This window comes from Camellia sinensis, chromosome 15, assembly GCF_055761805.1.
Source record: "Camellia sinensis isolate YWXY chromosome 15, ASM5576180v1, whole genome shotgun sequence".
Lineage (NCBI taxonomy): Eukaryota > Viridiplantae > Streptophyta > Magnoliopsida > Ericales > Theaceae > Camellia > Camellia sinensis.
This window is the reverse complement of record NC_138975.1, coordinates 120,657,372-120,729,460: the sequence shown is the minus strand read 5'-3', so window position 1 is coordinate 120,729,460 and position 72,089 is coordinate 120,657,372. Positions and strand designations below refer to the sequence as shown.

The window sequence follows — 72,089 nt, the reverse complement described above, 5'->3', positions numbered from 1 at the left end:
TTTATATGGAGAAATGTTAAAAATTGCTGTGTAGTACTAAAAAAAAAAATTGTATAAAAAGTACATAAAAATGCATTACAATATGTTAAAGTGTTTTGAAATATTTGAAACATTTAAAGAGTGTAACGAGGTTATAAATCTTTTGATAAACCATATCAAGTCATATATATCGATAAATAAAAGTATTGATGAAAACCCTTTGTGTAATGCACATACAAATAAAATATACACGGGGAATAGTCATGACAAATTAATAAGGAAATTATACATCTCAAATTTTAAAGGGCCTTAATGACCATCTTAAAACTGTCAATAAGAAATAGGGTCGTTTGGGAATAATTTTTTTAATTGACTTTTTAAATTTTTTTTTTTACTTTTTTAGCCTGGGACTTTTTTAGTTGTTTGATATTCTTGTTTGGCTTTTTTAACTTTTTAGCTTTAGAATGACAAAATTGCCCTTAGTATAGAATGATAATTTTTTTACTTTTCGTTTGTATATGGGGTAGTTTGGTACTTTGGTAGCTTTTTTGTCTTATTGTAATTTTGTAATTTTTTTTTGTCTTTTTGTGATTATATAGCCAAAGATGAAAACCAAACCAAGGCTAAGGCTCTATTTGGATATGACTATTTTAATTGATTTTTTATCTTCTTATAAAAATATGTACAGAAAATAGAGAGAGTGATATGACAATTTATAGTGACTTTTTGACTATAAATTCAATTTCCCAAACAAAGCTTATCCTAAATAAGTACACTTTTTGACTTTTTGGACTAAAAAGTTGAAGAAAAAAATATGATTGTTTGGGATAACCTTTTGTCTTTTTATGAAAAAATGTGTATTAAAATATTGTATAAAATGGAAAAATTACATTTTTACCCCTACATGACAGAATCATTAGTGACAGGCGGTAGAGGAAAGTACGGCTGGGTTGAAATGGTGCATAAGGCTTCATGGGTACTATTCGGCCGTGGGGCCCACCAAGGGTCCCATTTCAATAATCCGAACCGTTGAAAGTGTAGAACTAGTTGAGTACTATATGCTTATGAAAAATCACTTTAATCGGATATTGATAGTTATGTGATCAAAACAGTTTTGTATGAAATTAATGGATGGTGAAAAATAAACGGCTGAAAAAAATCTGATTCGATCACATAGCTAAACATATTCGATCAATGTGATTTTTTATAAGCATATAGTACTTGATGAGTTCTACACATTGAACAGTTTGAATTATAAAAAATAGACCCGTGGTGGGCCCCCACGGGCCCAACATTACCCTCCAACTTAGTAAATATATACATCTATTTTTTTTTTTGGTTCATTTGAACAGACCAATAAGTACTGAACCATCAATCAGTACCAACGCTGTCCAGTCGTTGTTTGTATTAAAATATTGTGGAAATTAATTTTTTTATATTTTTAATTTGTGAATAGTGATAACTTTTTAACTTTTTTAGTAACTTTTTGGCTTTTTAAATTTTTCCTCAGATGCCAAACCAGGCCTTAGTACTTTCATTATTAAAGAAATTAAAAATTGAAAAAAAAAATTAGTTGAGATTTTGAACCTTAAAGAAACCCTATTAACATTTACTATGTATGAAAATAATGGGATTTGATATATGGGTTCAGCTTGTGTCGAGTTCGAGATCGGACTGGATGGTGCTGTTGGGCCCATAATGGGTTCCATTTTGATAATCTGAACCGTTAAATGTGTAGAAATCGCCGATTACTCTATGCATGTAAAAAATCACGTTGATCGGATATCGATAGCTATGTGATCAAATCAATTTTGTATAAAAAAAATGGACAGTGAACAAATTAACAGTTGACAAAAAATTGTTTTGATTACATAGTTATTGATATTCGATCAACGTGATTTTTTACAGGCATATAGTACTCGACGAGTTCTATACATTAACAATTCGGATTATTAAAACGGAACCCGTTGTGGGCCCCCACGGGTCCAACAACACCATCCAGTTCGATCTCGGACTAGACACAAGTTGCTCCCTTGATATATACATTCAGTAGTAATAGCCATGGTGAGAAAAAAAAATATTATGAAATTTTAATTATATAAATGATTTTATACTTTATGGTGAAGAATTTAAAATATTTTAATAGAAAATATTTTATAATGAAATATTTTTGAGCGTGTGATTTATTAATTATTTTTTCTTAATTAGAAAACTCCTTTATTGTTTGATGGTAAAGAATGAATGATTTTAAGAATAAAAAATGCATTCTTTGTTTAAAAAAGAAAGTGTGAAAGTGTTAGTGTGTGATTTATTATTATTTTTTTTAATTGAAAAATCAAGAAATTTTGATTGAGCTTAGCTCTTCTCACTAAAAATCCCCTTTTACTTATATAATATACACCCATGCTATACACGAGATTGGATTTAAAAAAACTATTTATGGTTATGTCAAACATATTTTTAAATTGTTAGCATATAATATACGTAATTTTGAAAGAAAATGTTGACATTTCATAATTAAAGTAATAAAAATAAAAATTTATTACATTTGTTCAAAATTTACTGAATAAATAAAATATATTATAACTAAAATCTAAATTGGTGTGGGCATTTTGTCAGCATTCTTGCATTATCAACATGATAGTTAGTATTATAATTGATGAACAACACATATATTATGTATTTATAAAATGTTATAAAGTAAAAATGTTATACTTACATATTATATACATTTTTTACCTTCTAAAAGGTATAGACTTTTTTCAGACCAATCTATATTTAAAACAAAGGTCACGCATGGTACACAATCTTGTTGACGTTGCATTATTGGTACATGTGTGATAAATGCATAGGTACGGTCTTAGCATGACGCAATATGATTTTTAATCATTCTAACTCCATTATCTTGTAAAATTTTGAAAGTATAATGTTGTGTTTGAAAAAGGTAGGAATAAGTTATTTATAATAAATTGTATAGTTTCCTACCTATGATCTCATATTCTTCAAATATGATGGTTAACATCGCAAGATAAACTCTCCCGTTTATGTTGAACAGTGAGATTTATTGAACCAATATTGTCTTTGACCACAATGTTAACATTGTATCTAATAAATAAAAAAAAACATTTGTTAAAAGAAAATATTGTATTTAATAAAAAATTAAAACATTTGTTAAGTTTGAATTATTATTGTACATAGCAATTATTTATGTAAAGGAAATTATCTCGTTATAATATCAATATCATCATGTATGCAGTGACGACAAACAATGTGACCATAATGATATTCAATTTTTGATAGCAACTTGTAACATTCTCAGGGGGTACCTGTGCGCGTTAAACAATTCGGACCCTCGGTCTCTTTAATCAAATCTCACTAGTGCAATATGAGAGTCCATATTTGACAACTTTTAGAAAATTCATTTTATTGCAAAACATTTTGCCAGAAATGGACTGTGTCATCAAATCTCAGAGTCGCCACCTAATATTTTTGGGAAATTAGGAAACCAATGACTCGTGCCAAGGCCACTGTTCGTAATAACCAAAGTTGTCTCAGTTTGGAACTTTAGGTATGAGAGGGGAAGGTCATTAATTGAGCACCCCTACTTACCCGGTCAAAAGATCGGCCTTTACTAAACCATGATATGAATTTTATTTATTTTATATGTTCATATTTTGATTATTTAATAAATCCTAAAAATTACTATGTGAAGCATACAAGTATAGACTATGTCATTTATTTTGAAATAATTTGATTTCATGTAGTTTTGAAAGAGTTTTGGAGATGTACAACCCAAATAAATTAAGTTTACAAACATGAAAATCAACACTATTCCAAATTAAGCGATACAACCTTCATCCATTGGCATTCATACAGTTATATCAAGTAAGCAAGTAGCCACATGGTAGGATGCTTAAACAAAATAAGAAAAACGCACACAAACGGGATGCTAAAGTATAAAAACTTACATATTTACCGACATCCCTCGAACAGCTACAAAACAAAGTTAGTAAAACATGCATTATCTTATATACAAAATCCTAATGCAATTCATTCATGAGATGCAACTAAAGATTCGGCTTCTAAAATATGACATGTGAATCATCTCAAGAACAAATTGATTAAATCTACAAATGCAAACTTAGCCGAATCAAGATGTATGAAACATAGATGCAAAGCATGGATATAACGACAAAAAAAATAAAATAAAATAAACATGATGCATATTTACAAATAAGGAAAGCAAGTAAAAGAACGGGATAGAAAGAAGTGGGGCGGGGAATTATTACAACACTTTGAATAAATTATTACAAACTAAATTAGAGGGCGTGTGAGGGAAATATTACAACAAAATAAAAATTTCACAGTATACTCAAAATAAAATAAACAAAAGAAAAAAAAAGTTTCATGTTCCTTAGAAACCACCGGAAGTTGGTTAACATCGGAAGACAACGCCATCTTGTCCAAAAGAAGCTAACCGGCCAGCCAACTAGGCCTAGCAAAACCTGCCTTATTGCGAAACCAAGAAAAGGAACAAACAAGAAATATGTAGGTGGTTCAACTAACCACTGTTGGTTAGATTAAAAACAAGAAAACAAATATAAAATAAAAAAAAATACAATTTTACAACAAAACTAACATAAATTTAAAACAAAAAAAAAGAAAAAAACAAAAACAAATATAAGGTAGAACATGCAAGATTACAACAAAACTAATATGAGAGTTTGGCATGTACTAAATAAGCCAAAAGTCAAAAAGTTACTATCTTATTTAAGTCACATCATCTTATTTAAATCACATCACCTCTCTAACACATCACATCAAACCCAACCCAAACCCAACCCAAACCCACCAATAAGTCAAAAAGTTCACTTTTTTAGGACATCCCAAACCAATCTTAATACAAGAAAAATATAAGTTAGGAAATGCAAGATTACAGCATAATTACTATGAAACTAAAACAAAAAAACAAATATAAGATAGAACATGCAAGATTACAACAAAACTAATATGAGACTAATACAAGAAATATATAAGTTAGGAAATGCAAGATTACAGCATAATTACTATGAAACTAAAACAAAAAACAAATATAAGATAGAACATGCAATATTACAACAAAACTAACAGGAACCTAAAATAAAAAAGCAAATATGAGGTAGAACATGCAAGATTACAACAAAACTAATATGAGACTAATACAAGAAAAATATAAGCTAGGAAATGCAATGCAAGATTACAACAAAACTAACATGAACCTAAAATAAAATAAAAAAAGCAAATATGAGGTAAAACATGCAAGATTACAACAAAACTAATATGAGACTAATACAAGAAAAATATAAGCTAGGAAATGCTATATTACAACACAATTACTATGAAACTAAAATAAGAAAGCAAATATAAGATAGAATATGCAAGATTACAACATGAACTTAAAACAAAAAAGCAAATATGAGGTAGAACATGCAAGATTATAACAAAACTAATATGAAATTAAAACAAGTGAATAAAATAAATAAATAATTGTGAGTTAAACAAACTACTTAGATTACAACAACACACTATGAAATATAAAGTAAGAAAATAAATATGAGATAAACAAACCACTTAGATTATAACAAAACACTATGAAATAAGAAGCAAGAAAATAAATATGAGATAGAAAATATCAGAAAATGAAAGACTAGAAATTCACCTTCCAAAGAAATATTGAACTTCTTAATTTTCAAACTTTCTCTTGATCACCCTCAAGTTTAGAAAGTGTGTTCTCAATCCTCAATTTGAAACTAGAATGGAACTCTAGGTATGTATGGTAGAAAAGTGGCTAACTCTCTTATTTTTTCTCACTTTCAACAACACTCACTATTTCCTTTAATCAATCACTACTGAAATTTAGCTATTTCAGAATTTTTGGAGGAGTTTTCGATGTAGGAAAGATAGAATTTCAATTTGTATGGAAGGTATGGGGTATATATGGAAGATAGGAATGTTTTTGGCTTAAAAACTCAATTTTTTTCTCTTTTTTCACCTTTTTCTCACTCTTTTCTTTTTAATTTCGTGGTCCTTCTTTTCTCTTACAACTTGATCATTATATATAGGCAATGAAGGAGAGTTAAGGTCAAAAAGGAGGTGAGAGACAAGATAGGAGACAAGAATGTGATAAAAGGGGTGAATTTTCAAAGTGGTTGCATGAGATACTCTTTTATGGATGCAAACAAAACCTCTTTTTGACTATGGAGGATGATTATGTATGTATTTGGTGATATATGGGTTGGCCAATGGGGTAGAGGAGTGTCCCACACATAAGAAAAAAAATGCAAAAATAAACCTTTTTTGCCTACTGGTTTGAAATGGTCAAATATTATTTGAGAGAAAATATAACACAAAGTAAAGCTTTAGCAGAGTGGTTAAGGTGTTGGGCATTGAGTGGTAAGTTGGGGGTTCAAACCCGCTTCCAGGCATTCCTCAAATTCATTTTTTCCGGGTAAAGACAAGTCATACCACATCAGCAAGACTACTACGTCAGCGTCCCAGTCAACATTGATGGAATATTCCTGAGTTTACAATTTGGCCCAGAAGTTTCAAATAATTATGCTGTAACTTAGATTTTGGGACAATTTTTCAATGAGGCCGCCGAAAGTGTAGCGAAGGTTGATCTTAGCTAAACGAACTATTTTGGACGCAACTGTGAGGTCAGAATATGCCCTTGGAAAGGTAATTTGCGGGTGTTTAGGGTTGGAAACAGGGCTCAAATTCTAAGTTTTCTTATTGAGGATTTTGTGAGAAACAACTTTTTGTTTTGTCATCATATGGTAATTAAAAGAAAGCGCCAAAGTCTTAGGACCGGTCAAAATGGGGTGTTTGCACAACTTTTGCAAAAATCAATCCAAATATTGTCAACATCAATTTATTCGATGCACCCAAGTATTCGAAAATGTGAAACTCACAAAATATTTGGAAAAATATAAATTACTCTCTCTCTATAAACGAATATATATATCGTTTAACTTTCATTACTTGGGATGATAACTATAAAGGTGTGTTGGAATGAAAATTGTAACTTAGCCTCCGTTTGGGAAGTGGGTTGGCTTTTTGACTTTTTTGGCTATTTTAGCCTGGGCTAAGAAGGTTGGTTTGGGAAGGGATTTTTGGCTTTTTTGATTTTTCTTGTGAGAGAAGAGTGTAATAATTATGGGTTGAATGTGATGTTTTGTTTGTTATGGCTAAAATAGCCTGTTTTGTCTTTTGTGGCTAAAATAGTCACAAAAGCCCTTACCAAACGGAGCCTTATAGACTTTGAAGATTGTGTTGGAATAAAGATTGTAATTGTGAAGGTATCGACCTTCTATTCTATAAAAAAAGTTATTGTAATAAATCTGAAATGAATATTTAATAAATTATAAAGTAGAAAATAAAAACAGAAGGTTAAATAATCTATTACTTGACTGAATAAGTTTTTAAAAAACACAGAGATTGTCACAATCCACACAATTTTTTTTCTTATCATGTGATCGAAACGGAGTGTACAAAACTCAATCACAAATTAAGTCAATTGATAGTTAAAAAATATAATCATTTTTTTGTTCAAAAAACACAGTGAGTTAAAGACTCAATTACAAATTTTGTTTCTTGGCAAGACAACATACAATCTAATCATCAAAAAAACATAGAGATTGTCGCAATCCAAACAATTTTTTTTCTTATCATGTGATTGAAATAGTGTAAAAAAATACAATCATTTAAAAAATAAAATCACGTGTGATCAAAACGGAGTGTAAAAAAACACAATCACATTTTTGCTCATAATAATAATAATAATAAAAACAATGAAGTCAATTGGTAATTAAAAAACACAATTTTTTTTTTTCAAAAAACATAGTGAGTTAAAAACCCAATCAGAAATTAAGTTAATTGATAGTTAAAAAGCACAATAATTTTTTTCCCCAAAAAATACAGTGAGTTAAAAGATCCAATTACAATTTTTTTTTTTTTTTTGCTAGACAAATATAATCCAATCATCATCAATAGTGAGTATTTTATGTAAACTTAATGAATATAATCCATTAAGTGATCGAAAAAATACAAAAATTGTTACAACCCAAATAAATTTTTTTTTTCTCATCATGTGATCAAAATGAAGTGTAAAACACACACCCAATTGAAAAAAATACAATCACAAATGCAGTGAGTTAAAAATCCAATTAGAAATTAATTACAATTTTTTTTAATTGGTATTTAAAAAACACAATTATTTTTTTTTCAAAAAACACAGTGAGTTAAAAAAATCCAATCAATTTAAAAATACAATCACCATATTAAAAAATAAATGAAAAAATTACTTACAAACTTTAAAACTTGTGTTGGAATGAAAATTGTAGCTACGAAGGTGTCAACCTTTTTTCCTAGATTCTGTCCAACTCTCCCTCTACCAAACTTTCTCTTTGTATAAAAAAAAAGGCTAGGACAATAGGCATGAAGTGAAAAAGGCTGCGGAAGTGAAGATTTCAAAAAGACTCAAATTAAATGATAAATTTAAGGTTGTTGTTGTTGTTTTTTTTTTTAATAAGAAAAATAGGATAAGTGAAGAAGGTTGCGTAATATGATAAGTCTGGCAGTAGGGTTTAGGTTTTCAAATTTTGAAAAGACTCAAATTAAATGGTGGGTTTTTTTATTAAAAAAAAATCAAAAAATTAGGATAAATCAAGAAGGCTGTGTAATATGATAAGCCAAGAAGGCTGGCAATAGGGTTTAGGTTTTCAAATTTCAAAAAGGCTCAAATTAAATGGTGGGCAGGAGGTTTTTTCTTTTTCTTTTTGGTTTTTTTTATAATCAAAAAATTAATAAATTAATATTAGAATATTGAAACTCCCACAAGACTTGTGGATTAGAAATCCTATTTTTCATATATAATATATAGATAAATATTTATCTTAAATTTTTACTTTTTTTTTTCTTACTGAAATTAGACAAACCGTTGAAACATTTAGGGGGGGGAGAGAGAGAGAACGGAGATCATATAAAGGCATAATCGGGTTGTCGATTGGATTCGTGTTCTGATTCAAACTCATCTTCTTCTCTCCTTCTTCCTCTATGATTAGAGCTCGTCACAGTTACATCTCTCTTTGACTAGTTGAATTTACAATGCGGTGGTCCGGTTGAACTGAATTGAGAAAAAAATATATATAGTATATATTTGGAAATAATCATGATTGGATGATTTTTTTTTTTTTTTTTTGAATAGATGGTAGAATAATTATAAGGCCTTGTTTGAAAACTTAACTATTTTAGTTGACTTTTTAATTTTTTGTCATTTTATGAGATGAAAAAAAATTATGCTTGGGAGGATTTGTGTATTTTTTTTATAATTGAATAGATGGTTGTGAATGGGAGTGTGAAAATGGCCCACGGTCTGTGGGCGGCCCGAAGCCCATCTGTGGGCCGGGGTGGGCCCGACCCGTTTAGGCCAATTTGGGCCTGGTCCTAAGGTTTTAAAATTTGGATTGGACTGGACCGGCCGGTTTGACCGGTTGAACCGTCGACTGGTCGGGGTTTCGGTCCGTATACATCTACTAAACTGTTTAAAGTGAAAAATCGACTTATATTGAGAGAACCGGGAAAATCGGCAGTCGAACCGCCGAACCCGGTGACGGTTCACCTGTAAAAATTTGAAAATTTAAGTTATCTCTTAAATTTTATACTAGTACTATGGTTGTATGTGATAATATATTATATAAATAATAATAATATTGATAACAATAATAATGGGTGTGGTAGTAAAACAAATAATTAATTTATTGTTGGTATACGATAGAATGCAATTTAATTCAAAATTAATTTATTTATATAGTTATATTAAAAAATTGGATTAAAGTGTAATTATCTTAAATATTTATTAAGATAAGAACGAATCCGTGATCGAATCTGAAAAGGATTTGGGCTGCCACGTAATTGGCTCAGGAGGCTTCTACCTCCTTATAAATAGGAGGAGATTCACTTGGAAAGAAAAGAAAGAAAATGAAGAGAAAGAAAGAAAGAAAGAAAGGAAAAGAAGAGAGGAAAAGAAAAGGGAAAGAAATGAAGGAAAGGAAGGAAAAAATAATAGAAGTCGAAAGGATCTTTGATAGTGGAAAGAAAGAGTGAGGTATTAAAGTTAATGTGAGTTATATTATACCTTGAATTACCATGATATATTTTACTTCTATTTTGACTTGCCATATTTGTTTTATACAAGTTATGTTTTATAAATTATTATAAGTTATATTAATATTTCAATTATGAGTATTAATTTTTTAACTCTATTTGTAAAAATGAAACCCGTGGATATGTTTGTTTATATTTTAAAGAATATTTGACTATAACCTTATAAACAATTATATTTTGTAAGTACCACCACGGGAGTCCCACGCGTTGGAGACTTAAATAACCATCGGCTTCTGTTTGGTCACTTTGTGGCCCTCTGTTGTCATAGATCCATTGACCCTTTGATTTATGGTATGGAGCAAAGTGTTGTACGGAAGTTAAGTGCTATACTATTGTGGGAGCCACCTCAAGAGTTCGTACGAGCCACCTCTTGAGTCCATATATCTGTTCACGACCTCTGTTCTGTACGGAGATAAGTGTTACACTATTGTGGGAGTCACCTCTATAATCCGTACGAGCCACCTTTTGAATCCGTACCTCTGTTCTGACTGTCACTCATGTGACCTCTGTTCTATTCTGTTCGGTACCGTGGTTATGGTTATTTATTTACATAATCTCAGTTTTGCTATTTAAATGTTTATTTGTTCAGACTAAGTTATTTTAAATATTTTAGTTACATAACTATCCATGGTTATTTTGTGTCCCTTATACTCTTGGCATAATATTTCTCACTCTGCCGTGTGCTTATAGCTGTTTACCAATTTTCAGGAAACAATGCAATTCAGAAATAACTTTTGGAAAGTCTTAGACGCGGGGCTGCGGAATAGACACACACAACATTTTTATGATATGTTTATGTGTAAATATCGGCCTTTTTGGTCAATAAATTTTATAATAAAAATAGAAGCTCCAATGATTATTTTGGTACCTTCACTTAAATATTATTTCCGCTCGCATTTATTAATTTGTTCAAGAATTGGCCGGAGGTAACTTCAGTTACTGGCCATCACGATACTTAACCCTTGGGTACGAGGAGCGGGTTGTGACATCACCGGGTCAAGAAAATCAAATTTTTGTTTTTTTTTTCTTTTTTTTATTCTTTCTTTCTTTCTTATTATATATATATATATATATATATATATATATATAAGAAATTTTAATTGAAAACTCTCTTTCAAGAGTCTCCTCTTGTGAGGAATCCTATTGAGAGCTTGAAATTATTGTGAAAACCTTTACCTATTTATAAAAAAAAAATTCTTCCAAAAAAACTCAATAAATCTATGTGTGATTTAATCAAATGTATTGGAGGGAAACTTAAAATTTTGATATCCCTCCAAAATTTTTGTTTTTCTTTCAATCAAATTATTTGAATTAAAATCATATGAAGGAAATATTGAATATTTGATTTCTTCTTCCAAAATTAAAATTAGTAATATTTTAAAATATATTTTTATATTTTTTAGTAAAAAAAGTATTAGGAGAAATATTTAAGATTATTTAATTATTTAATTTATAATTTTATTACTTATTTTTTTATTTAAATATAATTTTAATATATTTATAATGTCACGGTTGGATTCTGGTTCAACTCGACGGTTGAACTGGTAACCCGTCCACCCAATCCTTTTTCTGGTTCACTTATCGGTCCGGTTTTTAAAACATTGCCTAGTCTCGAGCCTAGACCGAGACCCTAGGTCTAGGCCATCATTTTGAAGTGTAGCCCGGCCTATCATCCAGTTTAAGGCCCACTCAAGGCCTAGGCCATCTGATGCCTAGTATCTTTTTTACTAGAAAATAATAAATTTTTTGTAGAAAAGTAAAAAAAACAAAAAAAATGTTCAGGCCTGCCTAAGGCTTGAATACCCCTTGGGCCTGAGCCTAATTTTCTGACCTGTGGACTGGCCCGAATTTTGACGGGGGCCCGCAAGGCCCGACATGGGCCGAGCCAAATTTACACCCCTGGTTGTGAAAGCAAAAAGTATTAATTAATCTATATAGTGTAATATTTTATCTTATTAATTATTTTAACATTTTTTTTTGTCTCTATTAACTATTTTAGTCTCCACCCTTATTTACATTATCAAACATACTAGCATATCACCTGTGCTATGTACGGATTGTGTTTACAATTACCGATATATGTGAATTGTGAATTTAAATTTTTTTTTTAAATGTTTTCTTTTTTCCCTTTTTTATATTATATTAAAGTTTAATATTTTGATAATAATCATATGTGTTGGACTTTTTAAAGAATTAAATGTCTTTTTTATTATTATATTATATTAAAGTTTAATATTTTGATAATAATCATATGTGTTGGACTTTTCAAGAAATTTTTTTTATGCTTGTTCTTAATGCATTAAAGTATTATTATGAGGGATAATAATTATATGTGTTGAGACTTTTCAAGGAATTTATATGTGTTGGATTTCAAAGAATTTTTTTTATGTTTGTTCTTAATGCATGAAAGTGTTATTATGAGGGTAAGACTTGGGAGTTAGGAGAAGTTAATAAATGTTAAGATTTTTTTTTTTAAATCAAAAAATCAGGAAATTTAGATTGGAAGATTGGAGCTCCTACAAAACTTGGGGTTAAAAACCCCATTTTACTATATATAGTATAGATATAGATAGTATAGATATATATATATATATATATTGATATATAGATTGTGGTAACCCGTGCTATGCACGAAACTTTATAAATTAAAAAAATTATTATTATAATTATTAGATAAGCTTTAAAGTTTTTTTTTAGTTTTTTTTTATGTTATAATATAATATATAAGATATAAATAGATATCTATAACTTTAATAAAAAATATTATCTGATTTTTTGGGAAGAGAAAACGAATGTAAGTTTTAAATTTTTTTTTTGAAATTGGTGAGAAAGACTAAGGGGGAGAGATTATGAAATATTTTTGTTATTAAATAAATAAATCAATTAATATTTTTTTAATCTATTTTGTAAATTAAAAAATTAATAATTTTAGAAAATTGATTAATTTGTCACATTAAGTGATTTAAAATTTTGATAGATATATATATATATATATATAAATACATAATTATATTACTAAATCATAATATAAATAGATATCTATAACTTTAATAAAAAATAGTATCTGATTTTTTGGGAAGAGAAAACGAATGTAAGTTTTAAATTTTTTTTTTGAATTTGTGGGAGAGATTAGGAGGGAGAGATTATGAAATATTTTTGTTATTAAATAAATAAATTAGTTAATATTTTTTTAATCTATTTTGTAAATTAAAAAATTAATAATTTTAGAAAATTGATTAATTTGTCACATTAAGTGATTTAAAATTTTGATAGATATATATATAAAAAAATACATAATTATATTACTAAATCATAATTCAAATTTAGATGTTATATTTTTTTGAGATCTATAGCTAAATTCTTATTTTCTTTATTTTTGTGTGTAACCATAGTGTATGAGAGAAATTAAAAAGGGTGCTATAGTAATTATGAGAGAAGTCAAAAGAGATTGTCGGTTGGGAGAAGTTAATAAATGTTGAGGTTGGGTTGGGAGAAACAATAAATGCTGAGGTTTTTATTTTTTTTTTGTTAAATCAAAAAATTAGAAAATTAGAATTAGGGTATTGAAGCTCTCACAAGGCCTGTGAGTTAAAAACTCCCTTTTGCTTAATATATAGTATAGATAGATTACTTAACGTAATCAATAAAATAAGCCCAAACTCAACGACTAAGAGCATCCACCATGGACGGGTCTAGACTATCTCTAGCCCAGATATGGGATAGTCCAGTCCAATTCGATCCATTGGGCTTACTTTTGGACCCCTTTTTGATAATTTAAATCATTCACATTTTAAGATTTGTTGAGTACATTATCCCTGTAAAAAATCACGTCGATCGGATAACGAATACTATGTATTCGCATCACTTTTGTCTGGAAAAAAAATGGACGGTCAGAAAATTAACAGTTCATAGAAAAGTGATCCGAATATATAGTATATGTTATCCAATCGACGTGATTTTTTACAAAGATAATATACTCGACAAATTTTAAAATATGAACAATTTAAATTATCAAAAAATAACACAAAAGTAGGCCCAATGGGCCAGACTAGACTCTCCAGGAACCGGAGGCAAGCCAATGATGCCAATTTTTTGGCTAGTTGTGGATTGAAATTGCGCTGCAATGGAAGTGTTAACATACCCATTAAACATGTCAGAAGCTTGGAAGTTGGCCATAATTAGCAACCTATTTAGCCAACGAGGGAAGGAAAGAAAAAGGAAAGAGGGCAAAAAAAGATTTTTTTTTGGGTGAAAAAAAAAAATTTATTCTTTTATAATTATATTTATATATAATACATTTATATATCACTTGACAGTTTAATATATTCATTGCACCACTGCTCACTCTTTAAAATTAACAAACTCTTAACACACATTTTTAAGTTTTACTTTTATCACTTTTTGTTACATAACAATTTTTTAGCCACTGCATTATAGATACTCTAATGCATACAATTCCATAATGGGGGAGAACACAAACCCAAGCCTAACAACCACAATCACAATAGAAGAGAAATAAACCACTACTATGACAAAGGATTAAATTCATCTCTATAATGGGAGACAAATAAATCACTACTACAAAAGGTATCAAACTTATCTCCATATACGTTGAACAAGAGACCTCACACCATAGAGGGTGTTTTATCAAATGTCTTTGTCAGACTTGTTTGGATGATTAATGAGGTGAGGAATTGTAAAAAATTGTGAGAAAGATAAATCACTCCAAACTTAAATTTTTTTTTTTATTAAAAGTTATGAAATTTGGTCAAAAATTAAAATTACTCTTTACAAAAAATTTATGATACCTAAACTATCCTCGGAATACAAAATAAAAAAAAATAAAAAATACATGTATCATCTTTTTAATCAACAAAACTACAAACTTATCCTTATCAATCCAGAATTTATCCAGAAAAAGAAATCAATGGTTCAAATTTATTTTACTCATGAACCAGACACTTCATCAATTTAATCTTCGCCACACAAATTTATTCAGAATAAATTATGGGTTCCTAAAGGTGGGGTTCATAGCATTTTTCCTTTTTAATTATTATCCATCCAAACAACAATGCATACAATTAATAGAGAAATAGTAACCAATTAATTCTATTTTTTTCAAAAAAATAAAATTCCTATCAATTTTGATTAATTATACCTTATCTTTTTAATTATCACTAAGTATCATTATTTCTTTTCAACTTTAAAATTGTACATTTAGACTTTTTAATTTTAGAATTATACATTTAGACCACTCAAGCTCTTAATGTGAAGTTTTATAATTAAAAAAAAATTTCAAATGTACAATTTTAAGATTATAATGATAGAATGATATTTAATAATAATTTAAATAATAAAATACTAATTAACCTTTTTTCTAGGACAATTAACACCTTTCAAAAACACTTTCCCAAAAGGAGGAGATGTACCCACCCTTTTCAGTCTAAATTCACCCACGTTTTAAATGTATCCATTTTATAAACTCAATTCTTTTTTATTAACTAACTATACCCATCAAAATATTCAAATTATCTATATCTGTAACTTTTTAAGTCTAAACCCACACCCACTTTAGCCACCATATCCTCCACCATTGGCCAAACGCCAACAACCTCTCTCTTATCATTCCCAGCTCCTATACTCCCATTTCCTTCACCCTCGTCACTCATTTTCTCTTATTTTTCTTCTTTTTTATTTCTCTTTTTTATATATACGTCTAGATGTATTGATCTAGAGTTCTAAAGAGTGGTGTATGTGTGAGAAGAGTGAAGGAGGATGTGAATGGCAATTGATTGGAAGGAAACGGGTGCCCAATGTCAAGAGGGTGGGGTGCATCAAGAAGGGTACGGTGATAGGAGGAAAGAGAAATTGAGGGCTTTATAGTACATATAATAGCTTTTTTTTAAGAGTGGTGCTATTAACACTCTATAATTATTTTGGACCTCCACTTATAAATTTTGAAATTCTTAAAATTTCTTTTCTCCTCCTAAATAATACCAAAATTGTCCTTAAACATTCCACCCATTGAATGCACATCCCCTACACCCCCGTACCTCCAAAAAAACCTCCTTTCCAAAAAACCCTAACAAAATCTATTAAGAAGAAGAAGAGTCTTATTCTTTTCAAAATCTACGACGAAGAAGAAAAAGAACAAGAAGAACAAGAATACTGTCTCTGTCGATTTAACTAACTTTCCATATGATATTTTTCATTGTTCTCAAATCTAAACTCTTGATTTGAGCCACAATAATCTTTCAGGGGATGTTCCAATACAAAACTTATCTATGGTTGTCACCAACCTTACTTATCTTAACCTTTCATACAATCACTTCTCGAAGATTAAAATCTCCGATTCCCAGTTCTTAAAACGGTTCAGTTCTTCGAGTTTTCTTCATTCTGGACTCATTCCAAATCACAAAAAGTTCAAAATCAATGTTCGGTTATCGGTTTCCAAACAAATAAACAATATTTAGGCCTGTGTTCCCAAATTTCGATCATATATTCGGGAGTTTAGTCCCAAAAAAATGACGAACATATTTTATTATTTTTGCTATTTTTTTAAGAAACTTACCCTTACAAAGTCAATCTCCTTTGATCTAAGAACAACATCAAAGTTATGAACCTTCTCTAAGTTTTTATTATTGTACTCCTCTTGTCTTATGGAGTTGTGGTTGCTAGAAAAATTTTCACTTGTAAGTAATCAAATGGTTGCCACCGTTACCGCAGGAATATTGTCGCCAAAAGGTTTTCAATGTTTGAGGGTGGGTAGGTTTTGAAGATAAGATTTGAGAAAGATGGATGGGTGGTGATGGAGGTGGGTGCTCTCATAAACCCTAGTACATGTTGCAATGGGTATGTGGGTTTAATTGTGAGATGGGGTATTCCAAAATTAATGATGTCCTTTGTAGTAAAAAGCTAAAAGTTGGGAGATCCAAAATAATTTATGGGGTGCTAATAACAACACTCTTTTTTAATAGATTTATATTGGGTAAATTACAAATACACCCTTTAAGATTTGCTTAAAGTACATATTGCCCCCTATAGTTTGAAAAAATACAAATGCCCCCTTGTTAAAAATTTTTATTTAACAAAATTAACTAAAAAAAATCATAATTGCTCTCCTATACAATAACTTACCTAAATTATTAATTGAAACATATTTATAATTAAAAACTGTTAATTGACTTGATAATTTATTAATAAAATGGGCGATTTGTTATGAAATTAGAAATCTCAGGGGGTGTATTTGTAATTTACCCATTGATATAATATAAACTTTTAGAACATAATCCATACATCAAGATAATATACTCATCACAACTACTAAACAGAGGGAAATTTCTATCACCTAAAATTGCAAATGAATAGTCACACGTAATAACAATATGGTAGGAGACATCTTAGTACATATTAGGAATTCATGAGGTGATTTGTAAACATTTACACTTCTAACATTCGAAAGGTAATAAAAACTAACAATATATGAAACAATTTATGAGTGTTTACTTGAAAGAACCCCATATCATTGCATTACCTCTTTCTATCACCTATGGCCGATTAGGTATCTAGAGGCATACATGTACGAAGATTGAAGCAAGGAGCTTCATGGTGTCTAAAAGATCAAGGAGGTTGGCAAGGTTAGACTGTGCTCGTGGAGTGTCATCAAGACAATAGAGATTGGTAAACCTCGGTGTTGATTGTAAATTATTTGTTTTGAGTCTTGTAAAGTTGACTTGTGAATTTTTGTTGGGTGTTGGGACCACGATTTTTCCTTGTTAGAGAGTTTTCCTTTCTACATTAACTTATTGTGTTGCTTTTTTCATAATTGTGCATTTTTTTATTTTAACACATCAACTTAAAAACATAAAAAATATATTTAACTTAAGTTGGAATTATTGCTTAGAAATGGCCTATTCATCTCCTTCTAAAGTACAATACTTTTGAACACCAATATTTCAATTTTACATGTCTAAGACTCTATGTACATTCCTAAGGTGATCACTTACATCACTTAGTTTAAGACCTTATCATACAATAAAATTTTACAATTTCTACGGTTCATTTGAGAAGTGGGTTAATTTTTCGTTTGAGTTGGTTTTTTTTTGACTTCTTTAACTTTTGTGAGAGAAAAAGTGAAATAATTACGATTTAGATATGACATTTTGTCTTATTGACTTTAGTCTCTATTTTATCTTCTGTGTCTAAAAAAGCCACCAACCTCATTTTAGCCCATTGCCAAATGAGGGCTATGACTACTTAACTCAAAATGATCATAAATTTAAGACTCCATAAACTTATTGCTCTGATATCACTTTGTCATAATCCAAACTCCAGGGATTTCGGTCGTGACATATATGGTTCGAGAGGATGGAAAATGATAATCTAACCCTCATTCAATTATTACGTTACAAAATATCAATAATTTGTATCTATTTACACTAATGTCAATTACAGCCTCATTTGATAATTGACTAGTTTAGTTGACTTTTTAACTTTTTATAAAAAGATGTGCAGAAAAGTAAAGAGAGTGATGTAACAACTTATAATGATCAACACCGATAAAAATTAAAGTTTGTATAAAGCTAAACAGGGTTGCACCTTTCAAGGCGAGATTGTACTATGCAAGGGGTACGAGGACATAAAAGGGCTATAGTGGGGTATACATGTTTTTTGGTTATTAAAAATCAATGTTTGGTCATATATACATTTTAAAAAACGTGTGTTTAAAGCAAGTGAGGAAACAACCAGCTAGATAGTTGTACATTGATAGGAATTTGTTGAATGTGGTTGTAACAGGATGATTAGAAAAGGCATGACTTGTCAGGATGATTATCGACGGTAAGAGATGGTAGTTAGAGTTTAGAGAACTTACTAGAGGTGATTGTCGATGGAAGTGGTTGGATAAGTTAGGAGTCAAGAGTGGTGCCTAGAAGTGGTGGAATGAATGAACATTTATTTATAAAATAAGGAAAACACTTCTTTTTTATTATACAAAATTATAAAATTTTGAAAAACATTTTCAATTTTCTAGAAATAGAAAGACATTAAATAAGTTTTTGTTTCCATCTTTATTTTTTCGTAAACAATTAACAAAAAATTATAAATACAAATATTACCAAATATATCATTAATTTTCAATTTTAATATTTCAACTATATACATAAAACTTCATTGTATTCACAACCCTCTTTCACAAGTTAGCATAGTTTTGAATAGAACAAATTTTTATTTTATTTTGATCATTCTTGTGGAAAATTTAAAAATTATTTGAAAATTTTAGCTATTTTCGGTTTTGTTTTTCAAAATTTATGTTTTAAAACATTATAAAAAAATTATTTTGATAAAAAAATATAAAAAAATCATTATTCTCGTATGAATTTTTATTTTTCAAACCAAAATCATTTTTAAAGGAGAAATTTATTAGAAGATCATCTTTCAAGTACTTGTATCCAATTAGTCCATAAGATATTCTTATATTCCAATAAAGTCTATTATTTTGGACATTTGATCTACAAAATCTTAATTCTTATATTTAAGGTATTTTGTAGACAATTTTACCCTCACAAACAAATAAATTTGACAGTATGAATGTTCATATCGATAGTGTAAATGTTCACATCATAAAACATTCATACTGTTAGTGTGTGTAACAACTCCGACCTATGATTAATTATTAAACCATAATTAATAATGCCTAATAAGAATTAAGATGAAATCACATGCTATATGTGTTGATTGTATTTATATCTATCCATCGTAGAAGTATATGTCTGTATTTCTGTTTTGACACATGAATTGAAGGCCTTTGTCGGCCACTGAATGCAAACTTGACTACGTTTATGTGTTAATTATAATTTTATGATAGGTTTAATTGAAATTCGAATCGAAATCAAATAATTAGAATAAAATAATCATAATTGATTATTCTTAACTCAACATTAATTAAGCCTATATAAGGCTAATTGATTTTAGAATTCACTCACGTTTTATACTCCCTCATCTCCCTTGAGCTCAACAAAACGTAAGAGAGAGAGAGAGAGAGAGAGAGAGAGAGAGAGAGAGAGAGAGAGAGAGAGAGAGAGAGAGAAACCTAGAGAGAGTTTGAATTCAAGGAAAGGAAGAAGAATTGTAGAGAATTGAAGGTTTTGACTTGGAAACTTAAGCAATTGAATATCTAGAACACAATTAAGTATCTAAGGTAAGAATTCTAGCCTCTAGTTTTGTAATTTAGTTGGTTAATGCATGAATTCAAGGGAATTAAGCTATGAGATGCATGAAATGAACTAAGGAAGTAAGAAAGAAGAGTTAACCATGCATACATGTGCATTTCATGGAGTTTTGAGGTTGTTTCAGAAGAATTCTCTCATGCATCTGGTAATTCTAGCTTGGTTTTACGAATTCATCACATTTCTTACTTTGATCTCCATTGATCATGTTTAGGAAGGTTTGAGTTCATAACAATTCATGCATGTTATGTTTTGAAAGTTTCAAGTTGGATTTTGAACAATTGGCATACTTTTAGGCCTTGATTTTGCGAAATGATCTTCAATTCTTGATGTTTTACAAGTTTAAACATGTTTTCTCAAGTTTTTGGGCCAAATGAGGTGCTTGAAGCTTTACAATTAAGTTTTGCATCTTGAACATTAATTTGGAAATTTCAGAAGTCTGCATCATCACTTAAGCGATAGAATCTATGCTTGAGCGACCACTCTTTGTTTTGCACTTTTGCTCGAGTGACTTAAAGTTGCCTCGAGTGTAAAATTCAAGCTCTTAATACTTTTGCAGACATGGGTCTTGGTTCGAGCGACAACACCTGTGCTCGAGTGACCACCTTTATTTTTGATCCTCTGCTCGAGCGTAAAATGAGAGCTCTCACAAGCGTTGCAGAGCTTTGTAGACTGCTCGAGCGACCAAAGTTGCGCTCAAGCGAAAACCCTATTTTCAGCAAATTTAATGAAGTGTTTCAACTTACATTTTGGCATCATCACTACATCTTAAGCATTCTTAAGCCTTAATTAAGACATAATAATGGAGATAAAGATTAGAATCACACCTAGATAGAAAAGAAATAAGTTAAGTGTTTTCCAAGCGTGTGTTTCAATATGTATCCATTGTGTGTTTGTGTAGGTCACGTGCCATAGATTGTTTAATCTGACTGTTCTGACTCTTCTACTATTAGAGCTATCTGTGAGTAATGACTCTGTAAAACTATATTTCATGATACGTACTTTTAGAATGATAAGATATGATTTGGTATATGAAATGCTATTTTATGAATAATGAATGAATATCCAAATTTCTAAAATGTATTTGTGACATTCTTAGTTGACATGGCCCTCACCCAAGAGAAACAATACCGTGGCTTATGTTTATATGGCCCTTGCCCGGGGGAAACAATACCTTGGCTTATGATCATATGGCCCTTACCCGAGGAAAACAATACTGTGGCTTATGATCATATGGCCCTTGCTTGGGGGAAACAATACCGTAGCTTATGTTCACATGGCTTTCGCCTAAGGAATACAATACTATGGCTACTTGTGTACAAGATATGAACCATTGGGGTCGTCGATACCGACTATGCATATGGGCTTTAGGACCAAGTTGATATGATAGCTAATGGATATACCATACATAACTGCTTATGACTTCTGATCAAGTATATAAATTTGAATCTGTTTTTGATAAGAGCTCTAATTTTTTAAACTGTTTGGACATCATTCATAAACCCTTTACTATTGTTATTCATTGGGCTCTAACTCATCGTATTATTTATGTTTGTAAGTGATCAGGTGCGTGACCAGGCTTAAGCTGTTGCTTGGAGATTTGTTTTGGTTAGCCAACCACAGTGCCTCTCTTGGAGGTTCTTGAACTAAGAAATGCTCAAGTTTTGCGTGCAAGTTTAAGACTTTTGATTAAACATGACTTTTAGCTTATCTGTACATGTGGTGATGTAAAACTGAAATTTTGATGACATCATATATGTAAATTAAATTTTAAATTTTTTGTCCCATGTATGTCTACACAGTTCTATGGACGTTGTATGTTTGAAATTGCTTCCGCTAGCCCCTGTATTTTGTTTAATTTGTTCAGAGGCCTTTGTTAATCGCTGGATTACTGTCCGGTTATGACGCTAAACCTGTAGAGGCGGGGTTGGGTCATGTCAATGTGAATATTAATATGTGATTCACCTTATTATTATTAGGGGTATTTTGGTAATTATCTCACCTATAGGACTTATTGGAACAAAAAAAAATAATTTTGATTAAGTGAAATATAAGTAGGTGAAAAAGAATTTATGAATAAATGTCTTTTTAAATTATTATTATTATTATTCATTTTTATCAAATTAATTTTTATTTAAAAAAAATCTCATAAAAAAACTAAACTTAGGTCATATTTGTTTGGCTCCATAGGTGGGGGGATTAGATTAACAACCTTGTGGGCCTTATATTGCTCATGTTTGGTTGATAAAAATAAAAAAGAAACTGGTAATTCGATGAGATTGTGAAAAGACAATTTTGCCTTTATATTAAAAAAACAACAAAGCTAATTTTTTATACAATGACGGTGTTTGGGTAATTTTATACATTGATAAATTACATTGACCTCCCTTGAGGTTTACCTTAATTACAGGGACCTTCCCTGCAGTTTCAAAAATTACACAGACCTCCCTTACTTTTGAAACTAATATATAGATACCCCATTTCTGTTACCCACCCGTCCAAATTCAAACAGATTTGGCTGATTTCATCCAAAATTATTGTTCAACTTCCAATACTACTCTTACCTCCACAATACATATATATATGCCCATATATATATATATATAAACATACACATCTTATATATATATATATATATTAATCACTGTACTCACTCTCTCTCTGTGCCCTGCCTCTCTCCCTCCGTCGTTCTCCGCTGCCCCGACGCCTCCCTTTCCAAAGCCTCCGCCCAGTGCTGTCACCACCATACCGAACTCTTCTCTCAGCTCATCCATCTCTGCCACCACCATTGCCACCAAAAACCCTAGATCTGAGGAGCTTGGTGTCGTAGTGGTCGCGATCTGATCGCGAGGGTTGCAGTGATGGCAGATCGTGACAACGATCATGGCGATTGCAACGGTTACAGAAAGAGTAAGAGAGAAATAGAGAGATCGTAGTGGTGGTTGAGTGCAATGGTGGCAATGCGATGAGGAGAAGAAGTGAGGCTCAAGGAGGCGAGACGGCGGTGGAGTTCTCAACTAGATTATGAATAGATCTTATGTCAACTTGAACTTCAATCTCGATTTGTTATAGTCGTGAACCTTTGCACCTGATTTGACTTGGGTTGGACATGTTCTTGCTAAGCACAGAACAATTGTGATTGAGTAAACACGGAGAGAAAGAGAGAGAGAGCCATGGATTTGATCATCGGCGGATGCGACAAAATAACAATGGGATGCATTCTCTCAATCAAAACCACACTCGAAGATGAGCTCGAATTATCTATGTATGCACTGCAATTTAGGAAAATAATGTGTGTTTGATCAGGTTATCTGTTTGATTGAGAGTGTGTGTGTTGAATTATTTGTGTTTGATTGATTTTCGAAATAACAGTGTGTGTCTTGAGCCCTTGATTCCTTGCATAAACCCTTGAATTGTCAAAATAATTGCGTGTTTGATCAATTGTCGAAATAAGAGTGTGTGTTTGATCGGGTTATTGTTGGTTTGGGTTTTGGGTTTTTAATTAAAGAGGTTTGGGAAAAGAGTGTGAATAAGACAATGGCAAAAATGAGTAGTAAAAGGAGAAAGATGTTGATGATATAGAGTGGGTTAGGTCTTTGGGGAAGACAATGGGTTGAAGGGTGTTATGGTCAATTTCTTTGTCAAGTTAACGTCGTTAATGCTTTTTTGACGGGAATGGGGTATCTGTATATTAGTTTCAAAAGTAAGGGAGGTTTGTGTAATTTTTGAAACTGCAGGAGAGGTCCCTATAATTAAGGTAAACCTCAGGGGAGGTCAGTGTAATTTACCCTTTATACATTAACTGATACCACCACACCAGTATACAAACAAACATACTTTATCAAACATTTTCAAACTAATACCACAACATTAATAATCTTCTCACTCAATCCTACCATACTCATAATCCTAGGTTTCAAAGGAAGACTTTGGTAAGACTTTAGGGCATAAGCCTTGAGGTCCTAGGTTCCACTCTCCCTAGGGTCAGCCACCCTAACGATAACATATATGGTTGATAGGATGAACCTTCTAGACCTGGGCGAATCGTACCCAGTGTCAAGAGTATGAGTTCAAATCCCCGCCTGTGTGCGAATCCGTGACTTATCGCTATGGTTCAGTGGCCCTATTGTATAGTAATGTTGACCTCTTGGATCTTGACTCCTTATAAGATCTAATTCCAAAGGTTATCCCTCTGTGATTAGAACTTTTAATCTTATTCAATCTATTTTTCCAAACAAACGAGACCTTAGAGGTGATAGACCAGTCTTCAAAAGTGGGCACCACAAATACTTTGCCACATGGCAGATTCTGATTGATGGACTACCCAATTTTTCTTCTACTCTCGCCAACTGCTTACTCGCCAGGATCTGGGGATCCTGCTATGCCCAAAGGCACAACAAGTTATTGTGCTCCCTCGTGAAGGGTCGTCTTGAGTCTTTTTCGATAATCTGAACTGTTTATATTGTAGAATTCATCGAATAGATTATCGATGCAAAAAATCAAATTGATTGGATATCTACAGGCCCATAACCAAAGCACATTTATTTTTATAAAAATTAACAGTTAACATAACTTTTATAAATTTTTAAAAATAATTAGAACCTAATTATGGAGTTATAAATATTCGATTAACTTAAATTTTTATATAAATAATATTCTTGACTAATTTTACAATTTGACAGTTCAAATTACCAAAAAACATTCGGCACGTACTCCCACGAAGAAGCACAACAACACCCTAAGTCCTATTTCAGTATCTGTAAAAAAAAAAAAAAAAAAAAAACCCCAAATGAGTAATATTAGAAATCTCAAAAATTCTATCAAATGTCTCACATCCCATATGAGTCCTACATCCATATGAGACATTTAATATAACTTTTAATAAAATTCTTGGGATCTCTAATATTTTTGCCTCCAAATACATGCTTCTCACTGTCAAGTCCCCCAAGTCTCAGCTTCGGGATCCCGAACCAATTGCCTCGTTTGCCAATCTCAGCTTCGGACCATCCTAAGCTCGTTCCATAGTTCGTTGAAAATTTAGCACTATTTCGATCACTTTATCTCTCTCTCTGTCTCTCTGCAATACCTCATTTTCTCTCTGTACACACTCTCTCTCTCATCCCAAGCTCGAGAGAGACCTCCATTTCCGTCGACGATTCAAACCCTAGAAATCGCTGAAGCGAAGCCTATCGAAGGATTGGATTCCAGACTTGAATCTGTGTAAGTTCACGCCTCTTTCAATCTCCTCACGAACCCTAATTTTCTATCTCTATCCACCATTTGTATCCAAAGATCGAATTTTTGCTAGGGTTTTGGCGTGTTTGGTTTGGTCCGAGTCGTATCACAGCTTTTCTTGTCGTTTCACGCATTTTCTACTTGATTCCGGTGAATTGCGATTTTATGTTTTCGATCTTGTTGGAGCTGTTGTTGAAATTGTGTTGTGTTGGTCATGAAAACGTTTGATTGTGGTAGAAAATTGAAATTTTAGGGTTTTATGAGAGATTTGGCAAGGCTTGTTCTCTCTATATGTAAGTCCGTAGACGTGTGTATGTGTTTTGGGGGTTGGATTTATGTGGTAGTTTTGAGTTGAAGGAGTTGGGCATGGTAGACATTGGTTCATTTCATTTCACTCCATAGTTCCATTTATAGTTCTATGACTTAAGTTACCCATTTGGAGTAATTTCCATTATGTTGATGCAATTGTAATTGGGTTCTTTAATATGGGTTTCTCAAATGATATTCAGGAATTCATCAATCTAATAAATATGCCTTCTTGGTGATTTACACTTGGAATTGGATATGTTGAACTATCTCAATTGCTGATGTTGCTGAATCTTTAAATTCACTTATTTGTGGCTGGCTCCCTGTTAGTTTGTTTTTGTCATAGAAATGAGAGAATGACATGAAACTGAAGTTTTTTTTCGAATGGCTTCAAGAATTTAAATTCCTATCTACATTGTGGTTAAGGTAGAAGATACCTGAAGTTTATCTTTTGCATCAATTAGGTATAAATAGCTGTTTATTTCTTTATTATTTTCTTTTCTGGATAAATGTGCTGATGTCAAAGTGGGAATAAATAAGTGAACAAGTGCCCTAAGACCACGAAATGAAAAGTTTATATACCATGGTGCTGTGTGTATCTGTTGTGATGGAATGCAAGAACTGTTTTTATCATTTCCTTGTTATGATCAGGTTCTTGTTGTGAAACTGATATAATTGCGTGTATAATTGTTAGGAAGATTTCAGCATATTTATCTGAATTCTGAACAAATTTTGGTTCCTTAAACTTACTTTCCAATTATAGGCAATTTCACTTTCTTCCGTTTGACTTTTAGTTATTTTTCTCTCATTTGGTTTAGAAGTCCCTGTTTAGGTTGAGAATTTAAAGGATCTTGGTCCAAGGAGCATTCTGTATTGCATCTACTACATAGGTATAACTTGCAATAATATGGTTGGTATTTAATCGTCAAGTTTTTGTGATATAATATAATTTTATTTTGGGGTAATTGTTTTAACAATTTTTGTGCCTTACACATGTTATGCAATCATTGTCAAATGTTTGCATATGGAAAGCTTGTTTTGGGTGCTTCTATGCTGCATGATCATTATATACTTCAAATGTTTCTTTTTAAGTTTTTGAAGGGTTAAAGAATGTCTTTTAAGGGTCAAAAAATGTCAAGTTTTGTGATTCCTCCATCTTGTTTTCATCTTTAACAAGTCGCCGTGAGGATCTTTATTACTCTTTTTTGATTTGTAATGAACTTATAAACTTGGAATTTAGTAGACACAATAAGTAATTCTGATGGGTGTCTTGGGTGTAGCTGGGATTACAGTGGATTGGATGCTAGGATTCATACCTCGTGGCCTATCAAAGCTCAAAAGAAATATCAATAAATTCTTGAATGGTCCAAGAAGATTTTACAAAAATAGTGAAGGTCATTTTAGATATGTTGCTAATCTCATGTGGATTGATATTTTGAAGTTACTACTGATAGAAGATGGTTATCTAAAGTTGTCCAATCTGGCGGGATTTTAATGTTTGTAGAAAATGGTCATCTTATAGATTCTTGCTTTTGTTCTACATTAAAAGCAAGTGGAAGGTAGGAATGAATTAGAGGGTGTGTTAGTCTTAACTTGTAATTTTTGTGGTTTTGGAGATAGTGAAATGAATTACTTAGATGCTGTTTGGTAAATGTTTATAGTTTACTACTATATTTTGTTTACAAAAACTATTAAACATGTTTAAGTTTATTTTTGGTAAAACAAAAATAGAAAACATGTTTCAAAAAAATTTGTTTTGAAAAAAAGTGAGATGGGGCGACCGAGGTGGTGGTCAATGGCTGAAGATGGTGGGCGGTGATGGTTTCCAGTTCGTGGTGGTGGTTTATGATGGGAGGTGGTGGATAGAGGTGGTTTCCGATATGAGGGAGTGGATGGCAGGAGGTAGTGGTTGGAGGTGCTTGTCGGTGGCTAGAGGTCATTGTCGACTGAGGGAGGTGATTTTGGGAGTAGTTCATTGGTGACAATGGCCTGAGATGGGGGTGGTCAGATGTGGTGATGAGTAGTGGCTGGTGGCTGGTGTCTAGAGGGGGTGAGAGGGAGAAATGAGTGAAAATTAGTTTTCTAATCAAGTAAAACCAACTCTTGTTTTTTTGTTTTTTGGGTTACAAGAGTTTGATACATTTTTGTAAACTATTTACAATTTTTTGAAAATGAAAATAGACACCAAACAAGTTGTTATTTATAGTTTTCAAATTTTCTGTAAACATAAACTAAAACACTACATAACCGTTACCAAATAGGCCCTTAACTTTTTAACATTTGAAAGGAGCTAATGTTTATCATTAGTGTAGTGATTAGCTCTATAATGTTAGTTAATTGTGTTATAAAATGTTTATCTGGTCGGTAGAAATGATTTATGTTGACATTCATTACGTTGTAGTTAAAAAAAAGAAAATAGTTGAGATATATAAGCAATATTGGGAGGGAACATTCTTGGCGAGGAACATAGTTGTCAAATCAGGATTCGAATCGTGAATCAAAATGGCCTTGTACCGAATCTAATCGTCAATCATAAAGATTCGGTCACTTTTTCTAAATTATTTTAAAAAATATATCTACACACTTGGATGTTAAATATATCTTATGAATATAAAATATTTAGACTCGAATTTAGGAAAATGTTGTTTTGAATGATGATCACAAAGTTTAATAGGTAAGAAATTAACAAAGGGTCCTATGTAAGATCATAATTTTACCTTTTTCCTTTTGTAGATATTTCTAATCAATCATTTTTAATTTTTTTGATAAATAAATAATTTATTGAAAGAGCATCAAGATGATGCAATAAATACAAAACATCATAAAAAGTAACTCCTAACCAAGAATGTTATCAATCATTCTTAATAAAGGCAGTAACAAAGATAAACTTTTAATTTTCAAAGTAACAATAATTTAATAACGATATTGATATTTGGACAATAAGCATACATACTTTTCTAAGTAACAATGACCAAATAATTAGAAAAAATTCTTTCTTTGCACCAAACCTATCACAAATCATCTCTACACAACTTGAATCAAAATTTCCAATAAAAAAATTTGGAGTCACTTTCAAGATTCTTACTTCTACATTCTAATCACTTCCAAGATTCTTACTTTCAATTAATGCATGCATTAAAGCCATACACCTTGTTTGGTTACAGAAAATTGAGCTTTCATTTTCCATATTTTTTTGTTTTTAGTCAAATATTTTAATATTTTTAAAGAAAATATTATTTTAGATGTACCTAACAAAGATACACTTAAAAAGTATAATATTTATGGAAAAAAATCTTTAAAAAATTCATCAAATACAAAAAATTTAGTGCATTTTTATATTCTAGTGTATTTATTGAAATTTTTAAATATTTTACTTTTTAGGTGCATCTAAGCTTTGTGCATCTAGAAAGTAAAAAAATTTCTTAAAATATTAAAAGAATTCACTAAAAACAAAAAAAAAAAAATGAAAAATAAAAAACTCAATTTTCAAAAAATAATCAAAACCAAGCAAGGTGATAAGTTTCCTATCAAATCAACCCTTTCTTTGCACCAAATCCATCACACAACCATTGGAGCTGTTAGGTCAAAAAAGGGGTAAAGGGTAGTCCATTGTTTTACCCTTAACAATCCTTCAAAAAGTTTCCTCTCACAACAAAACAATCAAAGCAACTCATTCCAAAGGTTCCATTAAGTCCTAAGTTACTCCTCGCCTTCGTTATCAGAATTTTACAATTCACAATTCGCAATTTGATTCACGATTCGATTCGCATTTTTTGCAAAATCGATACAAATTTATGGGTGAATCTATTTTAGATGTGAATCTCTAGTGAATCGCACGATTCACAATTGACGCACAATTCGATTCACTTTTTACGATTTATGCAATTCTTAAAACTATCGTGTTCGACATATTTTTGACTCATTTTTTCTCTATTTTTTTGGTGAAAATTACATAATTCAACTTCTAATGGCGTTTAGTGCCAAAATAACTAATATATATACATGATTTTTTGTTATTTTAGTGATTATAATCATAGAGTTTTTAATAAGATCCAATTAGATTCAGTCAAACCCAGCATATTTTTTCTTCTCATTTTTTTTTCTTTAAAAAAATCATAATATATCTTCTTAAAGATGTTTAAGATTAAAGTAACTTACACTATGAATTATCTATTGTTATTTTATTAAATCAAATATAGTTAAATATTACATGGGTGAGGTCAGTTATACCTTTTAAAATATTTTAGGTTTTAAAATAAAAGATCCTAAATACTTATGGTTTTAATGCATGCATTAATTAAAAGTTAGAATCTTGATAGTGATTAACCATTGTAAGTCTAAGAGATTGATTTATGAGTAGTTTTTTCCCCCTTCTTTCATTTTGTTCTTAATTTTTTGGGCTAGGGGCAGGGGGCGAATTGGTGCAAGATTATTTTTGGAAGGTTTTATTGAGAAGCAATTTGAATTTTTAGTGAACTAAGGCATTGTTAGCTATGAAGCACGAACATGGATACGGGACATGGCGGTTTAAAAAAAAAAGGGACGACACGACACATTGTTTTTATTTTATTTTATATATATTTGCTACGTAGATTAATATTATGTTACCAAACAATCAAAATTAATAAAAACTAACTTTAATTAATATATATATATATATATATATATATATTATAAAGGTAAAAAAAATAAATAGAGAAATTAAAAAATATATTAGAATAATCATAAATACAAAAAAAAGATATAAACTTATAAAGAAAAAAATTAAATAGAAAAAAAAAAAAAAATATATATATATATAGAGGGAGGCGTATAAATTAGAAGAAAAAAGAAAAGAAAAGGAAGAGGTGAGAGAGAAAAAGGCGCGAGAGGCCAAAGGTGAGAGAGAGACGAGAGGTGTGAGAGAGAGAGAGGGGGGGCGAAGTTCTTAGGGAGACGAGAGAGAAAGAGAGACTTAGGGGTTGTTTGAGATGTTCTAAATAAGTGCACTTTTTGTCTTTTTATAAAAAGATGTGTAGAAAAGTAAAGAGAATATGTTGATTGATATGACTCAAAAAAGATAAAAAGATAAAAAGTGTGGACTTATTTAGTCTTCCCAAACAAGGTCTTACCTGACTGATCGAGGTCATCCACATGGGGGTCGACTGGAAGAAGCTTCTTTTGCTTCTGGCGTGTCCGATGAACCACGTACATTCGACAAACTAGTTTCTTCTTGCCGATGAACCACGTACATTCGACAAACTAGTTTCTTCTTTTTCTTCTTCTCTTCTCCTTCTCTATTCTGATTTTGAGATTCAGGGCCAAAGCTTTGAACTCTTTCTGGTGTGATTCTGGACACGCATGTCCCGACATGTCCCTTGCCTCCCCCCCCCCCCACAAAAAAAAAAAAAAAAAAAAAATTAAAGGGACACTTCAAATGGTGTGTCCTGTACTACAACACCTATTTCAACATGTCGGTGCCACATAGATTGTGGGTGTTTAGAAAATTGCTATTTTAGTAGGTTATTTTAGTTTTTGGCTATTTTAGGAGGCTAAAATTTTTGTGTTTGGAAAAATAGTTGAATTTTTTTTGTAGTTAGATGTGATGTTTTTGAGAGAAAAAGTGAAATGATTATGGGTTTGATGTGACATTTTGTCTTATTGGCTATTTTAGTCTATTTTGTCTTTTAGTGCTATTTTAGCCAAAAAAGCTAAAAAAGCTTCTTCCCAAACATCCCCATCGTTAGTTTTTGCCTACAGTTTTTTAGGAGGAGCTACAAGGTTCTATATTTTTTGTCCCAAAAGGCTGGGAAGCCAAGTGATGCCACATGTATTGCATGGCTAAACAAATATATAACAGGCTTTGAAAGCCCGAAACAAAGTCTAAAGGTCTCACGATTAACAAAAAACTTTTTCGTTCAAAGAGAAGTGTCTATGGTAGTGTTTAGCAGTTAAGGATATTTTAGTAATTTCATTATTTATTGGGCATGAGCTGTAGGGGTTGCTCTTGGGTTTTCTTTCGGGTTAAGTTATTAAATGGGCCATTATATATGAGTTTTATTATTTCTATAATAGTTAGTGGTCAAAAGGGTCAAAGTTTTCTATTTTGAATTCATATATCATGGGTGGATTAGAATTAGAACTCGTATTTGTAGTTGCTCTAGAATATTTGTAGTTACCAAATATTCTTAGTTTTTGAATTTGAGTCATAATAGTCCTTGTAGAAGTAGGAGTCTTTAGCTTATAAATATATGTGTAATTCAATGATTCAAAGGACTTGATTTTATGAATTTGAGATTGTATTTATATGAATTTGCCTAACCCTTGCGAGGATGAAATATTTATTTCCTTATCTTCTCCTTCTTTATGCACATACCTAAGTTACTATTCTTCGATAATTATTTACAGCTCTCAAAACATGGTTACTTTTCAAAACCAATCATTACCAAATCTACTGTAATCCTTTTTCCTAATTTAACAATTAAAATGTTAAATTACTCATTATTTAGGCTCTTAAATAGTCTCTGTTATGAAAATCCAACAAGCTGTCCTACATCACCAAGTGTATGGGCAAGGCATAAGGTTAGATGCCCAAAGAAAGGAATAAAAAAACTGATAATTCATCCATACATTGTTCTCATCCTTAATTCATTTAATTTTTACGGTTAGATAATTTTCTGAGGAATGTCATTGCCTTTCAATTGCTATGATTTGTGCTGATTATTTGTTTGCTTTTCAATTTCTCCTTTCTTCAATTAAGGTTGTGATTAGGTTTCCAATATAAAAATGAAGTTAGCATAGTAAGTTCAATGTTACAATTGAGAGCCGAAGTTTAGAGACATGAAAATAAAAGGTTGAGTTTAGTTTGAGCATGTGATTGTTGTTGAAAGCAAAACATATGCATTTTTGTAGTTGAAAATTGTCCTAGCAGCGACTGGTTGGACTCGGCAACTTTTCACCTTTGCCTAGGTACTTCCCTTTAACAAAACCCTCTCTGCGTCATAGAGGCATCGATTTGTAACATGTGAAAGTCATTTCAATTTATTCCCAGTCATTTCTAGACCAAGCAATGGAAAGTCTACTATGTACTAAAATTTTGTAACACTTAAAGTGTCTTGATGTGACTTCTTACACATAAAAGTTGTCATTTTGTCTCTGTTTAACTGACCTTCGTTGGTTTTTCTTCATGGACATTATGCAGGGTGAAGTCTTGAGGTTGGCAATTTGGTTGCTGGAGTGACGCTTAATTATCTATAAGAGAAGTGTGCTTTCATGAATGCTATAGTTTGTTTAAATTAAGTACTATTGTTGTTGGATCTCAAATGGAGTGATGAAGACTTGACTTTGTTAAGTTAATTTTTTTTAAAAAATAAAGATAAAAAATTAGCCGCCAAAGTTTTGCGGGGTTGAACTATCTATGCCTGGCAACGAAGTTGGAGACAGGGTTCACAATTTCTTTGCTCAAGACAACTTGTCCCAGGGCCAGGATCACTCACAGGTTGTTGACGGTAGTTGGTCGGTGCTAAGTAACAATCTGTGGGCTGGAAGCCAGAGACATATTGGCTTACCAAGTTCCAATTCAAAAAATTACAATCTAGAGCAAGGTATTAGTAATATGGTTTTCTAGCTGTCTAATTACTAATGGTTTGTAATGTTTTGATCAATCATCTCATGGAAGCTGAATTATTATTTTTGTTTTTCCTCCCATTTATTTGAGAATAAAGGTTTACTTGGTATTGGAATCTGTGTTAGAAATGAATTTTGTGTCTTTCATTCTTTTCCAGTGCCACATGGCTTGAACTTCACGCAGTCGACTCCGAGGCCTGAGCTTGCTAAAAGCCACTCTCAAAGCCAGCAGCCAAATCTGAATGGCTATATTCATGGACATCAGATTCTGCAAACAAGACAGAATGAAGAGAACTTTTTGGGAGTGGATACAGAATCTGTTTGCCATAATATAACATCAAGAGGCTTATCTATATATGAATCACAGCAAGGGAATGGTCCTGAAAATCATACAAGCTCAGTTAGGTCAGAATCATCTGAATCACCTGTTAGTTTTGATTTTTTTGGTAGTCAGCAACAGATGAGTGGCCAGCAAACAGGCATACTGCAATCTTTGCCGAGGCAGCAGCCTGGATTTAATGACATGCAGCTACTGCAACAACAGGTCATGTTGAGGAAAATGCAAGAGCTTCAGAGGCAGCAACAGATGCAGCAACTAGAAGCAAGACAACAGAATTCACTAAATCAGATTCCCTCCATTACAAAACAGGCATCTGGCAATCATTCACCTGCCGTAATTAACAGCACTCCCATTTCCCCCATGGCGGAAGTGTCAAAAAATCCTTGGGCAAATGAGCCTACTGCAGGTAACACAAACTGGCTGCAGCGTGCTACTCCTGCTATTGAAGGTTCCTCTAATGGGTTTAGGTTTTCCCCTGAGCAAGGCCAGACACTGAGCTTAATGGGTTTGGTTCCTCAACAGGTTGATCAATCTCTATATGGGGTTCCTATTTCTAATACAAGGGGCACTCCACACCAGTACTCTCACGTCCCACTGGATAAGTCTCCAATGCAGCAAATGACAATGTATAGTAATTCTTTTCCAGGTAATCAATATGCTGGATTCCCAGAACAGGTTAACATGCAGGATGGATCTTTGGTTTCTAGACAGGGATTTCAAGGGGAAAACTTGTTTACCCATGCTTCTGGCCAAGGTCTCAATAGTGGGATGAATTTTGAGAACCTCCAGCAAGTAAAAGCCCCACAAAGAAATGCACCTGTTCAGGAGTTCCATGAGAGGCAGGAGCTAGCTGGTCCATCAGAAACAATGCAGCAAAAAACAGTAATGCAGGTTTCTTCTTCGCAGAATGTGGTTGCCTTAGATCCAGCTGAAGAGAAGATTTTGTTTGGGGGTGACAATATATGGGATGCCTTTGGCAGTGGTGCCAACATGGGGGCTGGCAGTGTTAATCTGTTGAATGGTACAGGAGATTTGAATGGATTTCCGTCTGTACAAAGTGGGAGTTGGAGTGCTCTTATGCAGTCTGCTGTGGCGGAAACGTCTAGCAATGACACAGGGCTTCAGGAAGAGTGGAGTGGTCTTAGTTTTCAGAATACTGAAGTTCCAGTTGGAAATCGTCAGTCCTCAACTTACGAAGACAATACGAAACAACAGACAGTTTCAGCTGATAACAACTTGCAGATTGCATCGGCATTGAGTTCTGTTTCTGTTCCCTTCTCTGATGATGCCAATCTTAATAATAGCTATCAGGGTGTCCCAGGCTTTCAGCAGTCTACACAGAAATTTGCATATGAACATGGTGAGAGGCTGCGGACGGATTCTACTTGCAGGTCCATTCAGCAGTACCCTGAAGAAGGAAGCAAGTGGTTAAGTCGCGGTCCTCTACAGAAGCCACTTGCTGAAGGGAATCAGATTTATGGAAATACTAATGCTGAGAACATTTCAGGATCTTGGGCTCATCAACAGAGTGTTTCCTCTTATAACTCTGGCCTGCCACATCATAAACCCATTGGTCGCAATGACGGTGAGACTGTATCACCTGGTGGGGATGCAGTGGCGAAAATGCTTGGGAGTGAAAACAAATTGCAACGTTCTCACAGTAACAATCATAAGAGAATGATGCATGAGGAAATGAGTTATAGTGGTCATATATGGAATTCTGGTCCCAATTCAACTGGCGGACAGGAGCATGTAAAATCTGCCATGGAAAATCCACAGGTGAACAGAGAGGACTCGAGTTTGAATGATCTTGCTGCAATACCAAACTCTAGCACTGCAAGGGCGAGCCAGGAAACCAGCCAACTACTTCCCAATAGTCATCACCATAAATACTGGAAACATGCTGAATCTTCAATGAAAAGCAAAGGAAGTGAGGATTCAGGGAAGTTCCAGCATCATCTGAACAATGGCCCTCGGGTTTTGGGGTCGTCCATGAACAGCTCTGGTAAGGATGCAGTTACAACGCATGAGACAGAGAACTGTGATAGAAAAGAGAATTCTAGTGACGGCCATCGCTCTAACTTATCCCAGCACACTACCATTGGTGGTTTAAGGGAAAATGTTTGGTCAGATGGAAATGATTCACGGAATTTGCCCGGAGGCAAGCAAAAGTTTTCTGGTCCAGCTAGAAGGAGAGCTCCTGGTCCTCACAAATTTCGGAACTTGGATGAGGATGTTCAACCTTCTTATGAAGTGAAACATGCTACCCATGCACAGGTCATGTCGCAGCAGATTTCTAGATCATCATATAGTCCCAATCAGGGGTGTTTTGGGCAGTCCAAATTTTTTGGTCAATTCCCTGGAACTTCTACTGAAATGGAAAAGGTGAATCATGGGCTTATGTTATTTGTTCTCTTTTTTTAATTATTATTTTTGTATTTTTAAAATGTATTTGAATACTGATTTCAGCTAGAATATATAAAATTACCTTATTTGCAGGGTAATTCGCCTGATCAAGGAAACAAAAAGGGGGAAGATGATGCACCCTCGGGAGACGACCCTCCAGGTTTTGCACCTAATACTTCTGCTTCCTTCGACAGATCTGTTAGCATACACGCACCAAATAAGGCTGCTCAATCAAGGTAGTTAGTTATTAAACTTTTGTTTCCTTTATTGCTTTAACTGTGATTCAAGTCTTGGATGCATGCTAGTATGATTTCTACAATTTATATAAGATAGGTACCAATGATTAGTTGATAACTGTTTCTTGTATCTGCTGTCAACCATTGTTGTTTGGATATGATTTCATGAGCCATTTGACAGCAGATAATGAATTGCCTCCCCCTTACATTGTGTGATTCATATGATTTCATGAGCCATTTGATTTGTGTTACAGGGGTTTGTGGCATGAAATAATGAATTGCCTCGTTCAGTTGTCTACTGCTCCTCACCATTACACTCCTCCCCCCGTTCTCCCCACTTAAATCGTTCTGCACTTTTGATGAGGGCTGGCTTGACATTGCGCTTAGCATCCTGTTTATCCCCCTCACTAAAGGAAGTAATAATCCACACCAACTTCCTATCAGTCTTCGCCATGCACCTTACCTCTCCAACACCACCTCGCGTAACCTGTTGGGATCGTCCATATGTTGACAACAGAATCCTCTATAGCTGAATAGATAATCTTAACCCCCACTTGATAGTGATAACACTAGACCGAACTAAGGTGTAATTATGGTGGCAAGACATGTAGGGGTGGGGATGTTTCAATGAAATGCAGCTTAGCTCACACACTGAAGTATTGCCATAATTAGAAGTGTCTAGAAACTTGGAAGACTTTCTTTATATATATTTTGGCTTATTTGTTAGCTTTAATTTTTATTTATTTATTATTATTTTTTTCTCCCTATAGTTTGAAGTTGTAGCCTTGATGCTTCTTACAATCCAATAGCTAAGCTCAAGTCCATGGTGCATGCAAGTATAGGTTATGTGGTTGTGAATTAGAATTGACAGTACTTAGTGCTTTTGAGCTAGACTACATATCATGAAAAATATGCAACGAAATTCATCACCAAAACACAATTTGAGTGGGACCCACCTTTGCTGACAAAATTCGATACAACATTTTTGTTGTCAATAGATTTACCCTTTTTCACAGGTTGTGGTTGGAGATTCGGATTCTATATTCTTAATGCTTCTTATGGTATTAGCCATATGGTTGGAGATTTTGGAATTGTGTACTTCTTGGATGCCTTATTGGTCTAATGCAATGCAATCATACTGAATTTGATTCATATTTACTTTTCATTTGTGTAAGTTGGATACTAGGACTATTGATAAGATGCATTTGGTTAACACGTTGAGCCATACTTTTGAACATGTCATTGGTTATACCTTATTTTTGTACTTTTCTTGGGTTTTATGTTAGTATACCTAATTTTTTTTATCCCATATTCTGTTATGCCTACGTATCTTAATGATATGCAATACAAGAGGATATGCATATCAGGAAAGTCTTGTGACAATACACTATGTCTCATGATTCGATAGCATGATTGTCAGTTCCTATTTAGTAGAGTATGCCTCTACAAATATTTACTTGACTCTTTTTGGTTTAGTGTTCAACTGTATAAGGTTTTCAATTTTTTTGGGGTGCTTCCTATGATGTTTTTAACTTTTTATATTGTTACTTGCATGCTTTAAAGAGACAATCTATGTTCAATGCAGTCAAAATATGCTTGAGCTTCTTCACAAGGTGGACCAATCCAAGGAACATTGCAATTCTGATGGATCTGTTGGTCCCCTTCAGCATAGTCAGTCTTATGCCTCTCATGGCTTTGGTTTACAACTTGCACCTCCATCACAATGGTTGCCTGTCCAAAACCGTGCATTGCCTAAGCAGAGTGCACAGACAGTCAGTTCTCTTAGTTCGTGTCACGCCACTCCTGATATAAGAGAAAAGGGCCATACATGGTTGGCTTCCACAGCTCAAGAACAATCTTCACCTTCTTCCCAAGGAGAATTCAAGGTTAATAAAATTGGTATGCCAGACCGAACTGGCAGTGAAGCCTCACAGTATGGTATGCAGGGAAACTTCTCTTCAGCGTTGACTTCTGGTTTTCCCCATTCAAGAATTCAGCTTCAAAATCAACAAATGATTGGTCCAAGCGGACACACATTGGACCCCACTGATATCAATCATTCGCACGAAAGAGTCTCTGCCCTGCAAATTTCAGCAGGGTCTGTGCCATCCGCGCAGCCTTTTATTTCACCTGGCATATCTCAACAAGCTGAATTACCGAAAATGGTGCCTAATGCATGGACCAATGTTCCTGATTGGCAGCATTTGTTTGGTGCCCAATCTAACAAATTTCCTGCTAGTACTTTCCAGCCCACTCAATCAAATAATAATTTGGTATCAACTTCATCCTCACCACAGGATCAAGATGTGCAAAGAGGGAATGGCCCATCTGAGTTTGATGCAAATTGTATGGATTCACAAGGTTTTGTTTGTGGGGAAGGGAAAGAATCTGTTGTCAAGAATCTGTCGGATACCTCTCCTGCAAATTCTGCCACGACTCAGAGAGATATTGAAGCCTTTGGTCGTTCTTTAAAACCAAATAATCCTTTGCATCAAAGTTACTCTTTACTGCATCAAATGCAGGCCATGAAAAGTACAGAGACTGATCCAAGTAATAGGGGCTTGAAGAGATTGGAAGGAGCAGATAGTGGTCTGAGCTCTCAAATGGCTCTCAGGTCTGGGCAGTCAAGTGAGCAGAGTGTCTTGGCTGGAGATTTGTTAGTTCAGCATGGTGTAGCTCCATCTGGAGACTCTAAAATGCTAAGCTTTTCAGGGCCAGCAGATAATTTGGAAAGAAATGTTTCATCTCAACTTGGGAATGGACCTTCTCAGGATGCACTTGCCTATGGTTGGAAGGATTCTGAGAATGACCCTCATAGTAATAATACAGCTTCTGTTAGAGCTGATCATTCTCAGATTAGTCCCCAGATGGCGCCTTCCTGGTTTAATCAATTTGGAACATTTAAAAATGGGCAGATGTTGCCAATGTTTGATGCACGGAAAAATGCCACTGTAAAGACTATGGAACAACTGTTCACACTTGCAAAGTCTGCTGATAGTTTTTGTGCACCAAATTCATTGGACCAAGTGAATGCTACTGCTGATTCAAATCAGATGGGTAATGTCTGGCAAAGGTCAACACCGGTTGAGCATTTCTCTTCTGCCCTGTCATTAGCCCAGGATGTGCTGGATCGAAGTTTGGTTGTTGCGAGGCCAAAGAAACGGAAAAATGCTACATCAGAGCTTCTTTCTTGGCATAAAGAAGTGATACAGGGTTCTCAAAGGCTTCTGACTATAAGGTGGTTGTCTTAATCAAATTTCCTATTCTGTTTCCCTCACCTTTCTGTATCATTGTTTTTTACACAAGGTGTTCGGTGTTCTGTGAATATAATGTATCAAAAGCTCATATTGCATGGTCTACATGGTTGCTTCTTTTATTTATTTATTTATATATATTTATTTTTTCCCACTAGTAATGTTGATTGTTTTATTTTGGGTTATTGTGTGCAGCATGGCAGAAGCTGACTGGGCCAAAGCAGCAAACCGGCTAATGGACAAGGTGTGCTGGTTTTACATTGTTTCATGTATTTTGTTCGTGTCCTTGTGTAGTTTTGTATTGTTTCTAAGGCTTCATTTATGATGACAGGTGGAAGATGAAGCTGAAATGATTGAAGATGGACTACCCGTGCTCAGACATAAAAGACGTCTTATCTTGACAACACAGCTAATGCAGCAATTATTTCATCCTCCCCCTGCCGCTGTTCTTTCTGCAGATGCCAGTTCAAACTATGAGACTGTGGCTTACCTGGTTGCTAGACTAGCGTTAGGGGATGCATGCAGCCCAATCCCATGCTCTGGAAACAATTCAAGTGTGCCTCTTGACAGCTCAAACCTGTAAGAACTGCTCTTGAAGTTACCTGGAATTTGTTCATTCATATTCATGCTAGATCATGTTTGATACTTGTGGTTTCAATGAGGGCATTATCTTTCCATAATTATTGTTTTGTGAAAAATGTCTTGTAGCTTGTTGGACAATCGTAAAACATCAGAGAGAATTGGTGATGAGCATCTCTCTAAAGTTATGGAAGACTTCATTGGTAGAGCAAGGAAGCTAGAAAATGATTTTGTGAGGTAACCCTCTGGATCTTAAATTTGCACTATTTGACATTTATTTATTAGGTAAATTGCACTGACACCCCTGAGGTTTGTGTTACAGCTTCCGCCTTCAGGTTCTAGAAATTACACTGATTTTCTGTGTCAGTGTTTCTCTTTTAATGGGATTAACAGGAAAGTAAAATTACCGAATTATTCTTATACACCAGTGCAAAAAGACGTTAATAACCTCAACAACATTAATACCATCGACAGCCCAATGCACTGACCTGGCCTCCCCTACTCTCTTTAAATCTCATCTCTTTCATCGCGACCTCTTCTCCAAATTGCCTGATTGGATGATGGTGGTCGTGGGGTAGGGGTGACAGCGGGTGATGATGGGGCTGTTTCTCAGATTGGGTGGTGTTGGTTTTTATCAGCAATGTCAATTTGGATTATGGTGGTTGTGGGGATGGGTGAGGGTGGGTGATGGGGAAGGTGGGGTGGAGGTGGAGGGTGGGAAGGATGGTGGTGACTCTGAGTGGTAGGGCTGAGGTGGTGGCAGCAATTGGAAGGTGATGGTGGCTCAAAGTGGTTAATGCTTGGGGTGGGAGATGGTGCAGAGATGGGTGGTTCTGTGTTTGATTTTGAGAGGGCTGGCTGTGATAGACAATTGGTAGATTTGGAATTTCAAAAAGTTTAATTTCTTACCTCAACATTTTCTGTTTGTTGACTAATAGAGGGGGGAAATTGTGGTGTGACTCTAAACCTGAAAATATAATTTCCAGAATGCCAAGGGTACTAATGTAATTGGGCCAAACCTTAGGGGGTGTTGATGTAATTTACCCTTATTTATTTGTTTTGGCACCTAAAGTCTTGAATTTGTTTTTTCTTGCCAGTTGCATGACAATTTACTTGGGCTATGTTTGGATCATGAATTTGAGTAGAGATTTGTAACGGAGAAAAAAGTGAAGAAAATGTGAAAGAAACATAAGCTCTTTTCTTACTTACCCAAAAAAAAGAAACACAAGCTTAATTTTTTTCAATTTTCTCTCCATTTCCCACTGCTGTTCCTTTTCCTTTCCAAATCCCTAGCCAAATTCATTTTCCAAACACAACCTCTACTTCTGACGCCTACGTCTATATTACATGCATACCTACACAAGCACAAAAAAAGGGTACAAGAGGTCACAAAATGTTGGCTCTTAACCTTATTACAAAACTAAATTTAATAAAATCAGACTGTATTCTCAACCATGATAAGTTGCCTTAATTAAGTTGTAATCTCTCTACTCTCTCCGTCCCATTTTATTCGTCCACTTTTCTATTTTAGTCCGTCCCAAAATGTTTGTCCACTTTCTATTTTGGGATATTAAATTTTGTTAGATTTCCAAAATTGCCCATTATAAATCATTATAAACACATTTTAAAATGAAAAAAGAAGGGTAATGGTGGGAAAAACATTTCAAAAATTGAATTAAAATGTAATGATTGCATGTCTCCTTAATAAGTTGGATTTTGTATAGTGGACAAATAAATTGGGACAGAGGGAGTAATGATCTAAGCTTTTGTTTTTCACCCTCCTGAAGTACCAACATATAGAAAGTAAATAAAGATTTCATTCTAATGTCTCTTATTTTAGAAAAAAAGTTTGGTCTCATTTTGCTAACTGAAGTTTAAGGAGTTAAACTATAGTTATCAGATTTAAGTATATTTTAGTTGTTAATATATAAATATACAATAAAATTCCCAAGTTTGTTTTTGGTTGCTGCTGCTGTTATTATCTGATTTCTGTTCCTTCATTTTGTGGTTTTAATTCTTTCTTGTGGTGCAGATTGGACAAGAGAACGTCAGTCCTAGACTTGAGAATTGAAAACCAAGATCTTGAGAAGTTTTCCCTGATCAATCGTTTTGCTAAGTTCCATGGCCGTGGGCAAGCTGATGGGGCCGAGTCCTCATCGTCCTCTGATGCAGCTGCAAATAATTCTCAGAGACCCTGCCCTCCCCTGAGATACGTTACTGCTCTACCAATGCCTAGAAATCTCCCAGACAGGGTACAATGTCTTTCACTTTGATCATTAATTATTAATTTATTTGTCTCCCTTTCTTGGTCAACTTTCTCGTGTCCCTCTTGTTTCTATGATCATTTAGATCAACACCATAGAAATGGATATACTAGATTTGTCTCCTTTGAAGGAATCGAGGTCGTTCGATATTTTTCCATCTAGGCCATTGGTGTAGTCATTCTTGATAAATGTAAGTTCAGTCCTTTGTAAATCTCTGAAATTTAACCGATACTTTTGGGGTGCCCCATCATTTTTGCAGTAAATGGGCTGAGGAATATAAGTGCAATCTAATATTTTGAAGATGTTTTCACCTATTTAGTCAATGATTTCCTCTGATGTGTATAAATTTTATTTAATTACCTTTTTAAAGGTTTTGGTCTAGTACTAAATTTTCTTGGTTCTCACCATTTGTGATGTTCGGATCTTACTTTCTGAACAAAATTCAAATGTTCAAATATCAACTATTAAGTAATGTTTATATCTAAACGATTCATTTTTGTTCGAAAGTTAACATTTGAACGACTAAATGGTGTGGAATGAAATTTTTTGTGGCATGCGAATAGTGGTTTTCGATTTGGCAGTTGCCAAATATGGGTTGTCATTTGCTCATTATTTCATTAAATTGGTGTTGTAAATCTTGTCTGAAATTCCTCAAAATGAAGAATGTAAATTAAATTAAAATGGGATTATTAACATCGGAGAAAAGGTGGGCAACTTGGTGTGCCCCTACGAGTTTTTTAAATGTTTTATGTGGGAATGTTATAAATCGCAAAATTTTGGAAAGTGCTCATTAAATTGGTATTGTAATTTATATACTCCCGTCTCGTTTTGTTAATCAACTATTTCATTTTGGGATGTCTTAAAATGATACTCTCATTTTGAAAAGTCAAAGTAAAAAAAATATTTGAATAATTATAAATATATTAAATATTTGAAAAGATAGGAACAATAATAAAAAAAAATATTTTGAAATTTGTATGCACCTTTAAAAAGTTTGAATCCAAGGGAGTAAATGTTATTAGTAATTATGTATTAAAAGTTTTGGTAATTATTTTTTATTCTTTTTTACCTTGATTCCATTTTCATTGTTGAATAATGGACAAAATCGATCCCATAACAGTGAATCCATGTGACATAGGGTTACTATTGGTTAAATCAATAGAATCTATCATATTTTTGTCTCTTTTAAAGAGATAATAATAAGACACTTATTCTTTAATAAATAATACGAAGGAATATTTCAAAATCAACCAATAATTTCTCGTAATAAAGTGAACAGTTGTTGCTGAATTATGGGCCACAATTCAAACGTGTGGATATAACTTCTTGGAATTTAATTTTAAATAATTATTTGACGGCCACAATTCAAATGTGTGGATATGACATCTTGGAATTTAATTTTGAATAATTATTTGAAGGGTCATGCTAATGCACTTGTTAACAGATAATTAATAATATTTTATTGTATTTATATTACTTATCAAAATCAAAATAATTTAAGAGTTTTGTTAACATATGTTCTTAAGACACACATGTTAAAAAAGTAATAAATAATTTCAACAATATGTATGGAAAAGGTAAAACAAAAGTAGAAATAAATTTGATAGGGGTTGTTAAATGTCCTTACATTTTTTCTTTAGATCCCCACCTCTTCTATTTTTTTTTACAATTTTGTCCTAACATCATTTTCTATTTTTGACCCCATCTCTATATGTCCAACCCCACTTTCACTTCCACCTCCACCTCTACTTTACTCTAGCTAGTAGCCTACTCTGGTAGCCATCCCAGTGCCTTCCCACTAGTGACTACCCTCCCACCACCGTGACCCTTTCCATTTCTTTCTCTCTCTCTCTCTCTCTTTATTTTATTTTATTTATTTATTTTTTAGGCTCACAGAGACAGAGACAGACAAAGAAAACAGGGGCGTACTACCCTAGACCCAATCCAATAGGCCAATTCCTGACCTTTTCTCTACTCGTCCTGTATTTCTGATCCCGAGAATCAAAGTCCGACATTGTATCGTTTTGACAAACCCTAGCTCCAGTTAGGGGTCCTCAGCAGATATTCTGATTCGCCCAAACCGAATCGATCCGCCATATTTTGGATGGATGCGTGATGACGAGCTGGTGGTTGCGGATTGATTTTTTTCAATTTGCCTAGTTTTGGACGGATGACAGATTTGAGGTTCCTTTGGCCGCAACCGAACTGCTAAACCGCGAGCACTTTTAGTAATTTGTAAGTGTAGACACCCCATTTTTGACCGTCCTCAAGACTTGGACGTCACCGTTTGAACACTCGGTGATTATCCTTGTTTGTGTTCGTTTGGAGTTCCCGGAGGCTTCGGCCCGCGCGCCTTGCCTCAGGATCCCCGAACTCGACCGTTTAGTGTCTGGTTTTGCACCAAACACTTGCATCTTGCCTTGGAAGGGTAAGGTGGGGTTTGTAGACCATCCCCACCCTTCACCGGCAGTGGCTAGATGCCACCGGCTGGTTTTTGCTGCCACCGGCAATATAGTTTGCCGGCCGGCACTATTTGTTGCCGGTCAGCACTATTTGTTGCCGACCGGCACTCTTTTTGGCCAAGATGGCATTTTTTGCCGGCCGATTGCTGTTCATCTGCTTTTGCAGATATTTTTAGACAGCTGTATTGCTTTTGCTCCCCTCCATACACGTGTATGGAGGGATCTCCCTCTTGCAAGGCTTGTCTTGTAAGCTTTACAAGAGGGATATAGAGAGAAGCTTTCTCTAAGGCAAAAAGGAGAGCTCTTAGACATTTTTTGAGGAGAAAATACAGAGAGAGCTCTGGTTTTTCTAGGGTTAGGGTTAGATACATTCACCTATCTCTCTTTTCCTCTCATTTTGTACACTAGGTGTTTTGTGTCTCATTATTGCACACAAACACCTAGTGTTTCACCTTCCTCTTGGAGCTGAGGTTCTAAAGAGTGTGCTTTGAAGCTTTGGTGTTGGATTCAAGCTCAAGGAGGCCATTGGAGCACCATTGTTGAAGAGGACTACAAGGGTGAGAAACTAGTCCCTTTTTCCCCCATTTTTGCATTGATTTTATACTAGTCTTAGAGCTGTTTTTGTGATTATTGTATAACATAAAAAAGTTCTGTTTTTAAGCCCTCTTTGTTGTTTATTAAGAGTGTTTTGTTGTTTGAGGGTTGTTGACCACCCTTAGGCCTCAAAAGGCCTCATTTTGAGCCATTTTGTGCTAGCTCCGGGATTTTGGTGTTGAGGTCTCTTCACCACTGAAATCTTGAGGGATTTCAGTGGTGAAGATGATGCTTTGAAGTCCCAAGAAGGAGAGGGCCACCCCCTCTCCTTGTTGTCCTTGAAAAGGGCATATTTTGGCCTCCTAAGGAAGCCTATGCTTGAGTGTGTGTTGAGCATGTTTGGTTTGTTTTTCATGCTTATATATCCATGATATAACATGATTTTAAGTTGGTTTTGGAACTCCATGCATGTTTAGCATAGTTTCCATGTAATGCCTTATTTGTGCCTTAACATGTTCTAGGTTGTTAGCCTTTGTTGGAGCATGTTTTTGGCTTAGTCTTGTGAAGATTATGTGCTTATTTTGTCATGTTTTAGCTCTGTCCATAGTCGTTTGGGTTGATCTTTGCATGCATTATATAGCTCTTTTGTATTTGGGCTTGTTGGCCTTGAGTATGTGCATGTGTAGCATGCCATCTTTGCATTGTTTTGGTGATTTGGGATCATTTTATATGTTATTTCAGTCCCATTTCCATGCTTGATTGATTGCTTTGCATGTCTCTTTAATGCTTTGAAAGCATGTGTTGCAATGCTCCATGTTTTGGCCATGGTGCATGCCTTTGTATTTGGGCCATTTAGATGCCATCTAAAGAGTCCTTTAGCCTTGTTTTAACATGCTAAACCTCTGATTTTGGTCCCTCTTTGCATGCCTTGTTTGGTCTTGTTAAGTGTAGTTCAATGCCTCATTGATTTGCTTTGAACACTTAGGCCATTTGGTGCATGCTTGGCTTGATTTGTTGCTTGGTTTGGCACCATGTATTAGCATGATTTTAGAGCCTATAATGCATGCTAATTGCTCTTGTTTATCCCCTTCAAGTATGCTTGAATGTTGCTTGATTTGTGCCTAAGTGTAGGCCTTCCATCATGTGTATGTGTACATGTGTTTTGGCTTCTTGTTTTGGTCATTATGGCCACTGTTTTAGGCCTTATTAGAGCTGCCTAATTCATGTATAAGTCCATCTTGCCACCCATTTGTATTGCCATATGCATGCTTGTATGCTTGCATAAGTTAATTGCCATGCCATGTTGCATCCTTAGCTTGTATGCCTAGGTTGCATTGCATCTTGCATGCATGCCTTGTTCCTTGAAATGGTGATAGGAATTAGGCCTAATTTGTTTGATTGGTTTGCATGCATTTGAAATCAAAGTTGCATACTTGGTTCCTTGGGCCATCATGCATGGAAATGCGTGATTGGTGGTCCGAGAACCAAGGCACATGTCCCTTTGAGTCATCACAATGATAAGAGACATGGTTGGTGCGTACATGCCTTGAATTGTGCTGCCATGCCTTGTTTTGCCCTCTGTTGCTGTGAGTTGCAGGTCCAGCAGACTTTCTTTGCCGACCGGCAGTGTAAGGTGCCGGTCGGCAACCTTTTCTCTGCCGACAGACTCAATTTTGTGCCGATGGACACATGCCAGTGCCGGTGATGATTCCACTCAGCCGGTGGTACTCCCCAGTGCCTAGGGATGCAACCCTGAGGTTTTGACAGCCTCCAGAGGAGCATAGGAGAGAAAACAGAGGCAGCTTGCGCATGGCGGCGCGCTTCCCGAGGCATTTTCCTGTTTTAATTAGTCTATTTAATTTGTTAATTAAATTAGGCAATTTGTAATATTAATTAGCCGGTGTAGTTAATTAATTTGTAATATTTATTCGGTCCCTCCGAGTGAGGGTAAATCTGTAATAAGTGTGTGTGAGTGGTGTGTATGTCTTCCAACCCCACTTCTTTCTTCCCTTTTACTTACCCGCTTTAATGGTTAGTATTAGGGCACGTTTAATTTAGCATACCTTATGCTATGCATGTGTGCATCCATGCATTTGTATTGCATGCATTAGGCTCGGTACATCATGCTAATTGCATCAATGCTTCAATTCCAAACTGAATATGTGATAATTGTGCATTTTCACATGACATGTCTAGGATTAGCCGAGCCTATCTTAGCGACATTTTGTATGCGACGCATTAGGCACTTAACATAGACTTGGATCATGCATGTTTGCTAACAAGTTCTTTGTTTTGGCACGGAGTACTATGTAAGTATTTCCGCTTTAGCATATCACATGAGTGTGAATATTGCCATGACAGCATGCTTAACATGTGGCTAAATGCTTATGTGTTAAATTGTTTTGAATGCCTGTGGGTGAAGGTTGGATTGTTTGAGTTGGAAGAACTCATTGAAATCCGTGTTTTTTTAGCCTACTTGCGAGTAGCAAATTCCAAAGCATTTTCAAACCGAACGGATATGCAATGTTTATTTCCAAATTAGGCAATCTAGTCTATACTTGTTTGCTGCGCGCATAACATAGTAATTCTAGGTTAATAATTGGTTTTAGAACACGTAAAGTTTTCAAAAAAGGATATCACGGTTAGTAGAGGCCGGTCTTCGGACCGGGCGAAAGGGGGTGCTCATAGCTGACCTTCCCCGATCGTACCCAAGCTCCCGAGCCGAGACAACTCCGGTGATGACGGACATGTGGCCTTCGGCACCGAGTCAGGGTTTCCTAAATTTTCCCATTTTAAAAATATTTAGGTGGCGACTCTGTATCTGGCAAAGCAGTCCATGTTTGGCACTACTTTTTCAAAAATCTGTTTCTCAAAACGATTTGCCAGATTTGGACTCTTTGGTTCAGATTAAGAACCGTGACACAAGTCGAGTCCGAACTGTAGTAACCCCAAATGAACAGAACGGGACTCATCCTCCCGGGGCGTTCGGGGACGTCTACAGTTTCTGGCGACTCTGCTGGGGAAATTTAGAGAGCTTGACTCGAACTCGTGATTTCCTGTTTTTGATCTCATTTATGTGTTTCTTTGCATTGCATGTGCATTGGTGCGCCTAGGAACACAGTGTTTGCCATCTGCCATTCCTGAACGGTTTGCCGGAGGCTTGTCTTGTCAAGGCATGTCCATAAGGCTGACCGGCTATGGGCTCTGACAGTGTGGGAACACAAACCCCGGTTTACCGGGGCACCCTTTTTGACCATTCGACCTAGTGCATATTCGGATCCATAGTGACCATTCCAAGCTAGGACAGGTTGCTTACCCGATGCTAAGTTGTTTGAAACCGCTGTGTGTGTAGTGAAACCCTAGTTCCTGACAAAATAGGACAGGGAAACCCTACCCTAACATAGGGGTGTTTTGGCTCTCTTTATTTGCTATGTGCTTTTAGAGTGTATCTCTACAGGAATGCATATACCAGTTCGCGAGTTTGAGTATCGGGCCCGAAGGCGCCAGAATCAGTGTTGTTGAGAATCAGTTATCAGGAATCAGTTATCCGCGGGTATCAGATTCAGTATTTTGGGAACAGAAATCTGGGAACAGTGATCAGCAGTAGGGTACAGTTGTTTGGCTACACCCGTGTTTGATCAGTTTGGGCTGAAATGCTGTCTGTTTTTCTTTCAGTTCAGAGAGTTGCAGAGTTGATACAGAACAACCAATGTCTCTCCTTTGCTGAGGCAAGATTTATGGCGACACAAAGTTCAGAAGAAATTGTGGTTATGACGGCTGCATTGGAGCAGGGGACCGCTCCGCAGAGTGAGGCCAACATCAGTATGTCATACCCACCCAGGTCGCCCGTTGTGCACCCGGTCTGGGCTCCCCAGTTATACTAGGCTCGTGAGCCCACCACTTTCGAATTAATGGGGATGATAGGCGATCTCCAAAGGTCTGTGGCAGACCTCGCCTATGGAATGTCAGCTTCACCGCCAGCGGCGCCGTATGCCGGGAATTTTGTACCACAGGAGCCCCCGCTACTGGGGCGGATTGTGGTAGAGCTCAGCCAGCCAGAGGTGGCTTCCGGCTATAGCCACGACACGCCAGTATCAACCCCGACCCTTGATCAGGCTGAGGCCAAAGGAAAAGACAAGGCAAAGGTAGACGCCGACCCTATTGAACAACTGCTGTGGGCAGTCGAGGCTCTGAAGGCCAGAGGGATGAACAAGCAACAAACGTCAGCAATAGTGACCAAAGCTGTAGATGATGCTTTCCCCGCTCCAACCAAAGGCAGTTCAAGCCAGGCAGAAAACCGGGATGGGCCCCGTCATGCCCAGACAATTCTTGTAGTTCCCAACCCTGCACCGGGAAAAGTTCAAAAGGCCAAGGCAGCGCCAGCTGATCCTTTCGCCAGCGCATCTGGCAAGAATCCTCAAACTGCAAAGTACCTACCCCGAGGGCGCAGGGTCTTTCACGACCTCCACATGCCTTTGTCTAGGGCATTGTTAATATTGGCGAAGAATGGGCATCTTAAGCCTTTGGAGCCCCGGCCACTCCCGAAGAATCTCCCCGCCACTCATGATGCTACCTTGTACTGCGCGTACCACCAACAGTCCGGTCACAACACCGATGAATGTTCCCGCCTTCGTCATGAAGTGCAGGATTTGATTGATAACAAGGTTATCCTACCGCCCACCTCAGGCAAGCCCGTCACCACTCAGTTGTTGGATTTCGAGGGCTCAGATACTGCGAGTATGTGAAGTGAACCGCCTGTGGGCAACATTTGGTGTGTTTTTGAAGCGTCTGGCACGCATTTTTGAGCATCGGTGAAACCGAGTTTTGTAAATCCTGGCTTGGATGTCGAGTCAGTCTTTTGTTTTTGAGTCTGTCTCTTTGTCCTGAGTCAGTCTTTTGCTTAAGGGTCTGTCTGGTTGTATCGAGTCAGTCCCCGTTGTATATAATACCTGGTGATTCTGGGGTCGTTGTCCCGAACGCCATTTTGTTATTATCTGTTTTTGTTTTTTGAGTCTGTTTCTGCCGAGGGGCCAGTTGCACCAACAGAGCCGATTGAAACAGCTGTTGCTATCTCAACTTCATGCTTGCTTTCAGCATAAGGACCATAGAATTTGATTGGGCTGACAGTACATCTTGCCTGCTCTCCTGCGCGCCAAACTCATTGCATTAACCTAAGTTTTTCAAAAAAACAAACTTTTGAACACTGCGGTGATAAAAACGAAGAGGAAGGAATTCCTCGGGTTTTGTAAAATTTTGATCATTTTGAGAGAAAGAGAGGCGTGCTAAGCCTTTTTATGAATGAAGCCATGCTTGTCGGCGTGAGTACTGAGAAGGACCCTGGCCTGATCCAGATTGGTTCCACACTATCTTCGGCGCGAGCGATTCGTCGCTTCCTTAAAAACTTTCAAAAGCAAATGTTTTACGCAGCCCTGCGAAGACCTGTGTGGAATCGCTCTTGAGATTGCGCAGCCTAGGATCGCTCTCAGCCTCAAGATTCAACCCGTTTGCTTTCCGATTTTGAACCCGTTCAGAACGTTCAGAAAGTTCAACGGACAAACGCCATGGAGGCCCGTGTGGCCAGTTTCGAAATTGCCCTCGAGCAGGAGGCACCAAAGCCGAATCAGAAAGAGTAGATCTCGTCGGAAGAAGCTCGTAGAGCAACTGGGATGGATTCTCCGCAAATCAGTGCAACAGCCGTTCTCCTAGACACAGAGAGGCTTTAATTTAAAAAAAAAAACATTTGGCATGGACTTGCTACACTTTTACCCTTTGAGAGGCTCGCTGGGCCGAAAACCCGGAAGGGCGACCCAGGCAAAAGTTAGAGCAAGAGAAAAATACAAAAAAGAGCAACAATACAAAAAAAGAAAAAAGAAAAAAAGAAAGAGAAAAAGAAATAGAAAATGAAAAGAAGCTCGCAAGGTCGAAAACCCGCATTGGGCGCCTTGGCAAAAGTGAGAGCCAAACAAAGTGAAGGTTAAAATACCCGAGAGTACCTTAACCGGAACTACGTAAGGCTTGATTCCCATGTTTGGGATACGTAGGCAACTTCGTCATGAAGTCCAGCCCCCAACGCTTTCATAAGCGTCTCAGTCCATGCAATGGTTTCGATTTCATCTCGAAGTCTGGTCGCCAACGCTCCCAAGGCGACTGTGTCCATATATGTGTTGTGATCGTCTTCGTCATCTCTGTGTCTGAGAGTTCGACCACCGCCAATGAAGACTGTCTGCGGATTGCTGCGGCACCATCCCAAACAAGGGGCAACTTTCCGTTGCCACAAGCCGTTGTGAGACGCCATTCAAACTAGGGGCAACTTTCCGTTGCCTCCCACCCCCTTCAAACCAGGGGCAATTTGCCATTGCCTCCGATCCGAGGTTGCACATCTCGAAGAGTAAGTTCCATGCTCGTTGAGCATCAGCTGTTTGAAAAATAGTTTTTGAAAATTTTTACCGAGGTTGACTATTTTCTCGAAAACTATTCCATTTTCCAAAATCGGACCATCGTCTTGGACCCAAAAAGGAAAATTTTCAGTGCTTGCTGCCTGACTTGCATGCTTTTCAAATCAAAAATTGAACAAGTACGTTAATCCGACTCTCATTTTGATCAAAACTGTTTTAGTAGAAAGCAAAAACGAAGAATGGTTAAAATGATGAACTAGGGGCACAGTTGAGCCAGGCGTTCTGTCTTTCCCCCGCCATCGACGTACTTGCCAGAAAAGCGCTCTGCCCGCCAGAAGAAATAGCTGTGAGCTAACGGCATCGGGCATGAACCCACACCTTGTTATTTATCCATCAATCACCCCGGGGAGGGATGAAAAATGAGAGATTGAAGAATAGAGAGGTGTAAGTTGAGAGAAAAGTGAGGAAAAGGGTTTTGAGAGAAAATCCGAGCCTGAGAGTCGAGTGATGTGAGGATCACAAATCAGAAAGGGTGGGAAACAATATCCAGATTGAACTGGCTCCTCGTGGTCCGAGGTCTCCCATCTTCGTTTACGCGTCTGTGTGTCGTGTCTCTTTCATTCGACGGTCTCGTCTTTTGTTTTGAGTCTTTCCTGAGCGTGTCTCGTTGTGTTTAGGTCGTGTACCTCTTTATTTGAGTCCTCCCCGCTGTGTTCGGTTGTAGGCTCGATATCCCGGTTTGAAAAACCCTCATTCGATTTCGAAAATCATTTATGCTCAGAATGCTGTGCCATTCCCTACATTTGAACATGTTTCGACTCCAACCGGTTCCATCTTTGAGGTCCGTCCTGTTAGATTGGGCTGCTTGTTTGAGAATTTGCCGTGTGCAGAATGAATCGAATGCTGTGTTATGGGCTGTGTGCAGATTAATCCCCAACAGAGTAAGGGCTGTGTGTCCAGAATCAGGCAGTGGGCTGCTTGGGTTATTTTGCTGTTGGCTGTCTAGTTATCTGATTATTACAGTGCAAGTGTTCAATTTTCAGACAACCAATCAGTTCCATTTACATTGAGGTGTAACATGATGAGATGCGATGCAATGCATGAAATGTGTCAATGTAAACACTTTTTCAGATAAAAAGTCCGTTTCATTTCATTATCTTTTCAAATGTACAAATTTTGGAAACAAAATCTGCCTGTGGCAGTACAAGGTAATCTATCTACCAGCCAAAAAAGAAAAGTACAAGAAAGAAAGAAAAGATAGCAAAAATCTGCATCTGTGTCAAGCACTCCAAGGGCCGTCAGTCTGTCCTAGTCCTCTTCCTGGACGAGGGTCCAGGAGCATCATCAGCGTCGTCGTCAGAGCCCGAGCTAGAACCGTCTCCGGTCTCCTCCTCCGATGACCCTGCCTCCGCCTCTGACTCCTCGTCATCATCATCGTCCGGGACTGGAGCTCGCGAGCTACTCCCGACGTGAGTACGCCCTCCCCTGGTACGGGGAAATATCCTGCCCTCCTTATCTCTCCCCCGAGCAGGGACAGAAGGTCTAGCTGGAGCACCTCCTACCATGGGAATCTGGAAAGGAGGCTGAAAAGGTACACAAAAGGGAAATGCATCAGTATGCCGTGAGCAGTTCAACAGTACAGAATGCAATGTCGAGGACAGTGTATGTATGCCGTGAGCAGTTTATCAGTGCAGAATGCAGCGTGTGAGTACAGCGTAAGAATGCTGTGAGCAGTTTATCATCGCAGTTTAATAGTGCAGAATGCAGTGTATGCAGTGTGTTAGATACTGTGAGATCAGTGTATCAGGTGTCATGCCGTGCATCAGATTATGCAAAGCAGTGTATGAATGGTTTGAGGCTAGTGTCAGAAGAACATACCGGTATGCTGTAGACGGCTAGGAGGTCAAAAGTCCGCTGGAGCATCCCCATCATCGAGGCATTCATCGCCAACGACTGACGGGTGTACTCAGAAGAAGCCTGCAAAAGAATCAGATGCATCAATATTCTATGGAATATCAAGTAAACTGAAATGAATGACTGTACAAAATGCAGTAGAACATACCGGCGGCAAGTCGGGGATGTCAATGAACTCATGACCAGCCGGTGGAGGGGCGAAAGGGATCTGATAGGTCGACCCACCCTGCCCCTGGAAAGTCAGTACAGCAGGCAGGGCAGGCCAGCCAGCTCCCCGTCCTCCCTGCACTCTACCCCTACCACGGACTCGGGCCCTCCTCGAAGATCCAGCCCCTGCTCCCGCTCCGGCCCCAGCCGCCGATGCTACAGGCCTAGCTCCCTCTGCTCGACGGCCGCTCAAGGGACGCATCAGGTACGTCCGCACGTACTCCTGATAGTCGCCGGTGCCTCGGAAGCCGGCCTCCTCCCAGCCGATGGAGTAATCATCCAGCTGCTCAGGGGTCAGCCCCTCGGTCTCCCTCATCTCTGCAGGAGGGTGAACCGGGACTATCTGCTCAGGTAACCCAAGGGTCGGGCGTAGAAAACGCTCCCCCAGGTACCAAGCCCGACAGACCGGGCCCTCTAGCAAGATCCGGAAACGCGAGGTCTCCTCAGCACCAGGGAACCGACCCCGCATCACCGACGGCAAGGAAGCCCATGGCCGCCATGTGATCTGAAAATGACAGACAGTTTGTTATCTACTGTTATTGAAACATGCAGTGGGAAAGCGAAGCTAAATGAACTGAAAGTAAAGCATACCTCGGCCGGGGTGATGGTGTCGAAATATCGGCGGAAGAAGCCGAATGTCTCCCGTGGTCGCCGGGTGCATCTCCCGTCGAAGCGACTCGAGAACGGGACAGCCGGAGGAGGCTCCGCAACTGGCACAGGTGCAAGCCTAGGAAAGTAGGCGTAAACCCACAACTGCAAAACAGATGTCAGTATGACCGACAGAATAAAGCAGAAATGGCAGAGCCGTGTTTTGTGCAGTGTATTGTGTGCAGTGTACAGTGTGAACAGTGTACAGTCAGTGTAAAGCAGAATGTATGTGTGTGCCGTGTGTACAGTATACAACAAGTATAGAGCAGACCACAGTGTGTGCAGTGTACTGAGTACATAAAGTACGAGACAGGAATGAAAAAGTGGAGAAGAAATGTACCTCCCAAGCCCGCCAGTAACCTCCAAGCAGCTGGCCGCTGCCACGAGAAGCCGAGCTCATATATCCGTACAGGGTGGCCAGAGCAGCGCCGCCCCAGTCATAGTGCAAGATATCCCGGACGTCCACCAGTGCGCTGAGAAGGCAGAGAGGCACGGTGTTCGCCCGGTCGGCGAAGATAGTAGTCCCGAACAAGAACATGAGGAAGCCGCGAGCATACCTCTCCTCGTCCTCTGGGGTCATCTGCACCTCCTCCAAAACGGGCTGGACCCGAAACTGTGTCTCGAACCAGGAGTACCGCACGAAGCCTGGACGAGCTAGTGGTGGGGCCTCCCCCAGTAAATGGACCTGAGCGGCGGTCCACTCATCCATGTCGGTGTCGAAAGGGATCAGATCCCCCCTACCCCGATGCCTGTGAGCATCGAGAAGTCATAAGGGGTCATCGTCATGTCCCCTGCAGCAGAAAAATGGAAAGAATCGGTGGTGTCCCACCATCTCTCCGCCAGAGCGGCAAGGAGAGGCCTGCATGTGGACAACCTAGAGAGCCCTCGGCAGAAGGTGCCGAAGCCCGCTCGGTCCACGATGCGCTGGACCGCATCAGGGAGCTCATCATACCACTCCCGCGCACCAGTATTCCCATACCCGCGAATGGTATGGGAACCCTCCTGCAAACGGAAAATGACAATTGCAAGACAACATTCAAAATGCAGTTTTGAAAAGACAGATATGGCATGTATGCAAGTTTGTCAGATTCAGGCAGATACCGGGTGCCGGTGTGCTTACAGTAAAATACGTGTGCTGTGTCAGCGTGTTTAGGCGTTTCAGAACAGATATGGCATGTATGCAAGTTTGTTAGGTTCAGACAAATACTGGGTGCCAGTGTGTATGCAGTGGAATACAGTGTGTGCCGTGTGTTTGAGTAATTCAGGGCTAGTGCAGTGTGTGTGCATGTGTCAGTCTCAAGCAGATATCAGTTGTATCTATGTTTACAGTCAACTACGGTCTACGGTATATCAGATTTCAGCAGTTAGAGAATACAACTAACTATGGCAGTTTTGTATCCTACATTGCAGAAAGTAAAGCAGAAAGAAGAAAAATTACCTCGGAAGTGCCGAATGAAAGGTGGGAGGTAGGCTCGCGCAGCAGTAGCTCAGGCGCCGCGTATCTCTCAAAGCTCCGGAACTGACGCAGGCCGTCTGGGGGCAGAACGTGGATCGCCGGCCGGTAGGTCGCCGGGTCGAACGGGTGCTCGCTCAGTGGTAAGAGCTCGACCCCGAGATCCATCTCGTGGTCCGAGGGAGTCCCGCCACGTGGAATGTCGTCCGCCATGTAGAGAATGGTGTGGAAAAGGCCGGAAAAGGAAAACCGAGCCGGAATGTGAAGAGTCAACTGAAAAGTCAACTCCCGAGAGGGTCGGAAATGGCCGGGAAGGCCGGAATGTGAAGAGGCACGGAAATGAAGAGCAAAGTGAGGGGAACAAACCCCGAAAAGGCTAGAACGCCAAACGAGGCACCGAAACGAAAATGTGATCGGTGGAAAACGTCCGAAACGCGAAGAGAAACGCGAATCCGACGACGAAACGGGCGTAGAACGCAAAGAAATGGACGAAAAAGGAGAGGGAAAAGCTCTAGAGAGAGAGTATGGGGATTTTCGGCGTGAGAGAAATGAGGAAATAGGGCTTGAAGCCCTATTTTATAACACTCGACGTGAAAAGACAAAACTGCCCCGCATCAGCAACTGTTTGCCGGTCGGCAATGTTTTGTGCCGGCCGGCACTTTTTTGTGCCGATAGAATTGTTTTTGTGCCGATGGCCAGCCGGTGGCCTCCCCTTTCGGCCGGTGGGGTTCCCACAGCCTTGTTTAGGCCATTTGAGTTGTTTTGGGTCTTCATAGCTGAAGAAAGTGCAAGAAAGTGCATCTCCGACGCTCAACCGGCCTCCGTTTTGACCGCAGACCGTGTCTCCAGTGCGTGGCACTCAAGTTCGTGCAAGGTGTATCCTTTTTGTATCCTTTTGAATTCAAAAGTTACCCCATGTGTGTTGCACAAGTTCATCACACTACTTCGATGCATTACATTGCGCTGTCATGCGCCACACATTTGCATTGTTATGCACGTATTACAAGCGTCGCAACACGCACCCCTTTGCATTGTCGTGCACATTTCTCATACATCATCATTGCATTTCCATTCCATGCATTGTCATGCATTCTGGAATACGTGCGTTGTCGCGCATTTAAGCCCATTTACATTCCGTGTGGCATGCATGTCACAGTTGGCATCGCACTGTTTTGTGCATTTCAAACCTCGCGCTGCTCTGCGCATCGCACTGTTTTGTGCATTTCAAAAATGTTCGCGCTGTTCTGCGCATCGCACTGTTTTGTGCATTTCAAATCGTCGCACTGTTTTGTGCATTTCAAATCGTCGCACTGTTTTGTGCATTGCATTCCGTCGCGCTGTTTTGCGCATCTCATTGCATTTTGCATTGTCATGCATGTTAATTACATTACCTGCGTAGACCGCATGTTTGTAATCATTTCCTTACTTGCGTAGACCGCATCTTAATTCCTTACTTGCGTAGACCGCATCTTAATTCTCTCCTTGCGTAGACCGCATCTTAATTCTTTACCTGCGTAGACCGCATGTTTGTAATCATTTCCTTACTTGCGTAGACCGCATCTTAATTCCTTGATTGCGTAGACCGCATGCTTAATTTCATTACCTGCGTAGACCGCATGTCTTGGATTGCGTAGACCGCATGTTTAATTTCAATACCTGCGTAGACCGCATGTCTTGATTGCGTAGACCGCATTGTTATTTTCATTACCTGCGTAGACCGCATGTTTTGATTGCGTAGACCGCATGCTTAATTTCATTACCTGCGTAGACCGCATATCTTGGATTGCGTAGACCGCATGTTTAATTTCAATACCTGCGTAGACCGCATGTCTTGATTGCGTAGACCGCATTGTTATTTTCATTACCTGCGTAGACCGCATGTCTTGATTTGCGTAGACCGCATGCTTAATTCCAATACCTGCGTAGACCGCATGTCTTGATTGCGTAGACCGCATGTTTAATTCCAATACCTGCGTAGACCGCATGTCTTGATTGCGTAGACCGCATGTTTAATTCAATACCTGCGTAGACCGCATGTCTTGATTGCGTAGACCGCATGTTTAATTCCAATACCTGTGTAGACCGCATGTCTTGATTGCGTAGACCGCATGTTTAATTCCAATACCTGCGTAGACCGCATGTCTTGATTGCGTAGACCGCATGTTTAATTTCATTACCTGCGTAGACCGCATGTTTTGATTGCGTAGATCGCATGTTTAAATTTCATTACTTGCGTAGACCGCATGTCTTGATTGCGTAGACCGCATGTTTAAATTTCATTACCTGCGTAGACCGCATGTTTTGATTGCGTAGACCGCATGTTATTTCCAATACCTGCGTAGACCGCATGTCTTGATTTGCGTAGACCGCATGTTTAATTCCATTACCTGCGTAGACCGCATGTTTTGACTGCGTAGACCGCATGCTTATTCAAATCTCATTACCTGCGTAGACCGCATGTCTTGATTGCGTAGACCGCATTATCAGTTTCATCACCTGCGTAGACCGCATGTTTTGAATTGCGTAGACCGCTTATTAAGTTTCGTTACCTGCGTAGACCGCATGTTCATGATCAATTTTGTTGACTGCGTAGACCGCATGCTCCACTTACATGTTTGTATTTCCACAGCATTGTCATGCTCCCCACTTGCTTTGCGCTGTCACGCATTTCGAGTACACCACATTTGCATTGTCATGCATGTTGCTAACCATATTGCACCTGTTAAGTTTGTTTTCTTTTCAGGCACGATATTGTATGTACGGTTCATTTGCAGCTGGTGCAACCGGACGAGCCACACAGGTATGGTATCTCCTGAGTGAGACGTATTGAGAATTCCATAATTCTCTTACATCATTTCTGCATTGTAGTGTAGTTTGGTATGCTAGCTTAAAAATGTCGCATGTTTGCTTCGTTACAGCTTTCTTTGCATGATCATAAGTTATGCTCGGCTCCGTGCATTGTCTTGCATTTTGCCCCTGCCTTCGGGCGCATATCTTATTTTGTCTTGCATGATTGTCTAAGTCTTTGGCCTTGTCAAAAATGGGTCGTCTCTGGGCTTTGACATTCACTCCCGTCATTGTTATGACTTTCGAGTTCTGTCAAAGAGGGGCAACTGTAGACACCCCATTTTTGACCGTCCTCAAGACTTGGACGTCACCGTTTGAACACTCGGTGATTATCCTTGTTTGTGTTCGTTTGGAGTTCCCGGAGGCCTCGGCCCGCGCGCCTTGCCTCAGGATCCCCGAACTCGACCATTTAGTGTCTGGTTTTGCACCAAACACTTGCATCTTGCCTTGGAAGGGCAAGGTGGGGTTTGTAGACCATCCCCACCCTTCACCGGCAGTGGCTAGATGCCACCGGCTGGTTTTTGCTGCCACCGGCAATATAGTTTGCCGGCCGGCACTATTTGTTGCCGGTCAGCACTATTTGTTGCCGACCGGCACTCTTTTTGGCCAAGATGGCATTTTTTGCCGGCCGATTGCTGTTCATCTGCTTTTGCAGATATTTTTAGACAGCTGTATTGCTTTTGCTGTGTATGGAGGGATCTCCCTCTTGCAAGGCTTGTCTTGTAAGCTTTATAAGAGGGATATAGAGAGAAGCTCTCTCTAAGGCAAAAAGGAGAGCTCTTAGACATTTTTTGAGGAGAAAATACAGAGAGAGCTCTGGTTTTTCTAGGGTTAGGGTTAGATACATTCACCTATCTCTCTTTTCCTCTCATTTTGTACACTAGGTGTTTTGTGTCTCATTATTGCACACAAACACCTAGTGTTTCACCTTCCTCTTGGAGCTGAGGTTCTAAAGAGTGTGCTTTGAAGCTTTGGTGTTGGATTCAAGCTCAAGGAGGCCATTGGAGCACCATTGTTGAAGAGGACTACAAGGGTGAGAAACTAGTCCCTTTTTCCCCCATTTTTGCATTGATTTTCTACTAGTCTTAGAGCTGTTTTTGTGATTATTGTATAACATAAAAAAGTTCTGTTTTTAAGCCCTCTTTGTTGTTTATTAAGAGTGTTTTGTTGTTTAAGGGTTGTTGACCACCCTTAGGCCTCAAAAGGCCTCATTTTGAGCCATTTTGTGCTAGCTCCGGGATTTTGGTGTTGAGGTCTCTTCACCACTGAAATCTTGAGGGATTTCAGTGGTGAAGATGATGCTTTGAAGTCCCAAGAAGGAGAGGGCCACCCCCTCTCCTTGTTGTCCTTGAAAAGGGCATATTTTGGCCTCCTAAGGAAGCCTATGCTTGAGTGTGTGTTGAGCATGTTTGGTTTGTTTTTCATGCTTATATATCCATGATATAACATGATTTAAATTTGGTTTTGGAACTCCATGCATGTTTAGCATAGTTGCCATGTAATGCCTTATTTGTGCCTTAACATGTTCTAGGTTGTTAGCCTTTGTTGGAGCATGTTTTTGGCTTAGTCTTGTGAAGATTATGTGCTTATTTTGTCATGTTTTAGCTCTGTCCATAGTCGTTTGGGTTGATCTTTGCATGCATTATATAGCTCTTTTGTATTTGGGCTTGTTGGCCTTGAGTATGTGCATGTGTAGCATGCCATCTTTGCATTGTTTTGGTGATTTGGGATCATTTTATATGTTATTTCAGTCCCATTTCCATGCTTGATTGATTGCTTTGCATGTCTCTTTAATGCTTTGAAAGCATGTGTTGCAATGCTCCATGTTTTGGCCATGGTGCATGCCTTTGTATTTGGGCCATTTAGATGCCATCTAAAGAGTCCTTTAGCCTTGTTTTAACATGCTAAACCTCTGATTTTGGTCCCTCTTTGCATGCCTTGTTTGGTCTTGTTAAGTGTAGTTCAATGCCTCATTGATTTGCTTTGAACACTTAGGCCATTTGGTGCATGCTTGGCTTGATTTGTTGCTTGGTTTGGCACCATGTATTAGCATGATTTTAGAGCCTATAATGCATGCTAATTGCTCTTGTTTATCCCCTTCAAGTATGCTTGAATGTTGCTTGATTTGTGCCTAAGTGTAGGCCTTCCATCATGTGTATGTGTACATGTGTTTTGGCTTCTTGTTTTGGTCATTATGGCCACTGTTTTAGGCCTTATTAGAGCTGCCTAATTCATGTATAAGTCCATCTTGCCACCCATTTGTATTGCCATATGCATGCTTGTATGCTTGCATAAGTTAATTGCCATGCCATGTTGCATCCTTAGCTTGTATGCCTAGGTTGCATTGCATCTTGCATGCATGCCTTGTTCCTTGAAATGGTGATAGGAATTAGGCCTAATTTGTTTGATTGGTTTGCATGCATTTGAAATCAAAGTTGCATACTTGGTTCCTTGGGCCATCATGCATGGAAATGCGTGATTGGTGGTCCGAGAACCAAGGCACATGTCCCTTTGAGTCATCACAATGATAAGAGACATGGTTGGTGCGTACATGCCTTGAATTGTGCTGCCATGCCTTGTTTTGCCCTCTGTTACTGTGAGTTGCAGGTCCAGCAGACTTTCTTTGCCGACCGGCAGTGTAAGGTGCCGGTCGGCAACCTTTTTTCTGCCGACAGACTCAATTTTGTGCCGATGGACACATGCCAGTGCCGGTGATGATTCCACTCAGCCGGTGGTACTCCCCAGTGCCTAGGGATGCAACCCTGAGGTTTTGACAGCCTCCAGAGGAGCATAGGAGAGAAAACAGAGGCAGCTTGCGCATGGCGGCGCGCTTCCCGAGGCGTTTTCCTGTTTTAATTAGTCTATTTAATTTGTTAATTAAATTAGGCAATTTGTAATATTAATTAGCCGGTGTAGTTAATTAATTTGTAATATTTATTCGGTCCCTCCGAGTGAGGGTAAATCTGTAATAAGTGTGTGTGAGTGGTGTGTATGTCTTCCAACCCCACTTCTTTCTTCCCTTTTACTTACCCGCTTTAATGGTTAGTATTAGGGCACGTTTAATTTAGCATACCTTATGCTATGCATGTGTGCATCCATGCATTTGTATTGCATGCATTAGGCTCGGTACATCATGCTAATTGCATCAATGCTTCAATTCCAAACTGAATATGTGATAATTGTGCATTTTCACATGACATGTCTAGGATTAGCCGAGCCTATCTTAGCGACATTTTGTATGCGACGCATTAGGCACTTAACATAGACTTGGATCATGCATGTTTGCTAACAAGTTCTTTGTTTTGGCACGGAGTACTATGTAAGTATTTCCGCTTTAGCATATCACATGAGTGTGAATATTGCCATGACAGCATGCTTAACATGTGGCTAAATGCTTATGTATTAAATTGTTTTGAATGCCTGTGGGTGAAGGTTGGATTGTTTGAGTTGGAAGAACTCATTGAAATCCGTGTTTTTTTAGCCTACTTGCGAGTAGCAAATTCCAAAGCATTTTCAAACCGAACGGATATGCAATGTTTATTTCCAAATTAGGCAATCTAGTCTATACTTGTTTGCTGCGCGCACAACATAGTAATTCTAGGTTAATAATTGGTTTTAGAACACGTAAAGTTTTCAAAAAAGGATATCACGGTTAGTAGAGGCCGGTCTTCGGACCGGGCGAAAGGGGGTGCTCATAGCTGACCTTCCCCGATCGTACCCAAGCTCCCGAGCCGAGACAACTCCGGTGATGACGGACATGTGGCCTTCGGCACCGAGTCAGGGTTTCCTAAATTTTCCCATTTTAAAAATATTTAGGTGGCGACTCTGTATCTGGCAAAGCAGTCCATGTTTGGCACTACTTTTTCAAAAATCTGTTTCTCAAAACGATTTGCCAGATTTGGACTCTTTGGTTCAGATTAAGAACCGTGACACAAGTCGAGTCCGAACTGTAGTAACCCCAAATGAACAGAACGGGACTCATCCTCCCGGGGCGTTCGGGGACGTCTACAGTAAGACTTTGTATTTTCAATTTATTTAGATATTCTGTTTGTATTTTCAATTGAAAAAGAGTTTAGATATTCTGTTGTGTTTTCAATTTGTTTTCAATTTAGAAATTCTTTTATCAAATGACAAGTGTTGATATTTGGTATTTTTGTGTGAGAAATATAAAGCTTAATTTTATCATTTAAAAAAAAAACAAATTAAATAATTTTTGAATAAAAAAACGTAATGAAATAGTTTTGATAATGCATGGTTTTCTTATATGTATTTATTATTGGTAGTTGACAATTTACTTGATAATCTTTTAGTTATGTTAAGTTGGATTATTATCCAAAAAAAATGTTGACAAGTTGTTGTATTATGTTTAAAATTTGTAAAAGTTTAAACTGCCAAATCAATTCGCATCCATTCGCCAATCCGCTAATCTGCTCAATCCGCATCCGTCAATTCGGCGGACGGATGACAAATTGGAGGTTCCCCAGCCATAACTGAATTGCGAGCACCCCTAGCCCTAGTTGTCCTCCAATGGTCGTGCTAGGAGGAATTGAGCCCAACATTGTTGATCCAGTGAATCAGACTCCGTTCTTTCAAAGGACTCTTCGATTGGGTATTTTTGATTTTGGCTTGTGATTTTCGAAATCGAGATTATCCTCGGTCTCTAGGGTTTTGTAGCAATCGGGGCCGCCATTGTTAATGAGGTTGGTCAGAGGTCGAGTCCTGGAGGAGTTAGCAGCTAAACCAAGGTCTTTGTTCTCACTTTCTGCGGCACTATCATCGCCACAACAACCACCGTCTTTCTCCTCTAATCGTTCGACGAAATTTCCTACAGAAATTTCCCACTTGGTCTAAACCCGTTTTCCTATTCTGAAGTTCACAATTCGAACACATCTCAGATCTCTCTCTCTCCAAAACTACTCAAAGTAGTGTCAATGGTGGTAGCCGTGAATAGTGGTACCGACGTAGAAACGGAGCTAGCTGCGGTGGTTGCTGGAGTTGATGGGGATGGGATTATGGTTAGGGTTAGGGTTTGAGTTAGGGTTTGGATTTGGGGTTAGAGGTATAATTGGTATTAAGGTGAAGGTTCAAAGAGAAAACATGAAGGTTTCATTTTGTTGGGTGAGAGGTTCAAATAAGTAGGAGAGGAGGGGGCAAATAGCAGCCCTCATTTGATATTATTGAAATACTATTTTTTTTTCCCTTACATGGACAAAAGTAACCCCATTTGTCTAATAGGGATAAACTCTCATTTATACCTCATCTTTCCATACCTTTTCATGCTCTTCTTGGAGGTTTCAATTCGAACTTGCATTGATGATCCAAACCATCTATCTTGTAGGCTCCGTAATAAAGGTCATCCATGTAAAAAATTAGCATCATCAGACAATTATAAACATGAAAAAAATGCATTTTATTTTATATAATATATGATTTAAATGTAATTATATTTAACTATTCATTTTATAAAATAAAGTGCAATTTATTTTTGTATTTATAATTTTCGGATGAAATTGATTTTTTCATGGATGACCTTTATTGTGGGGCTTACAAGTAGGGGTGTTCATGGGTCAAGTCGGCTCGGGTTCACCCCCTAACCGCTAGTCGAACCAAACATGTCGGGTGAGAATATGAATCACCCGCTTTCAACCGCCATACTGGTCGAAATCGTCCGAACCAAGTGATTCGGTTTCACGGTCGGATCGGACGGATGATACATACAAACCATTTTTTTTTTTCACATTCAAACAAAACTCAAAACAAAAAATATATACAATCCAAATACATAAATACTGATCTAGACCAGATCTGAAAAAGTGATATTAAAAAAAAAAATTAATAATAGCGAGACTATACCCGCACATCATCGCACAATTATCATCGTCACTTGACACCATCGCCAAGCATGAGTGTTCAGAAATCAAGAGTGAGGGAGAGAGAGAGTGATAACTACAATTGATCAATCATTGTCATCAAGTTTAACAATCCAAAGCTTGCACTTCACTAAAGGGCTTTGGTAGAGCTTAGATATCTATTGCCAGACTGTGTGTATGAAAGAAAAAAAAAAAAAATTTGAGAGAAAGAGAGAAGAAACGAAATGGTCAAGAAAGAGGGAGAGGCAGACGAGAGGTTTACTGAGAGACAGAGAGATATCATTGTGCAAGAGAGAAGGAAAAAGATTGAGAGAGAGAGAGAGATGAAACGGTCAAAAAAAAGGTTGAGAAGGAAAAGGTAGACGAGAGAGAGAGAGAGAGAGAGAGAGAGAGAGAGAATAGAAATTGGTCAGATGCATTGGTGATGAATAAAGTTAGAAAGACATTCTGGGGGACAAAGGAGAGAGATAGATAGAGGATGGAAAAAAAAAATATATTTGAAATATATTAATTTATTATTTTTAATGATGCGTTTGATAAATATTAAATTTTAATTTATCAATTATTTTATTATGTAAAATTTAGTTTCAATGTAATATCATTAAAAATTATTTAAAAATAATAAATTAAAAAGATATAGCATTAAACTTGGTCAGAAATTGTATTGGTAATATAATAAATTTAAAGTTATTCTAAGGATGTAGGTATAAGTCTTTGAGAATAGGGATACAGATCATTTCTTGGGAAGATAACCTTTGGGAAGACAAAAAGGTTCTTGGGAAGGTAAAGATCTTCGGTGGAAATTGGTATTATATATGAACCTTGACAGATTCATATATATTGTATAAAAATAATTCGGACGGGTGGGGTTTGTCAATTTTTTATTTATTAAGATTGACACTCGACCGACACCTGTAGAAATTTCAAAAATCTGAACCGCAGTCGACCGAACTAATGGTAGAAACCGTCCATATTGCCTTCGGATTGGGTGGTTTGAGTCGGATTTGTCGGGTGATTCAGATCTATGAACAACCCTACCTACAAGATAGATGATTCGGATCATCGATACGGATTTAGATTGAAGCCTAAAAGAAGAGGATGGAGAGATATGATGGGATGAAATATGATGGGAAGTTTATCCCTATCTAATAATATGGTGTTAAACACAAAATTACAAAGTAGGCTTTTTTTTTTAAATTTAAAATTTTAAAATTTATTTATTTTTTAATGGTACTCAGAGTGAGAGCCCCTCAAAATATTTGTGTTGCAAAATATAAATTTCTAGTTGCAAAATATTTATATTTGGTTGAGTTTTAAAAATTTAAAATTAGTTTGATAAAAAAATAAATACAAAAATAATATTTTTAAAATTTCAAATTATTTGTTTCTCTAAAAGAAAAATTATATAAAAATAGTAAGTGTTTATTAAATTTTAAATTTTTTTTCTACAAAATAAAATTTTAAAAATTAAATCAAATTAATAGTGTATTTTAACAAATCCAAATCAAAATTTCAAAAAAAACAAGAAAAAAAAAAAAAAGAGTAATTACTAACACAACCATGAACAAAAAAAATTGGGCGAGTTTGAGTTGAAGATTTCAATAGCTCTTTGGTTTGGAGCTCTGCAACGCACTGTCCATTATTGTTTTTATACATGATTTATTTATTTTTTCTGTTAGGTTCTTGCAAAAAAAAAGATATACAAAAAATAAGAGATGTGATGTAAAAAGGTAAAATGAAAGAAAAATAAAAGGGTATTTTGATCTCATTATAAAAGCATTTGTTGAGTTGAGACAAATTTTAAACTTTTTCATTCTTTTATACAAATGGGTGTAATTATTCTCATTTAAGGATTCATTTAATACTTTCTTAACATATGTTTTAAGGACATATATTAAAAAGAATAATGTTATATATACTAATTAATATATTAATTAATGTACCAATTGATGATGTGACATACTTTAAGTGGTCTTTGATATTTGCAATGTGATTAATGAGTGGGGTCAATAATAATGTTATAACTAGTGTTGATATACTAGTTAATACACTAATTGGTACATGTAGCACCACTATTTTTAAAAGTACCAACTCATCAGTATTCAATAATTGACGAGACCCCTAAAACGTTCGTTAAAATGCATTTAATATGGTAGTGTTATATATATCAATTAGTATACTAAGACCATCTCCAACGGTGCATCAAACCTGGTATCAAATTCAAAATTTGATGAAAAAGTCAACGGTTTTACCAAATCGATATCAAATCAAGAATTCAGCAAATCTTTTACCAAAATGAGAACAGGCGAAGTATTTTACCAAATCACTGTTCCTAACCGTTGGGAGAGACCAATCGGTCAACCAGTCGGTTGCCCGGCCGGTTGACCAACCGGTCGACCGTCTAAAGGTTCAAACGGTTCGAAGAAAAGGTTCAAACAGTAAAATAAAAAAAAAAAATTTTTTTTTTTTGCCTAACCGGTCGACTAGCCGGTCGACCACTAAAAGGTTCAAAAAGTAAAAAAAAAAAAAAATTTTTTTTCGCTTAACCGGTCGACTGGCCGGTCGACCAACCGGTTGTCCCCGGCACAAATTTGATGAAAGTGCACCGTTGGAGCGAGTGGTATTAAATTTGGTAAAATGGGTCATTTTGGACTAAAATTTGGTGAAAAATCTGATTCACCGTTGGAGATGCTCTAACTAGTGTACCAACACTATTATTAACCCTAATCATTAATCACATTACAAATAGCAAAAACCTTTTAAATTATGTCATGTCATCAATTGGTACACTAGTTAGTATATTAATTAGTGCATATAGCGTTTTAGGGGTCTCGTCAATTATTGACTACTGATGAGTTGATACTTTTAAAAATTTAAGAAATAAATATTTTAGTCAAAAAGTGAAAAAGTCATTATAAATTGTCATATCACCCTCTTTATTTTTCTACACATCTTTTCGTAAAAAGTCAAAAATTATTAAAATAACCCGTTCCCAAACGTCTCTCTCTCTCTCTCTTCTTTTTTTTTAAAAAAAATTCTTTTTTATATGCATATTCATTAACTTTTACGTTTTTAGGGAAATTACACAAGTAATTCCTATAATTTAGCTCTTGTGTCATTTTGATATCGTAATTTCAATTAATTTGATTTTGATCATGAATTTATGTGACTCTACCTGAGTCCTAGCTTGTGGCCGGGTGTATTGGCTCGATCCGAGACCTGACCCTTCCAATGCTCAACGTTATTTTCAAGCTATTTTGGTGACAAAAAAAAAAAAAAAAATCTCAGGCCTAGCCCTCTGGCCTACGCTAGGCCTGATTACCACTTAGGCTTGGGCATAATTTTTTGGGAAATGGGTCGACCCTAACCAACTTGATTTTTGGTAGGGACCCGTACGAGCCGGACCAAATTTACACCCCTAAATATAACCCATAATTATATGGATTTTTTTATAAAAAAATCAGTGTTTATATAACAACATTTTCTTCAACGGTGCTAGGGACCCCCAACACCCCCAGTTTTTTTTCATTGGCCAATTTTTTTTTTTTTTCCTTTCCTTCCAATCACCCACAGCCACATGAGGCTGGGGTCACTGGGGGCGGGAGTCTGCCACATTTTTCTATTTTCTTAGATGCCTAGATCGTGTTATTAAAGTTGTTCATTTTTAGAATATAAAACTAAGATCTTGGGATAAAATGATAGAAAACAATAGTCACTTTATGTATTTTCACTCGTGACTATAAATTATATATATATATATATATATATATATATATATATATATATATATATATATATTCTAAATTTAGAAGTAATAAAATATATTTTAGAGAAAATTGGTGATAAATTTAATCTAAGGAGCGTGTAAGGCATTAGATTCAGTGAATATTTTTTATTGGTAAGAAGTCCATATTTTGTGAAATAATTTCGTGAGAAGTTTTAGAAGATATTTTATTTCCAATTTTACTCCATGATTTTTTTATATGTTTCACTTTTTGATGACTATGTGTTCAATTTTTTGGTCTATCTGTTCAATTTTTTCCCTATCTGTCCAATTTTTCTTTAAATTCTATTTATCTGTTCAATTTTATATCTTTCTGTTAAAAAATTCTAACTATCTGTTCAAATTTTTCCTACATTCTATCTATCTATTAAACTTTTTTCTATCTACTAAAAATTCGGGTCGACTTTTTTGTTTATCTGTTGCAATCATCATCATCAACATCAATTTTTCCTCTAACTATTCAAAAATTGTAGATTTCTCTCTCTATCTGTTTAAAATCTGTGAATTTCTCTCTCTATCTGTTTAAAACCTATCCCATTTTTCACCATGTCTCGAAATTTATCCGTTCAAAATTGAGTAGATCCAATATAAATTCTTTTAAATCTATCTATTCAAAATTGAACAAATTTGTCCAAATTTTTTTTTAATCAGTTGCAATATATTTCATCATCATCATAATCATCATCAATAACAACAACAAACAACTAATTTGAATAACACAATGATATCCAATCTTTAAAAAATAATAATAATGACACAATGATATCCAATCTTAAAAAAAAAAAAATAATAATACTACAATGATATGATCATATACAAATAATATGTATCCTCATAAGATGATTATCATCATCAGAGATCATGAAGATGAAGATGAAGAAAATGAAGAAGAGCAGTCTCTTTGAGAGGCACCTAATGCTAAGCCACACCAAATCCTACCTCACTTTCATCTTCTATCACCAAATCATATGTCATCCTCAGAGAGATTGAGTAAAAGACGTACAAACACAATTATAAGAAAAAAATTATTTTTTTTCTAACCTTGAGCAATTGCCTGAGTTGAATCATTTTTTCCGGAACTTGGAGCTTCTCTGCCACTGCCTCCGTCCGTCAGAGGATCAATAGAGCCACGCTCTAGTGGAATTACCGCCAGCGTCGAGAGATCCATTTCTTCTTGTGGAAACCATGGTCTGAGAAGAGAAGAGAGATCGAGATTTGAGAAGAGAGAGTAGATCGAGATCATAGAAAGAGAGAGAGAGAGAGAGAGAGAGAGAGAGAGAGAGAGAGACGACGACGACGAAGGCCTTCAAGACCATCACCAATATGTCCTATGGGTTGGCAAGTTCGAACCAAGGACAATGGATCTACAAATTTGCAGATTTCGGCGTCAGATCAACGATGGCAAGGATAAAGGTAGTGTTGCGCGGGACGGGAGGAGGAGAGATAGAGAGAGAAATAGTCTAGATCAGTGGATGAAGATGGTGGTGTCGGCTAGGGGTGTTCAAAAATTAGTCCGACCCGCTCAATCCGACCGGCCCGGTCGGCCATGGTTGCAAAAATAATTTTCTCACGAGTTGACGGTCGGCGTCAGATTAATTGTTCAAACATCGAGTGAAACCGACCTGACCGAACAAAAACACATAAAAGTAGAATTTTTTCCTCAGTCGTGCCTCATCCTAAGACATAGTTGGAGTAAACAATTATATATTACTATCTCTTTACCTTGCAAAGAGTACATTTTTTTTTTCCTGTTCTCACAACCTTTGAAATAGCGATTATTTTTAAAAACTAATAAAATCTTTTCACATCTTTCCCTCTCTCTCAATCCTGACACTTTGCCTTGGAAATAAGACTTCACCTGCAAACTAAAAGATTCATTTCTAATATCTTTTCCTTTTAATCTTTAATCTTTAAAGTTTCTATCTAAAAAATTTAAACTTCACCGTTTTGAAATCTCTCTCTCTGTCAATCTCTCTCTTAATCTTTAAAGTTCCTGACTCAAAAATCCAAACAATTTCACACTTTCAAACCTTCATCATTTTTATAGTTCCGAAGAGGCCATGGCTATGGCAAAGGGAAACTCTTCATTGCTGCTACTATGCTACCAGACTTCACTATGATCTGTGATGTTATCTCTCACATCTCTCATCTCTCAAGGCTGTGCAAAGATTGCATTTTTGAGTTCTAGATCTGAAAGTAACCATGTTGTTGAAGATTTGCAGAGTTTTTTTTTTTTTTTTTTTCCTTTTCAAAATTCTTCTGGGTTCATCATTTTTTTATTTGTAAGTAAGACTTTTGTTTGAAAGAATCCATTGATGAACAGCAGCTTCATGGTGTGTCCACGTGATTTATTCTTTTTTTTTTTTTCCAGTCATCTCTATCTTCTTCCTTCATTGTAATCCCTCTCCCTTGGCTTCTTTTGTTATTTCCCCATCCGACCGAGACCGACCGGTAAACCGATTGAAAGGAACGGGCGGTTTCGACCATCACAGTGATCGGAATCGGACGCTAAGTTGTCCAACCCGAAGTGTTCGGATCGGGTGACGGATAAGCCGGAAAACCGATCTGTCTCGATCCGTGAACACCCCTAGTGCCGGCAGCGATAAATGTGTAGTGTTAGAAACGGCGACAGAGCTGTGGTAGTGGTGGTGGTGGTGGTGGTGGTGAAGTCTAGAGAGAGATCGATGATGGAGAGCTCCTTCCAGATTTGAGTCACGATGAACATTTCTTAGCAACCAATTTTGAGTGAGAGAGAGGAGGGGAAACAAGTGACAAAGGTGACGAGAGAGGGAGAGGCCGACAGAAGAGAGAGAGAGAGAGAGTTTGATTAGGGTTTGATTTGGTTTGAAACCATAGATATATGTAGGGTAGTTTGGTCATTTTGCATAATCATGTCCTTATGGACATATCATTTTTGCGCGTGGATTGTTAGGCAAAAGTAATTCAAATTTGGATTTTTGAGCAGAGTGTCCTATTTTTTTTTGCTAGGGTTAATTTTTGAAAAGTCCAATTGAAAGGAGTGTAAGATATTCGATTCGAGAAAAAATATTTTTTGGTGATAAGGACATTTGTTGGTCAAAAAAACATTACCACCTATCTGTTGATATTTTTATTTAAACTATTTGTTCAAATCTTTTTTTTTATTTGTTAAATTTTTCGAACCTATATGTTCAAATAGTTTTTCCAGTCTGTTGAAATTCTCCAAGCTTATCTGTTTCCCCTATCTATTGAAATTCAATAAGCTTGTTTTCCCTATATGTTCAATTTTTTATTTTATGTATTCAAATTATCATATGTACACACACACACACACACACATATATATATAGAGAGAGAGATGAG

At 36.5% G+C, this 72,089-nt stretch overlaps 2 protein-coding genes and 1 long non-coding RNA gene across 6 annotated transcripts; 1 reads left to right on the top strand and 2 right to left on the bottom strand.

The window, feature by feature from the left end:
- Positions 1-25,447: 25,447 nt before the first annotated feature.
- Positions 25,448-42,935, top strand: LOC114310483 (uncharacterized). Of its 4 annotated transcripts, none has more exons than XM_028256473.2 (10): positions 25,459-25,628; positions 26,771-26,839; positions 33,130-33,532; positions 33,713-36,279; positions 36,394-36,536; positions 38,122-39,774; positions 39,986-40,034; positions 40,122-40,369; positions 40,499-40,606; positions 42,402-42,935. In XM_028256473.2, the coding sequence occupies exons 3-10, from the start codon at positions 33,346-33,348 to the stop codon at positions 42,640-42,642; spliced, it is 5,196 nt and encodes a 1,731-aa protein (XP_028112274.2). In that variant the 5' UTR covers positions 25,459-25,628; positions 26,771-26,839; positions 33,130-33,345; the 3' UTR covers positions 42,643-42,935. The 4 variants fall into 4 exon arrangements, with proteins under 4 accessions (XP_028112273.2, XP_028112274.2, XP_082766024.1 ...); XM_082909898.1 differs by having other exon boundaries at positions 25,463-25,628; positions 26,768-26,839; XM_028256472.2 differs by lacking the exon at positions 26,771-26,839 and having other exon boundaries at positions 25,448-25,628.
- Positions 42,936-53,147: 10,212 nt separating this feature from the next.
- On the bottom strand, positions 53,148-54,644 carry LOC145813737 (uncharacterized). The gene is made up of 3 exons (XM_082909646.1): positions 54,087-54,644; positions 53,903-54,001; positions 53,148-53,607 (listed from the first exon to the last, which is right to left on the bottom strand). Exons 1-3 carry the CDS (start codon positions 54,612-54,614, stop codon positions 53,323-53,325), a joined length of 912 nt encoding a protein of 303 aa, XP_082765772.1. The 5' UTR covers positions 54,615-54,644; the 3' UTR covers positions 53,148-53,322.
- A 14,811-nt stretch (positions 54,645-69,455) lies between these two features.
- LOC114310422 (uncharacterized) lies at positions 69,456-70,207 on the bottom strand. Its single transcript, XR_003646118.2, has 2 exons — positions 70,043-70,207; positions 69,456-69,937 (listed from the first exon to the last, which is right to left on the bottom strand). It is a non-coding gene; the product is annotated as an uncharacterized LOC114310422 (long non-coding RNA).
- Between the last annotated feature and the right edge of the window lie 1,882 nt (positions 70,208-72,089).

Excerpts from the sequence above, each read along its gene's own strand:
- LOC114310483 (XM_028256472.2), top strand. The coding sequence starts at position 33,346 with ATGCCTGGCAACGAAGTTGGAGACAGGGTTCACAATTTCTTTGCTCAA. Across the intron at positions 33,533-33,712 it reads AAATTACAATCTAGAGCAAG|TGCCACATGGCTTGAACTTC; the intron begins GTATTAGTAATA and ends ATTCTTTTCCAG. Across the intron at positions 40,370-40,498 it reads CCTCTTGACAGCTCAAACCT|CTTGTTGGACAATCGTAAAA; the intron begins GTAAGAACTGCT and ends AATGTCTTGTAG.
- LOC145813737 (XM_082909646.1), bottom strand. The coding sequence starts at position 54,614 with ATGCGGGGTCGGTTCCCTGGTGCTGAGGAGACCTCGCGTTTCCGGATC. Across the intron at positions 54,002-54,086 it reads ACATCCCCGACTTGCCGCCG|GCTTCTTCTGAGTACACCCG; the intron begins GTATGTTCTACT and ends ATTCTTTTGCAG. Across the intron at positions 53,608-53,902 it reads TAGCCGTCTACAGCATACCG|CCTCCTTTCCAGATTCCCAT; the intron begins GTATGTTCTTCT and ends GTACCTTTTCAG.